Source organism: Salvelinus fontinalis, chromosome 17 (assembly GCF_029448725.1).
Source record: "Salvelinus fontinalis isolate EN_2023a chromosome 17, ASM2944872v1, whole genome shotgun sequence".
Taxonomy (NCBI): domain Eukaryota; kingdom Metazoa; phylum Chordata; class Actinopteri; order Salmoniformes; family Salmonidae; genus Salvelinus; species Salvelinus fontinalis.
Window position 1 is genome coordinate 31,876,479 of NC_074681.1, and position 72,089 is coordinate 31,948,567.

Here is a 72,089-nt window from a genome sequence, read left to right on the forward strand (position 1 = left end):
AGAAGGACAACCGTCTATAAAGCACTTTACTCAATTGCTTCCTGTTTAACTGTTCCTAGGTCGTCACTAGTTACCACAGCCTCAAAGGCATAAACCCCACCTATTTATACAGTTTATCTTATTAAAATGTGATTTTAAACCTAACCATAACCTTTAACCTAACAGTAATCGTACTGCGAACCTTATGCCTAACCTTAACCTTAAATTAAGACCAAAAAGATCCAAGAAAAAAATCTATATCCAATTTTTACTCTGTGGCTGTGGTAAGTAGTGGAAACTTTCCTAGTCCCTACCATCTTGTCGCTTTAGTAGTTTCTACGGACCCAATTGGTCTGAAAAGTTTGAGGAATATACGTGATACAGTAATCTATTGGATAACAGCACTGTCAATTAGTTAATTACAGGAGGAAAGCTCCCTCATAGGCTCACTGCTGCCATCGGGAACAATGGGGAGATGAGCGTGTCGAGAGCAGGAAAAGGGGGCGTAACCACTGCATCATTTATTTTGTTTCAAAACAAACTAAGACTACCGGTGTTCAGATATTATATTTGTGAAGGATAGAAGAGGAGCCATGGCGAAGCAGCAGGACACAAAGAAATTATTTGAGAATCTCTCTGGCGCCGGGAAATCCATCGGCGTTCTGACAAGTGGAGGAGATGCTCAAGGTATCGATTATTGAAACAAGTGGATAAGAGTGATATATTGTATCAAATGGATTACAGTGTAATAACTACATGATACTAAAAGGGAAACAAATTGTTGAGTTATCATTTTTCCAAGTGCTATCATTGGCATTGTTTAGCCTAAAGGATCAATTTGTCTTACAGTAGGCCTATTTGTTATCGTATGGTCAACAAAATTATGCAACAGATGATATGGTTGAGTATTGGCACTGACAGTCTATAAGCTATTCAACAGTAACATTTTAAAATAGGGGCCTAACCATTATTTGTGGAATTATTTGGAAGTTATGTTACAATTTCTCGTAATTTAAAGAAAGGTGATTATGCACTCTTATAACCGATAAAACACATGTAGGCTATAGGAGCAAATAAGTTAGGATACCATATTTGATGTTACTGAAGCCTGCATTGCAGACTTCCAATCGTTGGGTAGATAACGTTGCGCAGAAATGTCAGTCTGCAGCTATCGCGCCCTGCATGTTAAAGTCTACATGCCAAGATTTTAGAGAGCAAAGATATAGACCGTACACCTCAAATTCCATCATTGGCGTGTACCTAATATTGTAATGAATGTAACTTTATAGACTGTTGCAATGCCTTTCATAATCGACTTCCCCTGTGCGTTAAAACACAGGTCTTGTAGCGTACATGACAGATGGGCAGACATCCACTTGAGTCGTGAGGAAGGGTGGGGATCATGTACTGTCGGCCAGGCCTACGTGAGGAGCGGGAAGTAGCGGGGTTTTCCCAATGATTTATATATAAACTAGATGTCCATTTGGGGGAGCTATGTTGAAGCCACCGGACCTCCATCTTGGCACGCCCCTACCTTGTAAAAAATATTTTGCAAGTGATAGAAATGCATTTATTAATGTCTACATTCGTTTTTGCCACGCTTATTCTATTACAGACATCTTCATGCATACTTTAAAATTATGTTATGTGAGCTAAGCATAAAAAAGGAAAATATATGAAAACATTTTCCTTAGAGCACAGGTGTCAAACTCATTCCACGGAGGGCCGAGTGTCTGCGGGTTTTCGCTCCTCCCTTGTACTTGATTGATGAATTAACATCACTAATTAGTTAGGGACTCCCCACACCTGGTTGTCTAGGGCTTTATTGAAAGGAAAAACCAAAAACCTGCAGACACTAGGCCCTCCGTGGAATGAGTTTGACACCCCTGCCTTAGAGTATACATTTTTGGACATGACTAATATTACTGTCCCCACTACAACCAAAACATACTTAAATACATGTAATTTTGTTCTTGAAACATTTAATTGAAATACTGTAGAATTCCATTCATTCCTATGGAGGACTGCTCCTACCGGGGAATGCCAATATGGCAGATCTGTTGGTTCAAAGCCTCTCAATACCCAGTCCAGGGTTTATAAACAGTTGAAGTTGGAAGTTTACATACACTTAGGTTGGAGTCATTAAAACTCGTTTTTCAACCATGCCACAAATGTCTTGTTAACAAACTATAGTTTTGGCAAGTCGGTTAGGCATGACACAAGTAATTTTTCCAACAATTGTTTACAGACAGATAGTTTCACTTATAATTCACTGTATCACAATTCCAGTGGGTCAGAAGTTTACATACACTAAGTTGACTGTGCCTTTAAACAGCTTGGAAAATTCCAGAAAATGATGTCATGGCTTTAGAAGCTTCTGATAGGCTAATTGACATCATTTGAGTCAATTGAAGCTGTACCCGTGGATGTATTTCAAGGCCTACCTTCAAACTCAGGGCCTCTTTGCTCAGGGCCTCTTTGCTTGACATCATGGGAAAATCAAAAGAAATCAGCCAAGACCCCAGAAAACAAATTGTAGACCTCCACAAGTCTGGTTCATCCTTGGGAGCAATTTCCAAACGCCTGAGGCTACCACGTTCATCTGTACAAACAATAGTATGCAAGTATAAACACCATGGGACCACGCAGCCATCATACCGCTCAGGAAAGAGACGCGTTCTGTCTCCTAGAGATGAACGTACTTTGGTGCGAAAAGTGCAAATCAATCCTAGAACAACAGCAAAGGACCTTGTGAATGTAACCGATGTGAAATGGCTAGCTAGTTAGCAGGGTGCGCGCTAATAGCGTTTCAATCGGTGACGTCACTGGCTCTGAGACCTTGAAGTAGTTGTTCCCCTTGCCCTGCAAGGGCTGCGGATTTTGTGGAGCGATGGGTAACGATGCTTCGAGGGTGACTGTTGTCGATGTGTGCAGAGGGTCCTTGGTACAAGCCCAGGTAGGGGCGAGGAGAGGGACAGAAGCTATACTGTTACATGAAGATGCTGGAGGAAACAGGTACAAAAGTATCTATATCCACAGTAAAACGAGTTCTATATCGATATAACCTAAAAGGCCGCTCAGCAAGGAAGAAGCCACTCCTCCAAAACCGCCATAAAAAAGCCAGACTACGGTTTGCAACTGCACATGGGGACAAAGATCGTACTTTTTGGAGAAATGTCCTCTGGTCTGATGAAACAAAATTAGAACTGTTTGGCCATAATGACCATCGTTATATGTTTGGAGGAAAAAGGGGGAGACGTGCAAGCCGAAGAACCCCATCCCAACCGTGAAGCAGGGGGTGGCAGCATCATGTTGTGGGGGTGCTTTGTTGCAGGAGGGACTGGTGCACTACACAAAATAGATGGCATCATGAAGATGGAAAATTATGTGGATATATTAAAGCAACATCTCAAGACTGGGTCTTCCAAATGGACAATGACCCCAAGTATACTTCCAAAGTTGTGGCAAAATGGCTTAAGGACAACAAAGTCAAGGTATTGGATTGGCCATCACGAAACCCTGACCTCAATCCCATAGACGATTTGTGGGCAGAACTGAAAAAGCATGTGTGAGCAAGAAGGCCTACAAACCTGACTCAGTTACACCTGCTCTGTCAGGAGCATTGGGCCAAAATTCACCCAACTTATTGTGGGACGCTTGTGGAAGGCTAGCCGAAACGTTTGACCCAAGTTAATAAATTTAAAGGCAATGCTACCAAATACTAATTGAGTGTATGTAAACTTCTGACCCACTGGGAATGTGATGAAAGAAATAAAATCTTAAATAAATAATTCTCTCTACTATTATTCTGACATTTCACATTCTTAAAATAAAGTGGTGATCCTATCTGACCTAAGACAGGGAATTTTTACTATGATTAAATGTCAGGAATTGTGAAACACTTTAGCCAAATACATTTAAACTCAGTTTATGTAAACTTCCGACTTCAACTTTATAATGGGACATTTTTTCACCAAATATTTTTAATATAAGGTACGATCCTCGCTGCGCTTTGGTAGGTGAGGGCAATGTACTGGTGGGGTTCATTAGCATATTTTGGGAAACGGTCAAATATATGTATATTTGTGCCAACCATCAGTGGAAGTGTTGTAGCAGATTAAATTTGAAGGTTATGCCAGTGCAAGTTGAGCACCTCATTTGACACTGTCTGTTCTGCAAATGTTGTAAGAGCATGTGTCACTAACAAGCTGCTCTGTAATGAGGTTATTGTGCATTTTCCAGCAATTTAACAGCAACTTGTTGTTAGAAGTTGCTGTGAATTTGTATTTTCCATATTAACTGGAAAACATTTGTCAGTAAGTTATTGTAAAATTCACAATAATTTACAGGCAACTAGCTGCCACGAGCAATATATGCCAGTAACGTTCTGTGCCTTCACTGACTCTTCTGTTGACAACATGCAACATTACTTGCTAATTGGCAGCATACTGTAGAAGTGGCAGCCTATCATAATATTGCAGGCGTGGCTTTCAGCTCCCATGAGAAGGAATATCATCCCAGTTAATGTGATCTGTTCTATTCTGCTCATAAACACGATCTTGTACACTGTCAGTTCTCCAGCCTTGTTAAAAGCTGACGTACACTACATGACCTTCAACCTTCTGGGAAGAGAACTAGTGAGGTTAGGCACTGATGTTGGGCGATTATGTAAGGCCCGCAGTCGGCGTTCCAATTCATCCCAAAAGTGTTCGATGGGGTTGAGGTCAGGGCTCTGTGCAGGCCAGTCAAGTTCTTTCACACTGATCACGACAAACCAATTCTGCGTGGACCTCGCTTTGTGCACAGGGGCATTGTCATGCTGAAACAGGAAAGGGTCTTCCCCAAACTGTTGCCACAAAGTTGGAAGCACAGAATTGTATAGAATCTCATTGTATGCTGTAGCGTTAACATTTCCCTTCACTGGAACTAAGGGGCCTAGTCCTAACCATGAAAAAACATTATTCCTCATCCACCAAAATTTACAGTTGGCATTATGCATTTGGGCAGGTAGCGTTATCCTGGCATCCGCCAAACCCATATTCATCCGTCGGACTGCCAGATGGCATTGCGCATGGTGATTGCCCATGAAAACCCATTTTATGAAGCTCCCAACAAACAGTTATTGTACTGACATTGCTTCCAGAGGCAGTTTGGAACTTGGTAGTGAGTGTTGCAACCGAGGACTTCAGTACTCGGTGGTCCCGTTCTGTGAGCTTGTGTGGGCTAAAACTTTGCGTCTGAGCCATTGTTTTTTCCTAGATGTTTCCACTTCACAATAACAGCACTTACATTTGACCGGGGCAGCTGTAGCAGGGCAGAAACTTGACGAACTGACTTGTTGGAAAGGTGGCATCCTATGACAGTGCCACGTTGAAAGTCACTGAAGTCTTCAGAAAGACCATTCTACTGCCAATGTTTGTCTATGGAGATTGCATGGCTGTGTGTTCGATTTTATACACCTGTCAGCAATGGGTGGGGCTGAAATAGCCGAATACACTAATCTGAAGGGGTGTCCACATACTTTTGAAGGGGTGTCACATATATATAGTGTATCACCCAACCCTACTCTACAGCTTTAAAGATTGTTACTGTGCATGGCCCTAATATTGTGGCCTTACTTATAGCCTTCAAACACAGTGTTATGTCTCTGTGTTTCACTGGCCTGCTGTTTTTTACTTTGCTTCCTTCTATCTCGAAGGGTCAGTAGTGCTGAAAAGAAGAGGTTGTATGCGTACATACGCCTGTGTTGTGAAATACACCGTATCCTGTCTTCAACTGTACATCATTGGTTTTGCCTCTATGCGTCACTATTCCAAAGATTGTATATTATATTGACAAGATAGTCAAGTGACCACTGTAACAGTCGAAATACATGTCCTCAAAGATGGAAGGCAGGTGGGAGGAGGTGAGATCTGGTGGGACCTTTCTAGCCAATGAGAGGTCACATAGAGGTGTGAACAACAGGCAAAGAGATAGAGGACTCATCATTCATCATTGTATCTGACATTATAACGTCTATGACATTATGGGCAGCGCCATTTAGGCTATCTCCGTTTAAAGTATTCAATTTTCTTCTTCATTGGCTGATTGCTCCCAACTCATAGTAATCCACACCCTGTTGACTACTTTAAAATGGCAATGTCCATGCTTAAACAGGTTATATCCATGATGAGTACTCTATCTATAGAACAGGTTCAACTTCACATGCATCCACTTATATCAGTCTATTCGTAACATTCGTAACAACCTAACCCTCTTCTATTTGATCAAGCAAATTAGCAATGACAATTTTACACTCTTGTTGATCTCCATACAAAAATTCCTCACTTCTTGGGCTTATTTTCGTGGACAGATTTTGGGCAGAGTAAAACCTCTCACTTTGCCTCTTCCTCTCTGACTATCCTCCTGAGACCCAGCAAAAAAAAGGTTTTTGATTATTCATTTTTTTTAACACCACATAAGTGTTTGGGGTGGGAAAAAAAACATCTTACAAAGAACATTAAAATAAATCTCTATATATATTTATTTTATTTTATTTTATTGTCCATAAAATTATCTCAGTGGATCTCAGTTGATAATATGAAAAATGTAACATTACAGTAAATGGTGACAGTAGGTAGAAAACATAGTACATCCTGATGTCCACTACAAAGGCTGCTCTGAAAACGCACCAAACTGCTACTGAGATATTTATCTATTAGAAACAATTTGAATATCAAACTCACAAAAATTATAATTACACAATTACACACACTTACCATAAAATATGCTAATTGTAATGGGAATTGTGATGGTTGCCATTTTGAAGAACCAGAATGATAAAAATATCAAGGTGACACTCATACACATATGGTATCATTGGAAAAACCCAGAATGTCCTCTTAAAGGTACAACAGAACCTAACACAGTGGCAAGTATGGTCTTAGAGATATGGACCAAAAACAAATGTCCTTTAGAGAGAACAAAAATGAGCCTCAGGATGCTACTATAATGTGGAAACCCAACTGACATCCCAGTTAAGGACTGTGGTAGTAATAGAGTAATAGTGACTCAGCCCTTCATTGCTTCATGCCTGGCTGTCATCCAGTAACAATATTGTACTCTCTGAATATGGACTGTCTTATTGGCATGCAGGCTACAGTAGGCTGAGATTTCCACTGAACTATACTGTAGTATCCTACATTTGCAATAATAGCCTATCTGTCATTGAAGTGTGACGTGGTGGGGAGTAGAGTAGTAGGCTACTCCCTTTCTCACCAGAGCACCAGTGACAGGAGCCTACAAGTTTCATTTATGACCATGTAATGACAATTCTAGCTCCCCACAATAGGGTTGGGCGATGTCAACCTTTGTCCTATCGTGATTATGTACTCATAAAATATTGTGCTATACCAGTCCTCAGGGGCCTGATTGTTGTCACAGTTTCCCCCCCATCCCTAGCAAACACAGCTGATTTAAACTAATTGCATTAAACTGAAGATCATGATTAGTTGATTATTGGAGTCAGGTGTGTTAGCTAAATAAATAAAATGAACACCTCTGGTAAAACCCCCGTTGAGCTATAGCGCAAAATCGCATGCTACATCTGGACAAATTATGACCAAATATATTGTTGTTGGAAGCCTGAGCAGAGGTTAAGTGCAGGCAAATATAATATTTATTTCTGGTGGAGATTCAGCATGGTACAGGTGTGTCTGTCTGTGTCTGTGTCTCATACATATGATGGAGCAAAGTGACAGTCAGCTGATGAGGAACAGGCTGTTTTACCGTAGTGAGTTAGGTTATAAATAATGGGTTTTATAGAAGCAAAGTCTACAGTCTTGAGAACTGGATAATAATTGTGTTGCCTCATCAGCCTGTTTTAATAGGCTATTGTTTGTTATATCACTCATAAAGCTGTGATTGAGAATAGCCTATAGACTCCGACTTCCATTATTTTTGAAAGCTGCAACTTTAGGAGAACAGTAACTTCTTAGAGGCTATTGGAATATTTGGGAAATAGGCTAGTTGTTCATGACTTTAATTTGTCTTAAATCCTTATGGAAAAAACACCTTTTATATTTTATTTATTTCACCTTTATTTAACCAGGTAGGCTAGTTGAGAACAAGTTGTCATTTTCAACTGCGACCTGGCCAAAATAAAGCAAGCAGTTCGACACATAGAACAACACAGCGTTACACATGGAATTAACAAACATACAGTCAATAATACAGTAGAAAAAGTATATATACAGTGTGTGCAAATGAGGTAGGATAAGGGAGGTAAGGCAATAAATAGGCCATGGTGGTGAAGAAATTATAATTATAAATTATTATAGCAATTAAACACTGAAATGGTAGATGTACAGAAGATGAATGTGCAAGTTGTTACGCCCTGACCTTAGAGATCCTTTTTATGTCTCTATTTTGGTTTGGTCAGGGCGTGAGTTGGGGTGGGCATTCTATGTTTTGTGTTTCTATGATTTTCTATTTCTATGTTTTGGCCGGGTATGGTTCTCAATCAGGGACAGCAGTCTATCGTTGTCTCTGATTGGGAACCATACTTAGGAAGCTCTTTTTTCCACCTGTGTTTGTGGGAAGTTGACTTTTGTTTAGGGCACATAGCCTGTAGCTTCACGGTTAGTTTTTATAGTGTTTATTGTTTTGTTCTGCGTCTTTTCAATTAAATAAAGAAAATGTACGCTCACCACGCTGCACCTTGGTCCAGTTCTTTTAACGGCTGTGAGACAAGTAGATATACTGGGGTGCAAAGATGCAAAGGTTCAAAGATAAATACATAAATACAGTATGGGGATGAGGTAGTTGGATGGGCTATTTACAGATGGGCTATGTGCAGGTGTAGTGATCTGTGAGCTGCTCTGACAGCTGGTGCTTTAAGCTGATGAGGGAGATATGAGTCTCCAGCTTCAGTGATTTTTGCAGTTCGTTCCAGTCATTGGCAGCAGAGAACTGGAAGGAAAGTGGGCCAAAGGAAGAATTGGCTTTGGGAGTGACCAGTGAGATATACCTGCTGGAGTGCGTGCTACGGGTGGGTGCTGCTATGGTGACCAGTGAGCTGAGATAAGGCGGGGCTTTACCTAGCAGAGACTTGTAGATGACCTGGAGCCAGTGGGTTTGGCGACGAGTATGAAGCAAGGGCCAGCCAACGAGAGCATACAGGTCGCAGTGGTGGGTAGTATATGGGACTTTGGTGACAAAACAGATGGCACTTTGATAGACTGCATCCAATTTGTTGAGTAGAGTGTTGGAGGCTATTTTGTAAATGACATCACCGAAGTCAAGGATCAGTAGGATGGTCAGTTTTACAAGGGTATGTTTGGCAGCATGAGCGAAGGAGGCTTTGTTGCGAAATAGGAAGTCTATTCTAGATTTAATTTTGGATCGGAGATGCTTAATGTGAGTCTGGAAGGAGAGTTTACAATCTAACCAGACACCTAGGTATTTGTAGTTGTCCACATATTCTAAGTCAGAACCGTCCAGAGTAAAGCACACTGCATTGAATTTCTCAAGTTATATTTGTGTTTTTTGTTAATAATAATAATAGATTTGATCCACAGTTAGGTGTGGGCAGCGATCGTTTGAAGAGCGTGCATTTAGTTTTACTCGCGTTTAAGAGCAGTTGGAGGCCACGGAAGGAGAGTTGTATGGCATTAAAACTCGTCTGGAGGTTAGTTAACACAGTGTCCAAAGAAGGGCCAGAGGTTTACAGAATGGTGTCGTCTGTGTAGAGGTGGATCAGAGAATCACCAGCAGCAAGAGCGACATCATTGATGTACACAGAGAAGAGAGCCGGCCCGAGAATTGAACCCTGTGGCACCCCCATAGAGACTGCCAGAGGTCCGGACAACAGGCCCTCCGATTTGACACACTGAACTCTATCAGAGAAGTAGTTGGTGAACCAGGTGAGGCAGTCATTTGAGAAACCAAGGCTGTTGAGTCTGCCGGTAAGAATGTGGTGATTGACAGAGTCGAAAGCCTTGGCCAGGTCGATGAATACGGCTGCACATTAATGTCTCTTATCGATGGCGGTTAAGATATCGTTTAGGACCTTGAGCGTGGCTGAGGTGCACCCATGACCAGCTCTGAAACCAGATTGCATAGCGGAGAAGGTACGGTGGGATTCGAAATGGTCGGTCTGTTTGTTAACTTGGCTTTCGAAGACCTTAGAAAGGCAGGGTAGGATAGATATAGGTCTGTAGCAGTTAGGGTCTAGAGTTTCTCCTCCTTTGAAGAGGGGGATGACCGCGGCAGCTTTCCAATTTTTGGGAAAAACGTGATCACGTGATTTTATGTAAAGTTAATGTGATAACATGTAACAACGTGAAGAAAACATGATCTCATTTGAAATAAAAGTGACAACATGGTGATACAAAATTTAAACGTGATGCCATGCCAACTGCACATGTGATGACATTTGAGCACATGTGAAAACGCTATGTCAAATGTTATTGAGAATAATTTAGTTTCAAATGTATAATGCACATGAATTCAATCAGTATGCATATTTTCTCACATGATGTTAGTAAAAACCACTTGCAAGTCTTACCTGCCAGAAAAGATCAGTTTGTTCTGTATATAGGGGGATTTCTATAATGACTCACAGAACCATGGGACATGCTTCAGGAAATCTTCCAGTGGATTAATAACTTTTAAAGTGTTTATCATTATTAATCCACATTGAGAAATCTGTGCCATTCTCCATGTGTAGACTCATCTCCTTCATTTTATATTGTTACTGGTATCCTAGCATGACTGCATGACACTAGCCAACCCACAGTACCAGAATCAGGGCTTACAGTTTTGGTACAACTAAGATGCCAGTTTGTATAATCATTATGATCAGTTTTCAGACTGTAAATGGAAAATGTATTAGATATTGAATTAATGCAATGACACATGGCCGATGGCTATGCAAGCATCTTTCTCTGCTGGACGAAGCACCCCATTAGGCAAAGACGTCAATTCAATGTCTATTCCATGTTGGTTCAACGTCATTTCCTTGAAAACAACGTTGATTCAGTGGGACATCACTTTAATTTGGTTGATTTATCTCTGATTCATTCCATCTCTCTGATGAGTGTTTTCAGTCTGGAGTCTACTGAATGGACATGCAATGCATGTACTGACATTTTTAATTCTCTCACTCACTCACTCACTCACTCACTCACTCACTCACTCACTCACTCACTCACTCACTCACTCACTCACTCACTCTCTCTCTCGTTGTGCAGGTATGAATGCTGCTGTTCGGGCTGTGGTCCGCATGGGTATTTATGTGGGAGCTAAAGTCTACTTCATCCATGAGGTGAGATCATGACAGACACTACTTGGGGGCTTGTACCATTCTACCACTGACACTGAAACAAATCAACTCTGGCAAGCTCTGTGTTCAGGGGACAAAGCTATTCTTTCAAATGAGGGTCATGAAAATGAGAAGTAAGGTTATTTAACATTTTGCCATGTCATGGGTGTTAAGTTCATGTTTTAAGTATCCCTATATTTCTGTTTTTACGGGGCATTCACTCTGTTATTAGTGCGGCTGCGCAGCAGGCTCGTTGTGGATGAACCTGACCTGAGTACAATGGCAACCATGTAGTGTGCTAATACGGTTTAGTAAACTTGTTGAACTGGAACCTTGTCGTTGTGTCATTTCTAGTTAACAATGGGGTCAGTCCTAAATTCCCTATATGGTGCACTACTTTTGACCAGGGCCCTTTATAGAAAATGGGAGCAGTTGGTAGTGGGAGTGGTTTCCCATAGATAAGTAGCTTCTTCAAGCGATAGTACGCCCAAATTAAAAAATTACACATTGGTTTCCTTACCCTGTAAGCAGTCTATGGACAAGGTAGGACAGCAATTCGTGCGTTGGTTTTGTTTCCCTAGCACTGTTTCCACATGCTAACATTTTAGCATTTGTGGCACAAATCCCATTCAAGTCATGGGACTGATATAAGCATTTTTCACGCATCATGTCTAAATCATCCAAAAGTATCTACAATTTATGGTGAAGCTCAACGAAGTCACTTAGACGATTTGAACGAACAATGCTAATATTGGTACCATGACTTGAGTGGGGATTTGTGCCACCAATGTTAAAATGATAGCATGTGGAAACAGTGGCAGGGAACTTTGCTTAAGTGTTGTCTATTGTTAGAGACTCTGGTGTTTAATGAGTGATGAAAGGCATTCCGTTGAGGAGGCTCACATCACACTCACTGGCTTTGTCCCAAATGGCATCTTATTCCCTATATAGTGCACTATTTTTGTCCAGTGCCCTATATAGTGCAACACCTTTAACCAGGGCCCATAAGGTTTCCAATTTTGTGCACTACTTTTGATCGGGGCCCATCGGGTTCTGGTCAGAAGTAGTGCACTATTTCCTATATAGTGCTCTACTTTTGACCAGATTCCTATGGGTCCTGGTCAAAAGTAGGGCACTATACATGGGAATAGGGTGCCATTTGGGATGCAGGCACTGAATGTAAGAGGTGTTAGGTTCTATTATTAGAGTAAGAACTCGACGGACACTGTGAAAGCTCAAACCAAGTTTAATCTTCCCAGAGGCTCAATACAGCTGCATTAGACAAAGACATGGTTTCACCCGTGGTAGTATACAGACCCCACTTTGGGTGGAGTCTCCTCGTTATCGCTACACATTGCATCATTATTGCTAGGCAGGGAGCTGAGAGATATGGGCCTTAAGCGGTTCCTCACTGTCACGGATCCCTCCGGAACTTTCATCACGCACACCTGTCCCCTATTCCCACTGATTAGTATTGGTATATATGAGCCCTTTGATTTCCATGGTCTTGTTGATTATTGTTACAATCTGTCTGATTCAATGGAGGACGGAGGATACCTTGAGTTGTCTATGGAGGCCAGTAGTGACAGTATCTTTGATAATCTGTTGTCTACTTTTACAGGCAGTAGTTAGCATGATTTAGCATCGTCATCTCAAAGTGAATGTCAATAGCCCAAATAGCAAAGCTGCATTGTAGAGTCAATGACTGATACTATGTAACAACATTATAAGTGGTGAAGATGTTCGGAAATTAGGAAATATAGGCCAATGTTAATGTTTCTTTTCTCCTTGCAGGGTTACCAGGGTATGGTAGACGGTGGAGATAACATTGAAGAGGCATCATGGGAAAGTGTCTCCAGCATGTTACAAGTGGTAAGGAGGCCAGTGAACTGACTACTGTGTGTATTTGTGCCTTTAGGCAAAATACTAGGCATTTCTTTAGAATTCCCATAGGCTATGTACAGTATACAATGCTAGGAATATGAGCTGAAAGTTATTCCGCTACCTAAGAATAGCAAAGCACCCTTAAGCCAATCAGCCTGTTACCAACCCTTAGTCAACTTTTGGAAAAAATAGTGTTTGACCAGATACAATGCTATTTCAAAGTAAACAAATTAGCAACAGACTTTCAGCACGCTTATAGTGAAGGGCATTCAACATGTACGGCACTTACGCAAATGTCTGAGAACATTTTTTAATAAGAAAACTGTGGGGGCTGTCTTGTTAGACTTCAGTGCAGCTTTTGACATTATCAATCATAATCTGCTGCTGGAAAAATGTGTTATGGCTTTACATCCCCTGCTATATTGTGATTGAGAGTTACCTGTCTTTCAGAACACAGAGGGTGTTCTTTAATGGAAGCCTCTCCAACATAATCCAGGTAGTCGGGCATTCTCGAGGGCATTGGTCTAGACCCCTTACTTTTTAAAATCACTGGCACTGAGTAAAGCCTGTGTTTCTATGTAGCAAAGAGCTGCAGTCAGTTCCAGAATGGGCAGCGAGAAATAAGATGGTCCTAAATATTAAAAAAACTAAAAGCATTTGGGACAAATCACTCACTAAACCATAAACCTCAACTAAACCTTGTAATGAATAATGTGGTAATTGAGCAAATTGAGGAGATTAAACTGCTCGGGGTAACCCTGGATTGTAAACTGTCATGGTCAAAACATATTGATGCAACGGTAGCTAAGATGGGGAGAGGTCTGTCCATAATAAAGCGCTGCTCTGCCTTCTTAACAACACAATCAACAAAACAAGTATTACAGGCCCTAGTTTTGTTGCACCCGGACTACTGTCCAGTCATATGGTCAAGTGCCACAAAGAGGGACATAGGCAAATTACAGTAGGACCAGAACAGAGCAGCACAGCTGGCCCTTAGATGTATACGGAGAGCCAGCATTGATAATATCCATGTCAATCTCTCCTGGCTCAGGGTGGAGGAAAGATTGACTGCATTACTACTTGTCTTTTTGAGCGGTATTGACATGTTGAAATCACTGAGCTGTCTGTTTAAGTGACTAGCACACAGCCCAGACATGTTTTATTGTATTTAATTGTGATTGGAACCCAGGAAGAGTAGCTTCTGCCTTGGCAGCTAATGGGGATCCAGAATAAAATCCAAATCCCAAATGGTATAAATATATTTGTGGTCCCAGACTTGTAATTTACAAATTGCATGTGACAGATGAGCGCAGCTGCATTTCTGCCTGATGCTAACAGAGTGGAAGGTGCCTTGTCATTGTGGATTCTGCATGAACCTGTTAGTTAATGACAACAACAAAACATACCATTCAACACAAAACAACTAAATGAGAGGTTGAATTAATGAGGCATATCAATGACTGCAGCAGATTATGTGTCAGATTATGCCATCCATTGGTTTGGTCTAGAGCTGTTGTGTTCCATCCATCCAACCTTCATCTGCCCATTCATCCAACATCCATCCATCCACATTTATCCATCTATCCTTCCAACATTCATTCAATCATCCATCCATCCCTCCATCTATCCTTCACCCATCCACCCAATCACCCATCCACCCAATCTTCCTTCATCTATCTGTCCAACCTCAACCTATCCATCCATCCATCAATGTCATCCATTCAGCAATCCATCTTTCCAACTGTCATTCATCCATTCATTTGAATTCTTAGCTGTTGTGTTTTCCTGTCAGGGTGGCACAGTCATTGGCAGTGCCCGCTGCAAGGAGTTCCGCAGCCACGAGGGGCGTCTAAAGGCTGCCCACCAACTGGTTCTGCGTGGCATCACCAACCTGTGTGTGATCGGAGGGGACGGTAGCCTCACGGGGGCCAACCTCTTCAGAGAGGAGTGGAGCGGACTACTGGAAGAACTTGTCCGACAGGGTAACTGAACTTTGTAGTCCATGTAGTGGACCAAATGTTCACAGTAATCTACTCTATCACTAAATTAGATGACTAATTTCCTACGTAAATTGCGCAAAAAATATTTTCCCACATGATATGTAGTAAGACATGTATTACTAGGTATTACCAAAGTCTGTATACCAAAGCCTATATACAGCCATTCCACCAATGAGTGTACATTACTCAGTAGTAAACCTAGTGGGTTAAATTGTGGTGTCTTGTGTATCCTGTTTAAAGGTCTGATTGATGAGGAGGCTGCCCAGAACAACTCAGAGCTGCACATCGTGGGAATGGTCGGATCCATTGACAACGACTTCTGTGGCACTGACATGACCATCGGGACAGACTCTGCCCTGCACAGAATCATAGAGGTGGTAGACGCCATCATGACTACTGCACAGAGGTACTGACAGAAACAGTATAGTATAGTATAGCATTAATAAAGGGTACATATTACAGCTCAGTGGTGTTGTTTGTACACACTCAACATTTACACAAACTTCTCTCCTTTCTCTCAGCCACCAGAGGACGTTTGTGCTAGAGGTCATGGGAAGGCATTGTGGGTATGGAATGACATTTATTTGCTGCTCTGACTTCCTGCTTTATTCTTGTGTATTTCCTTGCTGTAATTTAGCGATGGGCTCTCAGCGGTCTTGCTTTGAAAATGTTTGTTCATAATACATACAAATGGGTTTGTGTTTGCATGTAGTTATTTATAGTTTATTATATTCTAATGTGTGTGTGTTTGCATGTGTGTGTGTATGCGTGTGTAGGTACCTGGCTCTAGTCAGTGCTCTGGCCTGTGGGGCCGACTGGGTCCTGATCCCTGAGATGCCCCCTGAGGATGGTTGGGAGGAACATATGTGTCAGAAACTATCTGAGGTAAAAAAAACACACACACACACACACACACACACACACACACACACACACACACACACACACACACACACACACACACACACACACACACACACACACACACACACACACACACACACACACACACAGGTGGCATCTGACATGTGCAGATGTAACAATAAACACATTTTAATCTATGCTTTACATTGAATGGGATGTACTGCTTAGTGATCACAAATCAAATCAAATGTTATTTGTCACATACACATGGTTAGCAGATGTTAATGCGAGTGTAGCGAAATGCTTGTGCTTTTAGTTCCGACAATGCAGTAATAACCAATAACCAAGTGTTGTAGTGTATTGTATTCCCTTCAACCATAGCAAAATCAACAGTGTTCATTCATGCAGTGTGTTTCTTAATGCCCAGAGCCGATCCAGGGGTTCAAGGCTGAATATAATCATAGTTGCCGAAGGAGCCATTGACAGACAAGGAAAGGCTATTACTGTTGATAATGTCAAGGATGTGAGTATCTGAATATGCAACGAAGGGGGAACCAAAAGCAGGTCCTACAGATGCGTGAATAGCTCCATGCTTTACAGATGAAAGGAATCTGTACAGTGAAAGATAGAGAAAGAAAGAAAGAAAGAAGAGGTAGTAGACATATCTGTTCTTTCTCGTTCTTAGGTAGGCATGCAGCTGTTTCAGCATAAACTGGGTCCAGCTTTTGACAAGCCAAATGCAAAACTTTTCTGTCATGTACTGTATATCTGTGCTTTGTTTGTATTCCTATAGAACCGTGCAGATAAGAAACGGCTCAATATCATTATTGTAGCTGAGGGGGCGATAGATTGCCACAACAAGCCTATCACTACAAACCATATTAAGGAAGTAAGTGCTATGAGAAGACCAGCCCAGCCCAGCCCAGCTGTCTTGTACTGTTACAGTACTCATCTGCAGACCTGAGTTCAAATGTTTAAAATCTTTCAAATACTTTGAATGTTTGCTGAGTGACAGATGGGTGGGGTTTGCAGTTTTGTGACTATTCTATTGTTACCAAGCACCAGCCAAGCTCAATTAAGCCCAACTTAAGTATTTTAAATGATTTCAAATCGTTTTTGAACCCAGGTCTGGTACAGTACTCCTTTGTGCCGTGGTTCCTTCTGGTTGGACATTGTCAACTCTCACTCTCTGTCCCATTAACAACATGCTCTACATGTTTGAACTCTGAAGTCTTTTCATGGACCTTTCTTAATGATGTAAAGTTCTGTGAATTATACTCCTTCCTGTTTGTGCATTGCCACCTTGTTCTTCGTCACCGTACCTAAGAACCTAGTAAGCATAGAATTACATATAGAACTTATAGGATCTCTGTGCCGGTAAGAGTCTTATACAGTACATTTTACATGGGAGAACAGACGAACAAGGTTGAGTCCAAAGTGGCACCCTATTCCCTATTTAGTGCACTACTTTTGACCAGGGCCCATTGGACTCTGGTTAAAAGTAGTGCACTATATACAGAATAGGGTGACATTTTGGACACAAAAGGTATAAGTGTTGGAGGTGTTACATCTGCTTTTGCCATGCCCTCTACTGCTCATCCTGTGTCTCCTTGACCTGCCACGTAACAGTACGATCTGACCAAACTCTCGCCGGCCAAGGCGCCCTGCTCGAGCAACATGACCAAGTCCTGAAAGCCCTTCTGGAGCACATCAAGGAGTTTTCACGGAGACTGTCTGACCTACAGGGCTGAACCTTCGCCCAGAGCTCAAAACCAGTCCCAAGTCCTTCTTCTCTGCCTCGGGATCCGTTTGTTCCGACTCCTGAGCGCTACGATGGCAACCTCTGAGCTTGCAGAGCCTTTTTAGTACAATGTTCACTAGTATTTGAGCAACAGCCCTAATCTTATGCTAGCAAACATGCCAAGATTTCCTTCCTGATTAGCTGCCTCCATGGAGCAGCGCTTTCCTGGTCCACAGCGGTGTGGTAGAGACAGTCCCCCGTCTGCTTCTCCTACTCCAGATTCACGGAGGAGATGAATAAAGTCTTTGACCACCTGGTCTGCTGTAAGTATGCCGCTAAACGACTCCTGTCCCTCTGTCAAAGCCCCCATAGTGTTGCTGAGATGGCATGTGAGTTTCACACCCTCGCCACTGAAAGCAGCTGGAATGAGGAGGCCCTTCAGGGGAGAATTCCAGAATGTGCTCACTGAGACCATCAAGGACGAGTTGGCGTCTAGGGATGAGCCTGATGGACTCGATGAATTCATCTTTCTCGCCATCCGCATCGACAACAGTCTCCGTGAGCGTCGGAGGGAGAGAGTAGGTAAGGTTGCATGCACCATAACCTCTGCTTCAGCACCTTGTCCTCCTTCTCCGACTGCATCCCTTTCCAAGGGTCTTCCTGATCCTGAACCCATGCAGCTTGGCCGGGCCCGTCTCTCTCCAGAGGAAAGGCAGTGGCAAATCGGCGCTAGGAGCTGCCTATACTGTCGCCAGGTTGGTGACTTTGTCTCCACTGCTTCCCTGCATCCAGCAAAAGAGGGTAGTGGGGGATATACTGTTGAGCCAAATCGCCTGCCCAACTTCGCCCAGACCCCTGCTTGAAGGCAACCTTGTGTGGCAGAGCCAGGCTTTTCCTCTCTCTGCTCTCATCGATTTGGGCGCCGACGGGAGCTTCCTGTACCGAGATGTCGTTACCCAGTTGGGCCTGGACACTGTCACACTCGATTCAACCCCTCGATGCCAACGTTCTCAATGGACAGCTCCTCGCCTGTGTCTGTGAGAGAACTGTCCATGTCATCCTGTCTCTCTGGAAACCACCAGGAAAAGATCAGTTTCCACATAATCGACTATCCTTACTCCCCCCTGGTTCTTGGCCATCCATGGTTAAAGCTACACAACCCACAGATTGACTGGACTGCTGGAAAGGTAATCACTTGGAGTTCATTTTGTCACTCTACTTGTCTACATTCTCCCCTTCTCCCTGCCTTTTCTGTGCCCCAGTTCATTCTACAACCTCCGGACCTGTCATCAGTTCAGCAAGCACCGTGCCCTGTCGCTGCCGCCTCACTGGCCGTACGACTGTGCCATTGACCTCCAGCCTGGAGCTCCTCCTCCCAGTAGCCGGTTAATTAACCTCTCGTCCTGAGCAAGAGGCTATGGAGAGGTACATCCAGGATTCTCTGGCTGCAGGACTTATCAAGTCATCTTCCTCCCTGGTGGGTGCTGGGTTTTTCTTTGTGAAGAAGAAGGATGGGTCACTGAGGCCGTGCATAGACTTCCGTGGGCTGAATAATATCACAGTAATAGAACAAGTACCCCTTGCCACTCATCAGCTCTGCTTTTTCCCCCTCCATGGGGCCACAGTGTTTACCAAACTCAACCTCCGAAATGCCGACCACCTTGTCCGCATAAGAGAGGGGGACGAGTGGAAGACTGCGTTCAACACACCACTGGATCACTTTGAGTATCTGGTCATGCCTTTTGGTCTAACTAACGCCCCTGCTGTTTTCCAGAACCTAGTCAATGATGTGCTGAGGGATGTGATTGGACACTTCATTTTTGTCTATTTAGATGACATCCTGATTTTTTCCAAGGACCCTGAGGCTCACCATCAACACGTTTGCCAAGTTCTTCAACGGCTGTTGGAGAATAAGCTTTTTGTTAAAGCTGAGAAATGTGAGTTCCATGCTGCTTCAGTGTCTTTCCTTGGTTATATTATTGCACAGGTACAGTTACGTATAGACCCTTCCAAGGTCATGGCAGTCACAGAGTGGCCTGCGCCCTCCAACCTGAAGCAGCTACAGCGTTTCCTGGGGTTTGCACATTTTTACAGAAGTTTAATCCGCAACTACAGCCGTCTGGCTGCACCACTCTCACCTCCACCTCCACTCCATCCCAATGGACTCCTGAGGCAGAGGCAGTATTCCTGGAACTCAAGCGTCGCTTCACCTCCGCTCCGGTCCTTACTCAGCCCAACCCAGGACTCCAGTTCATCGTGGAGTTGGACGCCTCTGACACCGGGGTAGGTGCTGTTCTGTCTCAATGTTCCCCCTCTGATCAGAAGGTCCACCCATGTGCATTCTTTTCCCGTAAGCTCTCACCTGCAGAGAGGAATTTTGACATCGGAAACTGGGAACTCCTGGCAGCTAAGCTGGCTCTTGAGGAATGGCGTTACTGGCTCGAGGGCTCTGTACCCCCCTGTACCCCCATCGTGTGGACTGACCATAAAAATCTGTCCTAGATCCAGACTTCCAAACGTCTGAACTCCCGGCAAGCCAGGTGGGCCTTCTTCGGTAGATTCAATTTCACACTCGCTTATCGCCCCGGTTCAAAGAATATCAAGCCTGATGCCATCTCTCGCCAGTTCACCACCGACAGCACGGGTACCGAGAAAGAAGCCATTGAGCCATCCACCTGCATCATTGCCACCGTCGCCTGGGAGATCGAGTCCCGTATCCGCCAGGCTCAGCAGAACCAGCCTGATCCGGGTAACGGTCCAAGGAATGCTTTGTTTGTTCCAGATTGTGTTCGCTCTGTTCTTCAGTGGGGCCATTCTACTCACCTCACCTGTCACCCTGGTATGAACTGGACCCTCGCCTTCCTGCATCAGCGCTTCTGTTGGCCCGCCATGGAGAGAGATGTCCGGGAGTTTGTCTCAGCCTGCTCGGTTTGTGCTCGGAACAAAACTTCCACTAAACCTACTTCCGGACTGCTGCGCCCTATTCCCTTACCCACACATCGCTCTGGACTTCGTCACTGGCCTTCCCCCATCTAACGGTAACTCCGTCATCCTCACCATTATTGATAGGTTTTCCAAAGTGGCTCGCTATTCCCCTCTCCAAGCTTCCGTCCTCCAGGGAGACTGTGGACCTGCTAGTATCCCATGTGTTTTGTCTGCATGGGCATTCCCACTGACATCGTTTCCGACTGGGGACCCAACTCCCAGGTATGGAAATCCTTCTGTTCAGCTCTTGGTATCAATGTCAGTCTTTCTTCTGGATATCACCCCCAGACCAACGGCCACACCGAACTGGCCAACCAAGAGACGGAGACTGCCGTACGCTGCGTGACTTCTGCTAACCCTTCTTCCTGGAGCGCTCAGCTAACCTGGGTTGAATATGCCCACAACACCCTCACCAACACCTCGTCAGGTATGTCACCTTTCGAGTATGCTCTGGGTTACTAACCTACCTTGTTCCCCGCCCAAGAGATTGAGGTTGCGGTTCCCCCTGTCCAGGACCATCTGCGCTGTTATCATCGTACCTGGAGGAAGGCTCGGGCTGCCCTTCTTCGTGCCTCCGACAGGACCCAGTCCCAAGCCAACCGTCGCCGGGTCTCAGCCCCAGTCTACACCCCAGGTCAAAAGGTATGGCTCTCATCAAAGGACCTGCCATTGAAGGTGGCATCGAAGAAACTGTCCCCCCAATTCATTGGTCCCTTTGAAATTGACCGTGTCATTAACCCCTCTGCTGTGGGCCTGAAACGCCCAGCCTCTCTCAGGATCCATCCTGCCTTCCATGTATCCCTAAATTAAACCTGTGTGCTCCAGTCCCCTGTCTCCTCCTGCAGCTGCTCCTCCACCCCCTCGGCTCATCGATGACCATCCTGCCTATACCGTCCCGCTGCTGAGTGCACCACCGTCACATTCTGGACCCCTCCCTCTTACGTGATTTCTATACCTCACACCCAGATAAGCCTGGTCGAGGGGGGGGTACTGTTATATCTGCTCCTTCTACGCCCTCTATTGCTCATCCTGTGTCTCCTTGACCTGCCGCATAACAGGAGGCTCACTTACTGTGTACATGACAGGAAGTGTTTTGCATGTGTCTACAGTGCTTGCGCTTTCCCCTTCTGTCTTTCTTCCTGAGAAATAGCATGTCATTTTCATTCTCTTTCTGCCATACATAGTGTATTATGTAACATAACTCAAATACCATGTTTTCAAATAGTCAATAGTTAGTCCCAAATGACACACTATTCTTTATATAATGCACTACTTTAGATCAGAGCTGTCTGGTCAAACGCACTGCATTATATAGGGAATAGGGTGCCATTTGGGATGTAACCAGTGTTATTTAAGTGCTCTCTGATCTTCCTTTCCTGCTATAGCTAGTTGTTAGCTGTCTGGGGTTTGACACCCGAGTCACCATCCTGGGTCACGTCCAGAGAGGAGGAACCCCCTCTGCCTTCGACAGGATCCTAGTGAGTGGTACATCCGCATACCAATTTTACATCATTAAAAGGCACTTACAGTTTCAGTATTGCTTCCCAAATGGCACCCTATTCCCTATGTAGTGCGCTACTTTTCAGTTGGAGTCACAGCCATTTATGCTGCTGCTTGTCTAATAGCTGCATAATATCCCTGGTTTGTTTGTTTTGGTTAGTGACCATGAGGCAACCAAGGTTTCAGAGTGGTCATCATAATTTAAAGAGCATGTCATATCATACTATTAAGCAATTTCTAACTTGAACTTAAAGTTACAGTATTTTCCCAGTGTCCCAAGTCACTATTAAAATACAGTGTACCCTTTGACCTTTCTGTCCAGGCCAGTCGTATGGGAGTGGAGGCGGTCCTGGCCCTGCTGGAGGCGTCAGACAGTACCCCGGCCTGTGTGGTGTCTCTGTGTGGGAACCAGGCTGTCCGTCTGCCCCTCATGGAGTGTGTTCAGATGGTAAGTAATATTGGCCTGCCACTTACACTGTGTGTTCAAGATTGCTTTACTCAACTGTAAATGAAGCACACATATGGAGTGGTAGCCTACCCCATTTTAGTGGTGTGTTTTTATGTTGTACACCCCCAAGTACTTCTACCTACAGTATACATTATAGATATATTATGAATTAAGATAATTGGTAGGCTGTTGATTAGAGACAAATTACCATTCTTAATTATTTTCTCAATAGACACAAGATGTCCAGAAATCCATGGACGAGAAGAATTTTGAGGAAGCCGTGAGACTGCGTGGGAGGTACATTATCTGACTCTGTGTATATAGGACATTTCTTTGGTAAAATAAACATACATCTCTGTATTTGGAAGCTTCATTGAATTGTGATTGATTTTCCACTGGCCTTTAAAAGCTTATGCAACTCAGTAATGGAGGCTTCTGGAGAATGGTAGAAGGATGAATAACAGTATGTTTCATTCATATTTTGCAGGAGTTTCGAAAACAACCTGAACACCTACAAACTCCTCTCTTACCACAAAGCAGACTCTGAACTCCCAAATGTAAGTAGCCTCAGATAACCCAAGATATAATGAGTAATGTACATACACAAAGTAACTGTGACATTCATCTTTATTTCCTCCTAACTTTTGTGTCATTCCAGCATTTCTCAGATTTGCGCGTTAGGATCAGGTACTTCCTGTTGAGGTGCATTGTGGGTCATGCGGAGGTCTTTTTGTGACAGTAACATTGTTTGTTGAATGGCTTGTGTCTTAAGGGGATAGGAGGAGGATGAGCCCCCGTATAATGTATGTACTATACTGTAGCCTCCTATACTATAACAGTTCTAGCTCAGTGCTCCTAAGTGCCAACTATATCTATTTTTAATTATTATACTTTAAAAAAAAAACTTTATCTCCCCAATTTTGTGGTATCCAATTGGTAGTTACAGTCTTGTCTCATCACTGCAACTCCCGTACGGACTTGGGAGAGGCGCAGGTCGAGAGCCGTGCGTCCTCCGAAACACAAACCAACCAAACATGCTTCTTGACACAATGCCCACTTAACCCGGAAGCCAGCCGCACCAATGTGTCGGAGGAAACACCATACACCTGGCGACCATGTCAGCGTGCAGTGCGCCTGGCCCGCCACAGGAGTTGCTAGTGCACGATGGTACAAGGACATCCCTGCCGGGCAAACGCTCTACTAACCCGGACGACGCTGGGACAATTGTGCGCCGACCCATGGGTCTCCCGGTCACTTGAACCCAGAATCTCTAGTGGCACAGCTACCACTACGATGCAGTGCCTTAGACCACTGCGCCAAGTTGTATAACTATACCTTGTCAGATATCAGTCTCAACGTCAACAGTGAAGAGGCTGGCAGCTTCATTAAATAGTACCCGCAAAACACCAGTTTCAACGTCAACAGTGAAAAGGCGACTCCGGGATGCTGGCCTTCTAGGCATAGTTCCCCTGTCCAGTGTCTGTGTTCTTTTGGCCATCTTAATCTTTTCTTTTTATTGTCCAGTCTGAGATATGGCTTTTTCTTTGCAACTCTGCCTAGAAGGCCAGCATCCCGGGAGTCGCCTTTTCACTGTTGACATTGAGACTGGTGTTTTGCGGGTACTATTTAATGAAGCTGCCAGTTGAGGACTTGTGAGGCGTCTGATTCTCATTCTAGACACTCTAATGTACTTGTCCTCCTCATCAGTAGTATACCGGGGCCTCCCACTCCTCTTTCTATTCTGGTTAGAGCCAGTTTGCGCTGTTCTGTGAAGGGAGTAGTACACAGCGTTGTACGAGATCTTCAGTTTCTTGGCTATTTCTCGCATGGAATAGCCTTCATTTCTCAGAACAAGAATAGACTGACGAGTTTCATTAGAAAGTTCTTTGTTTCTGGCTATTTTGAGCCTGTATTTGAACCCACAAATGCTGATGCTCCAGATACTCAACTAGTCTAAAGAAGGCCAGTTTTATTGCTTCTTTAATCAGGACAACAGTTTTCGGCTGTGCTAACATAATTGCAAAAGGGTTTTCTAATGATCAATTAGCCTTTAAAGTGATGAACATGGACTAGCTAACACAACGTGCCATTGGAACACAGAAGTGATGGTTGCTAATAATAGGCCTCTGAACACCCATGTAGATATTCTAAAAAGCAGACGTTTCCAGCTACAATAGTCATTTACAACATTAACAAAGTCTACACTGTTTTTCTGATCAATTTTATGTTATTTTAATGGACAAACAAATGTGCATTTCTTTCAAAAACAAGGAACTTTCTAAGTGACCCCAAACTTTTGAACGGTACTGTAAGTGATTACAACGCTTATGAGGTCACTCATTATACGTAGGGTTTATCTGTCCATGATCTTACTGTGATCATGTGATTGACAGCTAAATAATTTTCCTAAGCTCAGAGCCAGTGGTCTATGTGAATGAAGTACAACAGCCTATAAAGATGTAACATCTTGGAGCCATAGCATGAGGCCTTGTTAGAGATTATCAATGCATGCTGCTCCATTCTCCGCAGAGACAACATCTTTGCCAAGCCTTTACAGCATTTCTCCTGAACATCAAGCACTATGTGCTCCTGTATTGTATACAGAGGGATCTGCTGTTGATATGTGTGTCAACGGCTTGGAGTTGGGGCCAATTCTATTTCAAGAATTGGATAAGTGCCATTTATCTTCAATGAGTGTTTTGACATGAACTGAATTGAAACAGAATTGACGCCATCCTCGCTGTCTAAATGTGTGTGTGTCTGCGCATACGCGCGTGTGTGTGCTCGTGAGTGTGACGGTTGTGCTGTGCTGTTGATCCTCAGAGCTCCTTCAACGTGGCTGTGCTGAACGTGGGTGCCCCTGCTGCGGGCATGAACGCAGCTGTCCGCTCTGCCGTCAGGGTGGGCATCAAAGAGGGGCACAAGATGTTTGCCGTTAATGACGGCTTCGAGGGATTCTACAAGGGACAGGTACTGGCGTTAAGACATAAATCTGTTTTGTTTACCTTTTTGTCATTTCATTCTTGCCCAATGAGGATTATTGTCCCTTATCACGCCCCTATGACGCCTACTTCCTGTTATTGTTAGTAGCGTCTCACTGCCACATGATCAACAGGTCAACGTGATAAGAAGACATTAAACACATTTTGACTGTATTTGTCCCCTAGTATTGTTAACACCATAGAAATAGTTCTGTTGTTTACACCATATCTTGAAATCACTAGCAAAACCAGAATACTCTGCATATTGGATCAAAAGATATCAGACAGTGTTGGCTGTGATGTTAAACATGACAGCGAAAACAGGTAAGCTATAGGTTATAGTGACCTTGTTGACTGGCTCTGCAGAGTAGAACAGTAGCTGGCTAGTGTAATACACTTTTCAAACAAAGATGTTTTGCCGCCAACTTTAGCATGCTGCCAGCTTTTTTCCATATTTTCTTTATATCTGAAAGGTGTTGCCGGCAACAAAGCCTGTACTTTTATTTCCGCCGTCCGAACTAGTCATGATTGCGGTATTATTTAAAAGTCCCGCCAACCCCTCTGTCTAAATGTCCCCTTTCATCTTACTGGCTTTGTCATTATGAAACAGTATAAACACAAAAACGACTGTCTGCATGACATCGCAGCAGCCTGGTCCAAATAGCAACATTACCTGCAAAAAAAATGTTGCACCAAAAAAAAACATTTGTTTAAACGTTTATTTAGGATATGTAGCTATTAAATCTAGCAAGCCAGGGAACTAAAAGCGAACTTTCTAGACAATGTTTTGGTTTGTTGCTAACGTTAGCTTGTTAGCTAGCCAGCTCATATAATTAAGAGAACATATCGAACAATGTTTTGAGTTCAACTGTAGCCAACTTTTTATTCACCATTACAGGAAAATTAACACATTACAAAGTAATTATTTACAAATGATTTCCAAGTATGGCATGCTGCTAACTTGCTGTTGTGAATGTGAAGAAATAGAACAACTTGCAGCTGTCACTCATGTTACCATGACTACTGTTGCAACAACAGGGTCTAGGAGCTAGGGTCAAAGTTAAATGTCTCTTGCTCCTTGCCGGCTAAAGCAATGGCGATATAAAAGGGGAATGCCGACAAGAAATACGTAGAAATAGGGCTGTTTGAAATGGGATCATAGAAACATTGCCCAATTGTTTTTACAGGCAACATACCGTCAATCCTATGTGAAAGCAGTATAAGTCACCTATACCCCTGTGCCCATGACGCTGGCACAGACAGTGTTTTACAGATACGACTTGTGTGGGGAGATAGACAGCTTACAGTAAGCCATTTACTCTCACTTTCACCCCTTCTCCCTTATGGAGGCCTCTCGCTCACCCCCACTCTCACCCCTTTTCCCTTATGCAGGCCTTTCTCTCACCCCTACTCTTACCCGTCTCCCTAATTCAGGCCTCTATCTCACCCCCACTGTCACCCCCTCTCTCTTATGCAGGCCTCTCTCTCACCCCATTCTCATCCCAAATTCCCAGGCCTCTCACCCAGTTCTCAGGCCTCTTACGCCCACTCTCTTAGCCTCACCCCCACTGCCTCTCTCTGTCACTCTCTCACCCAAATCTCACGCCCTCACCCAGGCCTCACAACACTGCCTGGGCCATTCTTTGTTTCGAAGCCCTGGGCACTCAACTGGAGGAAAGCATGAAGGCAGGGATAAGTGATTGAAAAGCATTGGCTGCTCATCCTGACATTGACTAATGCTACTGTACCTCAGCCAACACTGGGGGATGAGTAAGATGTGGGTAGAGTGCTGTTGGTAGATTATAGCCTGCATGCTACAGTACAAACAAGCTGTCAGCTCAGCGTTCAACACCATAGTGCCCTCAAACCCCTCCAAGCACATCACTAAGCTAAGGACCCTGGGACTAAACACCTCCCTCTGCAACTGGACTTCCCGACGGGCCGCCCCTAGATGGTAAGGATAGGCAACAACACATCTGCCACGTTGATCCTCAACACGGGGGCTCCTCAGGAGTGCATGCTCAGTCCCCTCCTGTACTCCTTGTTCACGCATGACGGCGTGGCCATGCGCGACTCCAACACCATCATTAAGTTTGCCGACGACACAACAGTATTAGGCCTGATCACCAACAACGATGAGACAGCCTATAGGCAGGAGGTCAGAGACCTGGCAGTGTGGTGCCAGGACAACAACCACTCCCTCAACGTGAGCAAGACTAAGGAGCTAATCGTGGACTACAGGAAAAGGAGGGCTGAACACGCCCCCATTCACATCGACGGGGTTGTAGTGGAGCTGGTCGAGAGCTTCAAGTTCCTTGGTGTCCACATCACTAGCAAACTATCATGTTCCAAACACACCAAGATAGTCGTGAAGATGGCACAACAATGCCTATTCCCCCTCAAGTGATTGAAAAGATTTTGCGCGGGTCCTTTTCAGTCATCATCATTTGGTAGGGCAGCTGCTCGGCATCCGACTGCAAGGCGCTACAGAGGGTAGTGTGTACGGCCCAGTACATCACTGGGGCAAAGCTTCCTGCCATCCAGGACCTCTATACCAGGCGGTGTCAGAGAAAAAAATTGTATAAAAATAAAAATGGTCAAGTACTCCTCCCACCCAAGTCAAGACTGTTCTCTCTGCTACCGCACGGCAAGCAGTACCGGAGCGCCGAGTCTAGGTCCAAAAGGCTCCTTAAAAGCTTCTACCTCCAAGCCATAAGACTGCTAAACAGTTAATCAAATAGCCACCCGGACTATTTGCATTGATCCCCTTTTTTTTACGTTGCTGCTACTCACTGTTTATTAATCACTTTACCCCTCCCTACATGTACATATTACCTCAATTATCTCTACTAACCTGTATCCCCCCATATTGACTCGGTACCCGTACTCCCTGTATGTAGCCTCGTTATTGTTATTTTATTGTGTAATTATTTTTATTTTTTTAACTTTAGTTTGTTATTTATTTTTTAAATTATTTGTGCAAATATTTTCTTACTTACTTTAAAAACAACTCTGCATTGTTAGTTAAGGGCTTGTAAGTAAGCATTTCACCTGTTGTATTCAACGCATCTGACAATTGTTTTTGGGGGTGGGATATTGTCATACAAAGCAAGATAAATGTTGATTTTAAATCTGATGTGCTTGATTGCTTTTTAGAATGTAATTCATTCATTTAGCGTAAATGCTAATGTTTTGTGTCCCCTTGAAATGAACATGATGAATGATTATGTTCGCATTTAGCACAGCTTTTTGGGGACTACACAGAACACGTTTGAAACCTCATTCTCAAACACAGTTTTGTTGTTTTCGTCTCCACACAGATAAAGGAGATTACATGGGGAGATGTAGCAGGTTGGACCGGCCAAGGGGGGTCCATACTGGGAACAAAGAGGTAGGCTAATGTTTATGTCTGTGGGACCTAAATGGCAACCTATTCCCTATATAGTGCACCACTTTTGAACAGGGCCGATAGGGTGCCATTGAATAAAATCAACATTGACTTATTGTAGTGTGTAGATGATTGGATTTTTATTTCTAATTTCAGAACCCTTCCAGCGAAGCATCTTGATAAGATCGCTGAACAAATCAGGATACATAACATCAATGCTTTGCTTGTTATCGGTGGATTCGAGGTATGTAGAGCACATCACAGCATCAAGTACATTTTACATTCACAGTTGAATATTTACATTTTATATGTAATATATTTACAATATTATTACAGAATTATACCACTATTTTGCAGTACCAAATTGTATATTGTACTTTTTATAATTTTGAAAGTTATTAACATTAAGCGTATGAGTAAAATTGGAATCTTTGAGTGATACTGAAACATATACTCTCTTCTCATGTGTCTTTGTATCTTTTTCTTAAGTGTTTCACACAGTTATATTCATTTATTTCACAATCTAAAGTTACAAAATATTCTCCATTATTTCCTCCTATAATAATTAAGAACATATTTCTGTATGTTCAAAGAACCCCTTTTAGGCTCTCTCCTCCCTGTGTGTCCCTCCCCATCTCTGTGTGAGTTACTGTGTGGTGCTTCCTGTCTGAGTCACACTGTCCGTTGTGATAGGCCTGGCTCCCTCACCCTGGCTCCGCCCACCTTGTCTCATCTTTACTCATGGCTGTATCCCAAATGGCACCCTTTTCCATATACAGTGCACTACTTTTTGGCCCAGAGGGTCAAAAGCCCTCTGGGCCCTGGTCAAAAGTAGTGCACCACATAGGGAAAAGAGTGCCAGTTTGGGCAAACACATTAACTCCTCGCTCTTAAGCCCTGGCTCTGGCTCTGCCATGTACTGCAGGCCATCCTGGAAGTCATAGAACTGTCCGCCGCCCGGGAGAAATATAATGACTTCGGTGTCCCTATGGTTATGGTCCCTGCCACAGTCTCCAACAATATACTGGGCTCTGATCTCAGCATTGGCGCAGACACAGCTTTAAATGCTATTACTTATGTAAGTGTGGCTGGGGATCAGAGGTCGCGAGGTCAGATGTGTTTAGAACACCTACCAGCCAATCAGAATAAAGGACTTCACTGATTGCAGCTTGGGGCGTTGCGTGTACCAGCATCACAACAGGCTGAACATAACTAGGTCTAACCCAAACACACCATACTGATTTGTGTTGAGCTAGGTGTGCATGTGCTCCTATATCATCTGAAGGAAAATAGTTAGGTAGAGTTTAAAAAGCCTTAGGGGAATAATAAACACAGTGAAATAGCAAGATAATGTATGACAACTCATCGTCTGATCAGCTGCAAACAATGTATAAATTAGAAACAGCAAGCCGTTATAAAACAGTGTTTTCATTCAAGCTCAACCCATGCAGAGGTAAAGTAGTATATGATTAGGGGCCGGTTTCCCGGACACAGTTTAAGCCTCGCCGTAGACTAAAAAGCACTTTCAATGGAGATTCTCCTTATGTTTTTTTAGTCCAGAACTATGCTTAATCTGTGTCTGGTAACCGTCCCTGTAAGTCTAGGTCTTTCAGTCTGAGGCTTCTGTTGTTGCTGGTAAATATCACGATGAAGATCCCAGGTAAGTGATAGATACTGGCATGAAGTGACGTCAGTGGCATGTTTTTGACCCTGCGGCTAGCGTTGTTCTGCCTGCAGCTGCACCTTTCTATGCTTGTTTACTAAACACAATGAGTTGACTTGTACCTGGTCTGGTTTAACACAACAGTTCCTCCTATCCTGCTATCTCTACAACACTCCTATCCTGCTATCTCTACAGCACTCCTATCCTGCTATCTTTACAACACTCCTATCCTGCTATCTCTACAGCACTCCCATCCTGCTATCTCTACAGCACTCCTATCCTGCTATCTCTACAGCACTCCTGTCCTGCTATCTCTACAACACTCCTATCCTACTATCTCTACAACACTCCTATCCTGCTATCTTTACAACACTCCTATCCTGCTAGGTGGAGGTTTTTAAGGGAAGGGTATTAATGAAGGAGAACTAGTAGTAGTAGTAGTAACATTTAGATGTCTTCTCTAACCAATATTTTTACTTTCACCCATCTAGTTGATTTTAATTCCATCATCAACCAAAACTAGATTTTCACTAAGCATCTGAAAAGCATTTGAATAGTCACTATACTGTATTGGAGAAGGAAGTGAATTCACTTAAGTAACCTACTTGTTGTGAACAAACACAGTATCTTATTTTGTGTTTACTGAGAATCTATTGCTAATAGTGAAAAATGGAGATTGAATGTGTCATAGAACAGTATTAGACTATCTAATTGTTGTTTTGAACACTGTCTGCATCGGTAGTGTACCTCACGAATAACAGCCAGCATTTTTCCACTCGCGTACAAACATTCCCTCACGTCGTGAGGCCAAGTGCAGTGTCGCCAGGCTGCATTGTGACAGTCTGAGTCTACTGTTATTTCCACGTCAACACTTCTGTCTGTCTGCCAGCCAGGGTGACCAACCAACCCCGCCCCTCTCTTCTTTACCAATGGGATGCCAAGCCAACCCCCCTATCACACGGAGATAGCCACCCTCAGGATACACACACAGACACTACATTTTCTAGATCAGGCCCTAGTAGGGTAACAGGAGGTTCTGCCTCCCAAATGAGAGCCTATTCCTTTTATTGTGCACTACTTTTGACCAGAGTCCCATGGTCCCAATAGTGCACTGCATAGAGAATAGGGTGCCATTTGAGACAACGCCCATAGTCGGGGTAAAATGAAGTAGGGGCTCTCTTTGAGTCTGAGAGTGCCCCCCCTAGTGGTCTAACACGTTTGTGCCGCACCACCTCCAGGCGTTTGAGTGTCTGCTGCAGCTCTATGAGGCCCGGACCAGCCATGAGGACTTTTGCATCCCGATGTGTATGCTGCCTGCCACCATTAGTAACAATGTGCCCGGTACTGATCTGAGTATCGGGGCAGACACTTCCCTCAATGCCATTGTGGAGGTAAGGTAGAACTCACCTAGTCTAGTCCCAGATCTGTTTGTGCTCTTGCCAACTCTATTGCCATTGTCAAGACAAGCATGACAAGGAGTGACAGGGAGTTGGCATGATAGCACAAACAGACTGGCACTCAGGCAAGAACTCACAGCTTTCAACAGGGGTGAAATTATACTGTACTATTGAAGTTATCAACCATCACTCGATTTGTATTATTATGTGGTATGCTTTCCTAGAGATCTACAAGTATACTTATGAGCATTGTATTAGCTAAAATACAAAAACAAAAATAGTTTAGTCAAGAATTCTCTTATTGGACAGACCCTAGTTGACATTGTGGAAAAGAAGAATGCACAAATGTACTTGGGAATATAGACTGACAACAGACACAGACATTTCCCGCTATTTCTCTCCCACATTTACACAGACTTACACAAGCACACTGTACACAAACCCATTTCTGTGCACTTACAACATGCATACTTTAATAGTTAGAATTACTCTTCCCTTACTGACTGTTTTCTGCTTTAGTGTTATGGAAGAATTCTTTATCAGACTCTGCATCCTGGTAAATCTTGCAATACTGTTTGTATTTTACGATCGTATTATATTGTGACATGGAGCATGTTTTGGGCAATTGTGTGAGCATTTGATACCTACTGTATAGACAGCATTTTTGTATGTACCTACTACCTAACAAAATAACATTGTCTGCAAGCTATTGATAACCATACAGTGTGTGTGTCACAAATTGCACCCTATTCCCTATAGTGCACTACTTTTGACCAGAGCCTTATAGGCCCTGGACAAAAGTAGTGCACTACATAGGGAATAGTGTGTCATTTGGGATGCAACCAGTGTGTCTATTTGATCTGACTATGAGCATCTATGTGTGTGTGTGTGTGTCAGACATGTGACCGCATCAAGCAGTCTGCCAGTGGGACTAAGCGGCGTGTGTTCATCATTGAGACCATGGGGGGGTACTGTGGGTACCTGGCGAGTGTCGGGGGGCTGGCTGCGGGGGCTGACACTGTCTACATCTATGAGGAACCCTTCAACATCAGAGACCTCCAGGTGAGGACCATTGTTTTACAAAGGGTTGCCAAATTCCGTCAACTTTCCCAAAAATCTCAGTTTTTATAGAAATCCTGGTTGGAAGATTCTCGGAATCAGGAGGGAATAAACAGGAAATTCGGAAACCTCCAACCATGATTTATGGAAAACCTGGGGAATTTTGGAACCCTAGTTCTACACAGTATACAGTACATTGTTACAAATGTAAATGTTTACATCATAGTTAATTCCTCAGTGGATACATGTGCAGCTGTGACAACTTTCTAAGTTGAAGCAGTTTTTTTAGTATGGAGAGCAATCTCCCATTAACACTCCAAGGAAAGAGCATCCTTGACAGCAATGTTTGTATTCCCTTTATAGTGTACTACTTTTGACCCTGGTCAAAAATAGTGCACTGTAAAGGATGGGGTGGCAGGGTGCCCAGTGGTTAGAGTGTTGGGCCAGTAACCGAAAGGTTGCTGGATCGAATCGCCGAGCTGACAAGATAAAAATTGGTCGTTCTGCCCCTGAACAAGGCAGATAACCCACTGTTCCTTGGTAGGCCGTCATTGTAAATAAGAATTTGTTCTTAACTGACTTGCCTAGTTCAATAAACAAAGGAAACCTGTTTCCTCTTGAGATGCAACAAATTACTGAACATATCAAACTAACTGCACTCTGTCCAGCTGCCAATCACTCTCCTCCCTCAGCGCAATGGGGCCTCTATTTTAGGAGTGCTCAGGTGACCCAGATACAGTACGTAGATAAGGCAGTTATTAATAGGTGGAGAGCATCATTATTCCAGGAGTGTTAAGCTCTGATCAAGACAGATCACATTGTTATGGTTTGAGGAGGTCTACTCAACATCATTAGAGAGAGTCGTTGATGTGCCAGTTCTTATTGTCCAAGAGACACATTGCTGTTTTCAGGTACACAATAGTTATAGATCCCCTCAGATTATGGATAAAATATGCAGTCTCCTTCTAAGACCAGACCAATGACATCAAAATTAAAGTATTATTTAATGCAATGAATGTTGTGGATATGCTACATTGTGAAACAAGGTGATGCTGATATTTACCCATGTGTTGCAAAGAGCACACACAGTATAAACAAAAGATCGTGTTGATTTTGTATAATGAGTGGTCTACCATAATGTTCAAGCTGTAGCCTACATTGATTGGAGTGAATGGCCTACATTGATTGGAGTGAATGGCCTACATTGATTGGAGTGAATGGCCTACATTGATTGGAGTGAATAGCCTACATTGATTGGAGTGAATGGCCTACATTGATTGGAGTGAATGGCGACAACGCATCTAAATGGACAGAAAATCAGTAAGACGTGAGCCACCTCCTGGTCACCAGAGCCCACTGCAGCACTCTGTCCCTGAGACACAGCAGAGAAATGAGCTTCATTCTGCAGCTCTGAAAGTTCATGCAGGTTAGAGATAGAGGAGGAATACTCTAGGATACTTCAGACTTCTCACAGCTAATGTGAGGATTTTCTCACTGGTTCAGTCCAACGTCGAGCACTTGACAGAGAAGATGAAGACGGGGATCCAGAGAGGCTTGGTGCTGAGGTGAGTAAGGCAGAGCTCACGTCCTGCATGATAGCCTGTTAACAAGTAAACAGTAAGTTAACAATAAAGGCATATGTACGTAGCCAGCTATGTATGATAGTCATACTATCTTTATGCCATACTGTATAGGGTATTAATACAAATTGTCTAATAAAACTCTTCATTTGTATGTTAAAATATAACCTTTTTGGAACTATTCATCACAGTTATGGGCAGTTTATATTGTGAACTAATTCTTCATGTACTGTTGATATTCTATGGAGGCTCTATCAAGGCCACTCATCATCGCTCTGTATAACTGAACTGAGAGGGAAGAGTCCCCCTGTAGCGCAGCAGCATGACAACTGGAACCTTGACATTGTGTGTGCGTGCATGCGTGTGTATGTGACGTGACAGGAATGAGAACTCCAACGAGAACTTCACCACAGATTTCATCTACCAGCTGTACTCTGAGGAGGGGAAAGGAGTGTTTGACTGCAGGAAGAACGTGCTTGGACATATGCAGCAGGTATGGTTAGCTCATTACCCACGCACACACAGCTGTGTATTCCACATAATATTATTAGCCTACTCCAACCCTAACCCATGAACCTGACCTGAGTAAAACAGATTAATTGTTTTTATTTATTTCCAAAGGGAGGTGCTCCTTCTCCATTTGACAGGAACTTTGGAACGAAGATTGCAGCAAAAGCAATTCAGTGGATTTCAAGAAAGCTAAAGGAGTCCTATAAAGACGGTACTGTACATGTACTGAATGTAGTTCATAAATCCTTTTTTAGTACTGACATGATGTGGCTTCTAGTTTCCCTGTTGATTAAGGATATATTCCAAATGGCACCCTATCCCTATATGGTGCACTACTTTTGACAAGGGCCCATAGGGCTCTCTGGTCAAAAGTAGTGCACTATATTTGGAATATGGTGTCATTTGGGACATACATAAATGTGTGCTGACTGTATTCCCTTACCATGCAGGGAAAGTGTTCGCTAACACAGAGGACACGGCCTGTTTGCTGGGGATGCGTCGCAGAACCATGGCCTTCCAACCAGTAGTGCAGCTGAAAGATGAGACAGACTTTGCGTAAGACAACATTTATAGTACCTTCAGGCACAGCACTTAGACCTACACAGACACCCGTTTAGGCTTTCAACAAATGACTGCTCTTCAAATGAGAGATAGTAATTTTTCTGTGTAGATCTCCATAGTAGCACATAATGAGAAGTACAATTATTTATTCAATATGACTGACTAATGCTACTTCAAATCAAGTGTAGACCTTACCGTGAAATGCTTCCTTACAAGCCCTTAACCAACAGTGCAGTTCAAGAAAGAGTTAAGAAAATATTTTCCAAATAAACTAAAGTAAAAAATTATAAAAAGTAACACAATAAAATAACAATAACGAGGCTATATACAGGGATACCTGTCCCGAGTCAATGTGCGGGGGTACAGGTTAGTCGAGGTAATTTGTACATGTAGGTAGGGGTGAAGCGATTGTTCAGCAGTCTTATGGCTTGGGGGTAGAAGCTTTTGGTCCTAGACTTGGCGCTCTGGTACCGCTTGCCGTGCGGTAGCAGAGAAAACAGTCTATGACTTGGGTGACTGGAGTCTCTGACAATTTTGGGGGCTTTCCTCTGACACCGCCTAGTATATAGGTCCTGGATGGCAGGAAGCTTGGCCGTGTACTGGGCCGTACGCACTACCCTCTGTAGCGGCTTACGGTCAGATGCCGAGCAGTTGCCATACCAGGCGGTGATGCAACCAGTCAGGATGCTCTAGATGGTGCAGCTGTAGAACTTTTTGAGGATCTGGGGACCCATGCCAAATCTTTTCAGTCTCCTGAGGGGGAAAAGGTGTTGTTGTGCCCTCTTCATGACTGTCTTGGTGTGTTTGGACCATAATAGTTTGTTTGTGATGTGGACACCAAGGAACTTGAAACACTCGACCCACTCAACTACAGCCCCGTTGATGTTAATGCGGGCCTGTTCGGCCCGCCTTTTCCTGAAGTCCACAATCAGCCACTTACAACTCCTTACAACGTCAACCCGTTCAAACGTATAGTGGCAAGTTGAATTGTCTTTATGGTCTCTCATACACAGTGTATGTGTGTGTGTGTGTGTGTGTGTGTATAGCCACAGGATCCCTAAGGAACAGTGGTGGTTGAAGCTTCACCCCCTGATGAAGATCCTGGCTAAGTACAAGACCAGCTATGATGTGTCTGACTCTGGCCAGCTGGAGCCAGTGACCCGGGTCAGGCCCAAGAAGGCAGACTGAACAGACCATCTAGCCTTGCTGACCAGCACAGTCTGACCAGCAGATATTTAGTTCAGACTAGATAGGCTAGTCTGTAGAGAGGCCTGGGCTGCTCTGAGCTGATCTATTCAGTGTGACTTAGCCTTTGTCATGGTAACTCTTACCAGCACTTTTCAGTCCATCCCATTCTCATGTCTCCTCACAAACTCCACCCTTCATCCGAAGTATGCACTTGCACACTTTCTCTTATGGATTTTACAATGGTGAAAACTGCTTCCAGCCAACGCTTATGCTTTTAAAATCATGACTGGGAGTGTGCAAGTGCACACTTCTGGAAAATGATGGAGAATCAGGATGTAGCTTGAGTCTACTCCCATAGGTTCTTCTTCCCTCCATTTTCTTCTAAAGGGAGAGCTGACTGTCTCCCATCACCTACTGTAGGTCTATTCCACTGTGTGTTGTTACTCTATACTTGCACTTTGTATCAAACCTGGGCTGTGTGGCACTTAAAGGGATAGTTCACCCAAATAAAAAAAAAGAACACAGGTTTTCTTACCCTGTAAGCAGTTTGTGGCACTTAAGAGTAGGGGCTGTATTCAATCCGTGTTGCAGAAATTCAGCGTTACAGCGTGATTGAAGTGCAATGTTCCCACGTTAGCTGCACATGTCGGCTCAGTAGGAAATTACCTTTACATCGCTTCAGCGATACAGATTGAATAGAGCCCTGGGTCATGTTTGTTCTGCTGCTGTATTATGTTGCATTTGTGAAAACCATTATTGTGCAATATTACCTTGTTCTAATATGTTGACTCACTGTGTGTTTTCTCCAATTAAAGAATACTTGTGAAACCTCAATCACATCAACACTATTCAACATGAGATCAGAGGAAGGGCATGTAAACCTCACAGAATAGCAATGCATGTAGAATTTTGTCTGGTATAGAGATGGAAGTTCAAAGCTTTGTGAAACCGACTGACCGCTGTATTTGTATTTATTATGGATCCCCATTAGCTGCTGCCAAGGCCGCAGCTACTCTTCATGTGGTCCGGCAAAATTAGGACAGTTATACAATTTACATTCATTACAGAATTCACAACACACTAAGTGTGTGCCCTCAGGCCAATACGCCACTACCACATATCTATAACACAAAATCCATGCGTACGTGTCTGTGCCTATGTTAGTGTTGCTTCACAGTCCCCGCTGTACCATAAGGTGCAGCTTTGCCAAGAGTGTGCAGAGCTGTCATCAAGGCAAAGGGTGGCTACTTTGAAGAATCTCAAATATAAAATATATTTTGATTTGTTTAACATTTTTTTGGTTACTACATGATTCTATGTGTTATTAACTAGTTTTAATGTCTTCACTATTATTCTACAAGGCAGAAAATAGTAAATATAAAGAAAAAACATTGAATGAGTAGGTGTGTCCAAACTTGACTGGTACTGTATATCATAAATGACACATTGTTGTTGTATTACAACATGATAATTTAATGGTCATATTTTATACAAACACTGAACAGAAATATCAATGCAACATGCAACAATATTTTGGGGGGGACTGAGTTACAGTTCATAAGGAAATCAATCAATTGAAATAAATAAATTAGGCCCTAATCTATGGATTTCACATGATTGGGAACACAGATACCTTAAAAAAAAAAGTAGGGGCGTGGATCAGAAAACCATTTGCCTCATGTAGCGCAACACGTCTCCTTCACATAGAGTTGATCAGGCTGTTGATTGTGGCCTGAGGAATGTTGTCCCCCTCTTGAATGGCTGTGTGAAGTTGCTGGATATTGGCGGGAACTGTAACACACACGCTGTCATACACGTCGATCCAGAGCATACCAAACATGCTCAATGGGTGAGTATGCAGGCCATGGAAGAACTTGGACAATTTCAGCTTCCAGGAATTTTGTACAGATCCTTGCGACATGGGGCCATGCATTATCATACTGAAAATAGCCCTTGAAGGTAAGCATTTGCCCACTGAAGTCGCCAAACTGCAGTCAGGTCAAGACCCTGGTGACGATGACAAGCATGCAGATGAGCTTCCCAGAGATGGTTTCTTGCAGGAATACTTTGGTTTTGCAAACCCTCAGTTTCATCAGCTGTCTGGGTGGCTGGTCTCAGACCATCCCGCAGGTGAAAAAGCCGAGTGTGGATGTCCTGGGCTGGCGTGGTTACACGTGGTCGGCTGTTGTGAGGCCGGTTGGACATACTGCCAAATTCTCTAAAATGACGTTGTAGGCAGCTTATGGAAGAGAAATGTACATTCAATTCTCTGGCAACAGCTCTGGTGGACATTCCTGCAGTCAGAATGCCAATTGCATGCTCCCTCAAAACTTGAGACATCTGTGGAATTGTGTTGTGTGAAAAAACTGCACATTTTAAAGTGGCCTTTTATTGTCCCCAGCACAAGGTGCACCTATGCAAGTATCCTGCTGTTTAATCAGCTTCTTGATATGCCACAGCTGTCAGGTGGATGGATTATCTTGGCAAAGGAGAAATGCTCTCTAACCGGGAAGTAAGCACATTTTTTGAGATAATTTTTTATTTTTATGTGCATGGAAAATGTCTGGGATCTTTTATTTCTGCTCATGAAACATGGGACCAACACTTTAAATGTTGTGTTTATATTTTTGTTCAGTATTCACTATATGTACCCTATGGAAATACAGTATTTCAATAGACAGAAGCCATCTTTGAACATACTTGCATACATTTAGAAGCCAGAGTTGAGTCTGTCTAGAAAGTACACTAATAAATGAAATGTATGTTGTCATAATTGTATATTATGAATATGGTATCGAGGTGAAGCATAATTGTATCTATCAGAGCATCTGTTCTCTGTTGTGCGCATTCCATTTTTGCCCAAAAACCAAATAGACTTTCTGGTTAATTCAATACAATTCAAGTTATATTATTACTGGACACAGTCCAGTTATTCAGGACAATCAAGTAACATTGATGTTCACCATCTTATGACACAGTGCCTCTGAAGTCGCTTAATTGGAAAATACAAAAGTGGATAATTCCATGTCTGGTTATTTTACCACCCATGAGGGGTCTTTCTTGATGGTGTCATTCTCGGGGCCCAGAATAGCAACTCCACATGTCCTTTGTCCAATGCCAAGGTACCTGGGTAAAACATAAATCCAAAATATTAAAATGGCCATTCTCTGCATATAACATTTCATTCAGTCCAATAATATGGCTTACCTAGGGAAAACTTCGAAAAAGACTAATTCTTGGTAAACTGTAGTTGGAGCACTCAAAAAACAGGTTCATATCTGTATTACAAATTCAACACTTGAAATGATATTCAACCAAAACTACATTACCTGCCAGCCACATCGACAATGTTCTTGTCTGTGACAGCAAAGAGTCTCTCTCTGTGGGCCTGTTTCAGCTCATCTGTGATTCCACTCAGGAATCGTCCCATACCTGCAACACGGTGGTGTGATGTGTCAAGACATGGATTGACAGTCGGTCTATTTCATCTCTTTGTTTTGGTCCATTTATAACATGTCATTTAGAAGTCTCCAATGAAATGTATGTCTTTGTAAACACTGTAAATGTGTTCAGTGCTGTCCTCATGTACAGTAAAAGTTAACAGGACATAAACGAACAGCATGTTAAATGTCAGGTTGAGGTTTAGAGCTTGGACAACTCCAGGAGAGATAAGGAAGGGCCCATCTTTTGTCAGCTGTAGTATTTGTCATCCAGTGGGGTTTCTGTTCAGTATGGAAGGCTCTGAGTGAGTCCCAAATGTGACCTTATTCCCTACATAGTGCACTACTTTAAACCAGGGCCCATACGGCTACTCATAGGTCTCTGGTCAAAAGTAGTGCACCAAATAGGGAATATGGGTGCTCTACCTTTATCGGAGGGGGCGACGGGGGAGTCCACGGCTGAGAACATGGACAGCTTGGCCTCATTGATGTCCTGCTGGGTAAACTGTCCTGATATGGCCCAGTCCACACCCTTACGGAACGCTGACAGAGTCTGCACCGTGTTGGGGTCTCTGAAATAAACACAGGGACATACAAATTAAATATGAGAAGTTATCTAATGCATTCAAATTTTACATTCATTTTAATTAAATAACTCCCCTTAATGTACTCTGAACATTTTGATAGGTTCTGACTTCTAAACGTGAAATATGAAATGCAGAGCGTTTTCGTTCTGTCAGAACATGTTATTGTTAGACATCGGGTATCCTATGGAAAGGAGAAGGGCCACAGTCTGGTTTCAGTTGTTGGGTTGTAATTTGAAATACTTGCTACATCAGAAGTTAATGGTTATCTGTAGGAGGAATGTATATGGTGGGTCTATAAAGGTTGGATATGAGTCAGGGGCTTGGAATGTTACTGAGGAAGGGAAAGGCAATCACATGCTTGTGGTCACTGATAAGGGTGGAGAGCTGGGGATTAGTGAGGAATGGGGGCTGACGTCAGGTCAGGTCACATGAAGGAACAGTTTATTACCCGCATCACTTAACTTCCTGCCTAGCAATGAAGATGTAATGTTTAGAGAAAAGGAGAAGACTCCACCTAAAGTGGGGTACATATACATGCACATGTGGGAAAATGTATTTGTCTGTTCAGCTCTCTGACCCATTGGGTGAATAAACTTGGTTTTAGCTTTTCCTAGTTGTCCGTTAGTTTTTACTCTGTTTATTTAGTACCTAACAATTTCATGACTCTAAGATAAAAAAAAATGCATTCAAAATAGTTCCGATGTTTCGTGATTGCATGTATTATTTTCCATTTCCTGAAAAGTTCCAGTTTTGGAGATTTTCTTTCGACAGTGACTCTGTAATTTTTTATCTGGTTAACAACTGTTAAAACCTGTTTGAGTACAATATAATCCTGTCTTATTACAGTACATTAATACACTACACACCTGTATGAATAGAAGGTGAATAGTCCTCCTCCCATCCTGGCCCCTCCACCGTAGGCCCCACCCTTTTCTCTGATCTCTCCATGCAGGTACTTAGACGTCATCATCCGGGCCAGGATATTCAGGCTGAGGGAGAGAGGGGGCAGAGCATGGGAAAGTTTTCCAGAAACTCTGGTTGAAGGATTCTGGATTTTGTGCATTTTCTAAAGTAACCAGAGTTTTGGAACCCTAGTAAATGTAAACATGGATCTGAGAGGGTTTGGAAAGATATGGAACATGAACTACTAGGGCGATAGCTTGACACAGTATTAAGACAGTCACCTGGCACAGTCCTCATGGGTGAAGGGCACGGTGCGGATACACTCGCTGACAAAGTTGATTGGGAAGGGCATTGGGAAAAATGTCTTCATCTGGCAGGGCTTGAAGTTGGGCTCCTGTGTGGGGATGATCAAACACACTCACATTAGCTCAATGGTAGAATATGGAGGTCAGAGACCAATGAAAGTAAGATCAAACTAATGTTCAGGGGCTGTATGGATCAAGCGTCTGAGAGTAGGAGTGCTGATCTAGGATCAGGTCCCCTGTGCACGATGTAATCTTATTCATTGTGATCTAAAAGGCAAATTCCTATTGAGATGCTCTATACAGTACATACGGCCCCAGGGCCTAGTTTAAAAGTGGAGTCGATACGCACAGCGACAAGTTTTCTACTTGGGCCAGATCCAGGGGGTGCCAGTGGGTCAAGAGGTCTCTGTGAGGATCAATAGAAAAGTGAATGAAAAATCCTGTCAACTCACAGTGAAATACAGGCTTCGTCCCAAATGCGACCCTATTCTCTACACAGCGCACTTCTTTTGACCAGATTCCTATGGGCTCTGGTCAAAATGTCACATGAAATGATGCTGGAGAGACGGAGCAGGTACAGGGAGTAAAACATTTAATAAATAACAGACATGGAACGAGACAGGAACAGCATCAGCAAACAGGTAACACAAACAAAAGACAATCAATGCAGAAGCGGGGAACAGAGCTGGGGAACTGACAAATATAGGGGAGGTAATAACAGGTGATGAGTGAGTCCAGGTGAGTCCAATGTCGATGATGCGCGTGACGAGGCAGGTGGCAGGTGTGCGTAATGGAAGTGAATGCAGGGCAGCCTGGCGCCCTCAAGCGCCGGGGGGGGGGGAAGAGCGGGACATGACACAAAAATAGCGCACTATGTAGGGAATTGGGTGCTACTTGGGACAAACCCACAGTACTCATTTCAATTGGTTATAGTGCAGTCTCAGTACAGTACCAAGATAGTGTGACAAATTCATACCTCAGTGATATTGGACTGGACTGGTTTGCGATCCTTCTTATTGGAAGCAACGTTACACATTAAGTTATCCAACTGTCCAGCGGCATTAGACATCTTCTGCGGTGTTGCGTTAACCGCACATCTGTCCGAAGAAGTTGTAAAACACTTTACGTAAAGTCAACATTAGAGAAATCATAGTAAAATCTTAACCTTTGATAAGTAACTGTCACGTGTAAAGACTTTACCCACCTCATGTTCAGTGGGTTGAGAATGTGTCTCTTGATTCTAGGAAGTGTCCGTAGAACTTGGGTGAGGTCTGGCATCTCTGCGACCCTCTTCATAAACTTGACCTGATATTCAAAATACACAAGATATGTGAGATTTCTTTCATTTGAGGGTACAGAAGTGCATTATATTCTCATTCAGAGGGTACAATACCAGTGTCCTTCGTCATTAGAGCTTTTTCTTCACTTGTAGACCCTCAGGTTACATGATCTGACTTCACCACAGTCCTCCCCCCTCTCACCTGCTCCATCCCTCCGAAGGTCTCCTGTAGTTCTCCTGCTGGGGTAAGGTTGCGAGCTGCCCGTGTCATGGCATACATGTGACCAGAATTAGAGATCCCATTGGCCAGTTCCTGAGCCGACATCATGACCAGCACACGCAGACGCTCCTCATCATCAAAGTGCGGGCTGTGGGTCAAGGTTCAAGGGTCAGAGCAGAGAGGAACAAGGGCTCAAATAATATCAATCAAATTACTTATTAAAAAACAATGGACATGTGGATTATTAGTGATAGATGGATTATTTACAGTTTGATAATTATCTGATAAGAACATATAACCATGTATTACTGTTCCATGGCATTATTCTAATGGACATGTGAGCCTACCTGTTGAATATGTCACTCCACAGGTGAAACATATCAGGAAGATTCCTCTCCAGGCATGAAGATGAAAGGAGAACTCCCTGTGAATCAGAGGTGATTGAGAATTCTCTTTCTTGTAGCATTGCGTACTTGTGTAGGGTATAAACTAGGCTTTATGGTGACTGACTGACTGGCTGGGGACTGACCTGTTCATACATATCCATGTTAGAGTAGTCAGGGTTGACTGATGTGGAGATGGACATGCCTCCTGTCTTCAGCTCCATCTGCTGGTCCTGCTGCCTGTAGTCCAGCCCTCCACAGCCCATCCTGAAATAACACACCTTCTCAATTATCATATGTCTCATTTTACAGCCACACATGGTTGATGATATTACTAGGTTAACTAGCTTGTCCTGCATTGCATATAATCAATGCGGTGCCTGTTAATTTATCATCGAATCACAGCCTACTTCAACTATGCCAAACGGGGATGATTTAACAAAAGAGCATTTGCGGGAAAAAAAGCACATTCGTTGCACAAATGTACCTAACCATAAACATCAATGCCTTTCTTAAAATCAATACACAGAAGTATATTTTTTTAAACCTGCATATTTCATTAAAATAAATGCATGTTAGCAGGCAATATTAACTAGGGAAATTGTGTCACTTCTCTTGCGTTCAGTACAAGCAGAGTCATGGTATATGCAACAGTTTGGGCCGCCTGGCTCGTTGCAAACTGTGTTTCTTCCTAACAAAGACCGGAATTAATTTGCCAGAATTGTACATAATTATGACATAAATTTGAAGGTTGTACAATGTAACAGCAATATTTAGACTTAGGGTTGCCACCCGTTCGATAATATACGGAATGGTTCCGTATTTCACTGAAAGAATAAACGTTTTGTTTTCGAAATGATAGTTTCCGGACTCGACCATATTAATGACCAAAGGCTCATATGTCTGTGTGTTATTATGTTATAATTAAGTCTATGATTTGATATTTGATAGAGCAGTCTGACTGAGCGATGGTAGGCAGCAGCAGGCTCATAAGCATTCATTCAAACAGCACTTTCGTGCATTTGCCAGCAGCTCTTAGCAATGCTTGAAGCACAGCGCTGTTTATGATTTCAAGCCTATCAACTCCTGAGATAAGGCTGGCAATACTAAAGTGCTTATAAGAACATCCAATAGTCAATGGTATATGAAATACAAATGGTAGAGAGAGAAATAGTCGACGCGTCATAATTCCTATAACAACTACAACCTAAAACTTCTTAACTGGGAATATTGAACCACCAGCTTTCATATGTTCTCATGTTCTGAGCAAGGAACTTAAAATGTTGATTAATGTGCACTGTCCCTGTAAAAATAAAATCAACGTTAGCTTTTTTACATGGCACATATTGCACTTTTACTTTCTTCTCCAACACTGTGTTTTTGCATTATTTAAACCAAATTGAGCATGTTTCATTATTTATTTGAGACTAAATAGATTTTATTTATGTATTATATTAAGTTAAAATGAAAGGGTTAATTGTTAATTCAGTATTGTTGTAATTGTCATTATTGCAAATATATATAAAAATCGTCCGATTAATCAGTATCGGATTTTTTTGGTACACCAATAATCGGTATTGGCGTTGAAAAATCATAATCGGTCGACCTCTACCTTCAACACATGTATATGAAACCACACAAGCTAAGCCGTCTGGACAATACACAAATGATCTTTCATATCATATTGGTTATGGACTCACTTGGTGATGACACTGCAGAAGAGGGGAACGTATAGTTTGAGGTCCTCAGGGAGGCTGTTGAGACTACACATAGCTCTGAAGTAGACCATGCCATTGGTGGGCTGCTCACAGTACTGTACTGGCACTCCTCCTAGTGGGGTGAAGAGAGTAGAACAGGACAAATGTCAAAGGTAGGCTAAACCATGAGACAAATGGCCTGATTGTCCTAACGTTGAACTTCAAGGACTGATTCTCCAGGGAGCTACAGAGTTTATACATCAACACGTATCCATAGTACCGTGCATGTTGTTTTAAATGAGGGGTTTAGTCTATCAAAACAGACAGACTGGGTGGACTAGAGTGTAATCTCAGAACCCAGAGTAACTAGAGTGTAGCGTCAGCATGTATCCATTAATACAGTAAGTACTGTACCTGCAGTGCCCATCTCCACACGTGTGACTGCTATCGTTGGCTCAATATCAGATACGTTCAGGGCAGGGAGACATGAAGCATCCTGGGTCTTGCTCTGAATGGATAGCAGCTCAAGACCTGAATTGAAAACACAGAATATTTTGTTTTTCATAATGAAGTCAATGAGTCTCTCTATTCTCCTTTATAGACGTAGAACTGACCTTTCTCATAGATGTCTTTCTTGTCACTCTCAGACAGAGCCTGTATCTTCTTCTGGAGTTTCTCCTCCTCTGCTTTGACCTGTTTCTCCAGGTACGCCTCATCAGGACTCATAGACAGAGTCAGTCTGTGAGTATTATCCTGCACGGGCACAAACATGACACTCATGACATGACATGACCACAACACTAAATAATGTAAATTACATTATTACACTGATGATGTCATGTTCTGCTTTCAACAACACCATGGTCTATGACCCCTGCACGATGACTTCTCAACTTTCTTGATTAGACTGCTGTAGTTCCTGTATGGATTTGTTTTGTTGAATTTCCTGTTACATACGTAATTCAGATTTAGATGCTGTTTATACTGAAACTTAAAACTCAACTTATTTTCTCCTGTCTGGTTACTCACCTTGAAGTAGTGCACGACTTTCTCCTGGAGGAAGTGAGGGTTGTCCTTCAAGGCCTGTCTGAACTGGGTCACACTGTCGCAGATCTTCAGCAGCTGAACCGGGTCTCCATCATGGTTCCAACAGGAAGCTATGTACTGTTAGCAGAGAGACAACATACAGGGTGAAACATGGTTACACTGTACACAAGAGCTGCCCAGGTGTGTGTGTGTGTGTGTGTGTGTGTGTGTGTGTGTGTGTGTGTGTGTGTGTGTGTGTGTGTGTCCATCGTGGTCCCAGCAGGAAGTTATGTATGGCAGAGACAAGTAAGCATGAGTTGACCCACACAAAACACCAAAATAGTTAGAGAGGTGCTGACTAACGGAATACTAAGCTTACCAGAGGTCATACTGTATACAGGAGTGTTCCCAGGACAATCACTATGGTTATGTGTACTTTCTTGAGTCTGTTTTTATATACAGTGAGCTCCAAAAGCATTGGGACAGTGATACATTTTTGGTTGTTTTGTCTCTGTATTCCAGCACTTTGGATTTGAAATGATACAATTTGTGCGTCTAACTTTCCAACTCATCATTATTCACGATTCATTCAGGATTATCCATAACATTGGTAGCATCCACATTAATGTTGAAGTGTTTAGAAACATATTCTATTCATATTTACAATTAAAGTGACTCCAAAATGACATTGGGCACCAAATAATCTGAAACACAACCAAAAGAAACAGCAAATGCATCCAAACAAATGTGTAGTCCCACGCTTGATGTAGTCATTGCGTGCTATGAATATGGGACCAAATACTTAACATTTACTGCATCTCAGTGCTCGAGGCATCATTACATGCCCTGGTTCGATTCCAGGCTGTATCACAACCGGCCCGTGATTGGGAGTCACACAATTGGCCCAGCGTCGTCCGGTTTAGGCCGTCATCGTAAATAAAAATGTGTTCTTAACTGACTTGCCTAGTTACATAAAAGGTTAAATAAAAGTACATTTGACCTAATACTTTTGGTCCGCAAAAAAATGGGGGACTATGTACAAAAAGTCCTGTAATTTCGAAACAGTTAACTCGATAATGATGAAAATACCCTTAAATTAGAGTTGACAGTCTGCACTGTAACCTCATAGTCATTGTATTATTTCAAATCCAAAGTGCTGGAGAACAGAACCAAAACAACAAATAAGGTGTCACTGTCCAAATACTTTAGGAGCTCACTGTACAATGTAATTCCCTGCACATTTAATCTCTGTTTAGGGTCAACATGTGTGTGTTTAGGGACTTGTCAAGGACTTGTTCATGGTTAAAGCACAGGGGAGGCACTAGTCATGCTGTGGCCCTGTACTGTACTCACCGAGGCCAGAGACAGGCCGAAGCTGGTAGACTGATGTTTCATCTGGATCTCAATCTTATGAAGCAGGGCCTCTATCCTCTCCTCCTCAAATCCATTACTGGACCATTAGGAGGGAAGTACAGTTAGATGAAACGGCATTATTGTGATGACAAAAGTTACAAGAAACATTAGCAGCAAGTGCACTTACGCAATGATCTCATCAAAGGTTTGGATGATGATTTGCTTGACTTTCTCGATATCTTCTTCGGCCATTCCTTGTAAGCCAATACTGAACGATGCCTCTTTGGTGCTCCCATCATATCTGAAAAATATACACCGGTAAATTAAGTATATACTGTTCCACTTAAAAGGCAAACACTTTAAACAGCATTTCTTACATTTCTCCCCAGCATACTATGACAATGTTGTTCTCATGTAACAAGTTCTAAAACGCCTCCCACTTGAACCTACCCTACGACAGAAGAGAAGTCTGTTCCTATCTTGGGTTCTATAAGGGCCTTGTAGAAGGGAGCGTTGGGTCCAGAAATCATCAGAGAAGACATCAGACTCAGGGTGAAGCCCTCAAATGTATCTGTGATACTGCAGAGAGAAGAACACATGAATGACACCACTACATTATCACTTACTGATTTCAAGCTAAATGACCAAAATGCATATGGAAATCACAGTATGCACCAATTGAGGTTACAGTCGCTTTAAAACTGACCAATGTATACTATCCCAGACACAATTTTAGAGAAACAACTGTTAGTGTTGCAGTAGATCAGCATTACATACTCTCCAAGCAGGTAGCTCATACACAGTGTGTTCTGTTTGGCTGCATCAGGAGCCATAGCATCGGGAGTGCAGGTCACATGGTCCTCTCTCTGTGGACAAATCAATTAGAATTACAAGAATTATAAAAGCTTTATTGTCCACACAATGTGGAAATTTATATTTGGCTTCACACATTAAAAAAAGACATCAAAACATTATCAAACAGCACCTTATCATCAAGATCATTCAAATAAGCAATTACAGTGAAATGTATTCAAACTTCCAAACCATAGACCTTGCCAAAGTTGCTCAAGTTGAGAGAATAGATTTGGAAAATCTAGGAGCTGATAATGAATTAACTAATATCTGACAGCTGGTACTGACTGAGCTACAATGATACTAAATGGGAAGACTCACGGGCCTGTCCCAGTGGACTTGGTTAGGGACAGCAGTGTCAGGCTCAGTGCGTTCAAACTTGGACAGAGCCTCCTCATGGATCTGTTTCAGGTGCTGCTCTAAGGGCATGTCCCCGTAGGTAAAGAACCTGAGGAGCAGAAAAGGGAAACCCTGTTACTACCAAGGCCCAACAGAGTTGTGTGACAAGACACAGTGCGACTGTACCGAGTATTTAATATTGGGGTGTGTGACAGTGTGTTGTGCCGTGCATTGCTAAGTGGTAATGTGTGACAGTGTACTGTACAGGTCATGGTGTATCACAATGTACTTTACAGTGTGTTGCTAGTATGGAGCAGTAGCTAGTGTGGCAACATGTTAGACTGTACCTTGCGTTGCTGGGGTGGTAGTGTGTGGCGTGGAAGTGCTTGAGTTGCTCCCAGGAAAGGTCAGGGATGGCCAGAGGTTCCCCTCCAGACACCACACCATATGTGTGGTCAGGATACAGCTTGTTCTGGAGGTGCTGGGCATACACTTGCTCATTGTCTGACTGAAATCACAAACAGAGAGGAATTGTAAGACTCCAATATGACATCCATTTGTCCATCTCCTGAGCAAATGATTCTGTAATTAACATAGCCTAATTCTCACAAATTAATCACAAATACAATTAAATATCTATTAATAGTTTGGAAAGAAATAACTCACAAAAGCACCCTTCATTTCATTGAAGACAACTCCTTTGAAGATCAAAGGGGAGGTAGGATCTGTAGGGTTTTCATTCTCCAGTCTCCATCCCTCCTGCCTTTAATGAAACCCATTGAGGACAAGGGTGTGAATGACATACTTCTGATGTCAATGGTTCTGATTAAAGAGGCATCTATTTAAACATCACACTTACCGAAAATCTAGTTCCCCCAGACAAGGGAAAAACACTGCATCCAGATACACAGATAGGAGATTCTGGAAATCTTTCCCGTTTTGTGTGGAGAATGGATACATGGTGAAATCACTGGCTGTGAATGAAAAACAATGATTTTAGACACCATTCTCCCTCACACACACACACACACACACACACACACATACACACACACACACAACCTGTGAATGCATTCATGAAGGTGGAGAGTGATCTGTTGAGCATCTTGAAGAAGGGGTCTCTGCAGGGGTACTTCTCTGAGCCACACAACACTGTGTGTTCCAGGATGTGTGGAACCCCTGTGTTGTCCATCGGGGTCGTCCTGAGCTGAACACTGCAAAGGTGTTAGGACAAGAGAAGGAAACACTGTCATTACAAAAAGCATTGTCTTAAAATAAGTATTTTGTTATTAAACTAAACATTTATTTTGATCTAATCTTTTCCACCAGCCCGCTCTCTCTCTCTGTCACAGTAGCAATTGAGCCTGGGGACAAGGTTACATTTGACCTAATCCAAATTACATTTGACCTAATCCAAATAAAGCACAATCCCACAAATGTGGGATTATTACCTAAAGAGATTGTTTTTGTCATCTCTAGCTGCGTGTAGATACTGGGCACCTGTGTTGTCATGGGTCAGTTTGACAGCTGTAAGGAACAGGTCAGGAACATCAGCCACCTGCAGAAATACAGGAAGATAATATCACATTTTATCTTTACCTTACGCTAACCCTTGACTAAAACTGTATGTGAAGATGATCAGAATCAGGGTGATCTTTTTGTTGTGGATTGGTGTTTTCCAATCCTAGGGTCCCAAAGGGATGCACATTTTTGTTTTTGCGTTTGATTAGTGGAATCAGGTGTTTTAGAGCTAGGGCAAAACAGGACCATGACTGAGAAACACTGTTGTGAATAATGTGATGACTTGGTCATTTCACCTCCTTGACTGTGAAGCCATGGATCTTCTGTCCTGCCTGGTACTGCAATGCCCTCTCTGTTGCTGGGGTGCTCCTGAACCTCCATGATGGATTATGCCCCTGGAAACTGGATTTGCCAAGAGAGAGACCATTGCTGGCTTGCATCAGCTGTTGCATCACGTTATACATTTGTTTAGATGTCTTTCTAGACAGCAGAACACAGAGCAAGAATACAGCTGTACAGGTTTACCTACATGTAAGGAAAGCATCGATATACTTGACACCACTGAAGGAAAGGTGTTTGAATATAACGTTACAGTATTTAACTGGCTAGCTGAAAGGCTAGCTAGCTAACGTTACATTACTCACCTTAGAAATCGAAGTTTCTGGAGAACTGTTTTACTCTGCCTAAACATTATTTCCTTAATTTAGCGACAATAAATATAATGGGTATTTATCCGTACACATGCATATCAGAATACTACGCTCAGGAACAGCTCTACTATTAAAAAATTATAATCACGTTTTGGTTAGTTACACATCCATGTCCTCTAATGCAGACGATACTGTTGTAGCTAGTTGACACACTGAAATTGAAGTGGACAATGTCAACGTTGCGTCAGCTGCGCAATGACAGATAAACTAATACATGTATTGACCCAAGTCACTCATTGATGTTGGTATGCGTGGGTTCATGTTGTTTATAGATCTACATAAATTGCGGCTTACTATTTAGAGTTGATGGACTAAACTTTCAGTGTTGTACAACTTATCTTTCTATTGGCTAAATAGGTAAGAACATTCGATATGATTGGGTAAACGTGGTACGACGACTGTTACAACGCCATGACGTCCGGAAGTTTTCGGGCAACACCAAATATTTTTTTACAACTAACCCTGGCAACACGTGGTTCGGGACGTACAGTGCGGCGAGTAGTGCGGGCGAAGTGGAGAAAATGTTTGAGAAGCATTAGCTGTACTTGAATGCAAACAATATGGGTGTCAGTTCTGATGATATTGTAATGAAACAGGCAGGGAGCAGGTCTCGAACCCTCAACCTCCTAGCCCGAGGTCCGGCGCGCTATCGACTGTGCCGCAAAAGCATGCTCAAGCGGCAGAGTCGATTTCCGCGCTTATAAACCCAGGGTCGTTACACTACTCCCTCCTTTCAAAGAGCGCGTCCTCGCGCTAGCTTGCGACTTTACGTCTTACAGGAACGCGCTCACCGGCCAAGCACACGCACTGTCGTGGATGCGAGGTCCGATCACTTCTGACACCAATGTAATGAAACAGGCAGGGAGCAGGTCTCGAACCCTCGACCTCCTAGCCCGAGGTCCGGCGCGCTATCGACTGTGCCGCAAAAGCATGCTCAAGCGGCAGAGTCGATTTCCGCGCTTATAAACCCAGGGTCGTTACACTATGGAGCGGGGGGATAAGGGTCAAGGACCAGAATGGTCTGTAGTGGAAAGACATACAGCACCAGGCAAAAGTTAGGACACACATACTCATTCCAGGGGTTTTCATTATTTTTACTATTTTCTACTATTTTCTACATTGTAGAATGTAACTATGAAATAACACACATGGAATCATGTAGTAACCAAGAAAGTGTTAAACAAATCAAAATATATTTTATATTTGAGTAGCCACCCTTTGCCTTGATAACAGCTTTGCACACTCTTGGCATTCTCTCAACGAGCTTAATGAGGGAGTCACCTGGAATGCATTTCAATTAACAGGTGTGCCTTGTTAAAAGTTCATTTGTGTAATTTCTTTCCTTAATGTGTTTGAGCCAATCAGTTGTGTTGTGACAAGGTAGGCGTGGTATACAGAAGATAGCCCTATTTGGTAAAAGACAAAGTCCGTATTATGGCAAGAACAGCTCAAATAAGCAAAGAGAAACGACAGTCAATCATTACTTTAAGACATGAAGGTCAGTCAATCTGAAAAATATCAAGAACTTTTAAAGTTTCTTCAAATGCAGTCGCAAAAACCATAAAGTGATATGATGAAACTGACTCTCATGAGGACTGCCACAGGAAAGGAAGACCCAGAGTTACCTCTGCTGCAGAGAATAAGTTCATTAGAGTTACCAGCCTCAGAAATTGTTGCCCAAATAAATGCTTCACAGAGTTCAAGTAACAGACACATCTCAACATCAACTGTTCAGAGGAGACTGCGTGAATCAGGCCTTCATGGTCGAATTGCTGCAATGAAACCACTCCTAAAGGACACAAATAGGAAGAAGAGACTTGTTTGGGCCAAGAAACACAAGCAATGGATATTAGACCGGTGGAAATCTGTCCTTTGGTCGGATGAGTCCAAATTTGAGATTTTTGGTTACAACCACCGTGTATTTGTGAGATGCAAAGTAGGTGAATGGATGATCTCCGCATATGTGGTTCCCACTGTGAAGCATGGAGGAGGAGGTGTGATGGTATGGGGGTGCTTTGATGGTGACACTATTGGTGATTCTGCAGCAATACGCCATCCCATCTGGTTTGCGCTTAGTGGGACTATCATTTGTTTTTAACAGGACAATGACCTCCATGCTGTGTAAGGGCTATTTGACCAAGAAGGAGAGTGATAGAGTGCTGTAACAGATGACCTGGCCCCCATAATCACCCGACCTCAACCCAATTGAGATGGTTTGGGATGAGTTAGACCGCAGAGTGAAGGAAAGGCAGCCAAGAAGTGCTCAGAAAATGTGAGAACTCTTTCAAGACTGTTGGAAAAGCATTCCAGGTGAAGCTGGTTGAGAGAATGCCAAGAGGATGCAAAGCTGTCAAGGCAAAATGTGGCTACTTTGAAGAATCTAAAATATATTTAGATTTTTTAAAAACTTGTTTGGTTACTACATGATTCCATATGTGTTATTTCATAGTTTTGATGTCTTCACTATTATTCCACAATGTAGAAAATAGTAAAAATATAGAAAAACCCTTGAATGAGTAGGTGTGTCCAAACTTCTGAATGGTACTGTAGGAAGAAGAGAGATCATGATACTGATAGCAGTAAAGCGTCTAGTAAAGAAAGCATAAAGAGGGCCAAGGTAGGAAGCAAGAGTAATAATGTGTCGGAGTGGAAAGTGGTGATGGTGTTTGAGACCACAGGGCCTCATTTACACCTTATCCGACTAACCACTGCTGTAGAAAAAGAAAGAGGTGAAGTCATATTAGCCCGGTTCATTGGAAATGGTAGATTGTTAATATTTTGTGGTAGCCATGCTCAGCAAGGGAAGATTATGCAAATGGAATAACTTCATGGGAGGAAGATTAAAAGTCATGTCCCTGGTGCTTATGCTAGGTTGAAGGGAGTCATCACTGGGGTCCCAATATCTATGTACATAGATGATATTAAAGAAAATGTGAAGGGCGGTAGTGATTGCGGTCAAAAGGTTGATCAGTAGGAAAGCGGCTCAAAGAAGTGAAAGCTCATCAGTGCTGCTGGGGTTTGAGAAGGTTTTGCCTGGAAAAGTACAGATAGGATTCCTTAGTTTCTATGTCAGAAAATGTGTCCTATCCCCATTGCAGTGTTTTAAATGCCACAGAATGGGACATGTAGCTGTTCAGTGTAAAGGAAAGACGTGCCAAGTGTGGAGGGGAACATGATTACGGTGAATGTGGGAGCAATGTGAAGGTTAAGTGTTGTAATTGTGTGTGTGTGTGTGTGTGTGGGGGGGGGGGGGGGGGGCAGCGATATAGAATCAGTTATATTGTATTGTATGCAGAGGCTGTAAGACAGATTAGTAGAACTACAGTGTGGACTGAATGAGCTTACATGGATGTTCCTGTAGTAAGTGGACACACTGTCGGAGCTGTGCTTCTGCTGGTCCTGGCGTGGTTTTGAGGCCTGTTCATAAATCCTGTGCTCATGAATGTGCGGTGTCAAAGGACACTTTAATAATGAATAAAGTTGACTTCATAGCTTTTATTGGGAAGGTTATCAATACGACTTGGGTTGTGGAAAGCAGAAATGCCAGGTTGAAAGTTATTGTGGAGACGGTAAAAGAGATATTGGGGGTAACCAATGTTAAAGTTGAAATGATTGCTGACATGCTGAACAATCCTATGGTTGGAGTGTTTCAGTATGATATAGATAGAGTTTAATGGGGTATGGGGCTTGGGCAGGGGGAGGGTGTGGGTGTGGTAGAAGTTAGTAGGGATTTGTTTGGTTTTGAACATAGTTTTTTTTTATGGTAGTACAGAATTGGGCAGATCATAATTGATCGTACATTCCAGCACAGTAGGTGTTGGCATGCATTTTACATGTTTGGACCGCCATGATATCAAAGAAGAAGAAGGGTAACATGTGGACCAAGATGGCGTTGTTGAGAAGCGGGAGTGTTTGAATTCATGTTCCTTTAAATTGAGGAGTTTGTGATATTACTTGTGAATTTGATGACTGTTCTTCTTTCAACCGTTTTAATTTGTTGCACCTAAAGGTGATTAAGACGAGACATCATAGTTTTAATGGGCACAAAAGATAACATTTGTGCGACACACAAACAGCTTCTCGCGAGCACAGATACAAATGTAAAGTATTCAAAACATAACACGTCCATAGTCAATACTTAGACTACATTTTTATTTTTCACTATTACATTTGTGCACACTTTCCAGTTATGTTCCCAGCAGAGAAAGTATCTAGCTAGAGATAAACAATCTCTTCCCAGTTCATAGTCTGGCTGTAAGTTGCTTGGTCTACCAGCAGATGGTGGTAGAGGGTCATGTCTTCCAATTATGGTCGTTTGAGTCAAAACGTTGCAATTTTGGTCTGTTTCCATATGATGAAGAATGCAGAACATGTTACTTTAGCAGAGATCTGTAGCCTAACGTTAAAGTGCGATTAAGCTTCAAGTACTTGTCACAAACTAGGCTATTTGCCCACACACTACAAATATTGCTTGTACTGACATAATACCCGGCCAACTGTATTGACAAGGGTCTGAATGTAATGTAATGCAATTTATATGATTGATGCACTCAGGGTCATCATGTGCATTTCCAATGACAACAAACTGAAGTTGTTCCACCATATCAGCATGAGGAGACCTTGAGCTGGAGAACAGCATGAGGAGACCTTGAGCTGGAGGTCAGCTTGATGAGACCTTGAGCTGGAGGTCAGCATGAGGAGACCTTGAGCTGGAGGTCAGCATGATGAGACCTTGAGCTGGAGGTCAGCATGCGGAGACCTTGAGCTGGAGGTCAGCATGAGGAGACCTTGAGCTGGAGGTCAGCATGATGAGACCTTGAGCTGGAGGTCAGCATGAGGAGACCTTGAGCTGGAGGTCAGCATGAGGAGACCTTGAGCTGGAGGTCAGCATGAGGAGACCTTGAGCTGGAGGTCAGCATGCGGAGACCTTGAGCTGGAGGTCAGCATGATGAGACCTTGAGCTGGAGGTCAGCATGATGAGACCTTGAGCTCAGCATGCGGAGACCTTGAGCTGGAGGTCAGCATGAGGAGACCTTGAGCTGGAGGTCAGCATGAGGAGACCTTGAGCTGGAGATCAGCTTGATGAGACCTTGAGCTGGAGGTCAGCATGAGGAGACCTTGAGCTGGAGGTCAGCATGAGGAGACCTTGAGCTGGAGATCAGCTTGATGAGACCTTGAGCTGGAGGTCAGCATGAGGAGACCTTGAGCTGGAGGTCAGCATGAGGAGACCTTGAGCTGGAGGTCAGCATGCGGAGACCTTGAGCTGGAGGTCAGCATGAGGAGACCTTGAGCTGGAGGTCAGCATGATGAGACCTTGAGCTGGAGGTCAGCATGAGGAGACCTTGAGCTGGAGGTCAGCATGAGGAGACCTTGAGCTGGAGGTCAGCATGATGAGACCTTGAGCTGGAGGTCAGCATGATGAGACGTTGAGCTGGAGGTCAGCATGCGGAGACCTTGAGCTGGAGGTCAGCATGATGAGACCTTGAGCTGGAGGTCAGCATGATGAGACCTTGAGCTCAGCATGCGGAGACCTTGAGCTGGAGGTCAGCATGAGGAGACCTTGAGCTGGAGGTCAGCATGAGGAGACCTTGAGCTGGAGATCAGCTTGATGAGACCTTGAGCTGGAGGTCAGCATGAGGAGACCTTGAGCTGGAGGTCAGCATGAGGAGACCTTGAGCTGGAGATCAGCTTGATGAGACCTTGAGCTGGAGGTCAGCATGAGGAGACCTTGAGCTGGAGGTCAGCATGAGGAGACCTTGAGCTGGAGGTCAGCATGAGGAGACCTTGAGCTGGAGGTCAGCATGATGAGAATTTGAGCTGGAGGTCAGCTTGATGAGACCTTGAGCTGGAGGTCAGCATGAGGAGACCTTGAGCTGGAGTACAGCAGGAGGAGACCTTGAGCTGGAGGTCAGCATGATGAGACCTTGAGCTGGAGGTCAGCTTGATGAGACCTGGAGCTGGAGGTCAGCATGAGGAGACCTTGAGCTGGAGGTCAGCTTGATGAGACCTTGAGCTGGAGGTCAGCATGAGGAGACCTTGAGCTGGAGGTCAGCATGAGGAGACCATGAGCTGGAGGTCAGCATGATGAGACCTTGAGCTGGAGGTCAGCATGAGGAGACCTTGAGCTGGAGGTCAGCTTGATGAGACCTTGAGCTGGAGGTCAGCATGAGGAGACCTTGAGCTGGAGGTCAGCATGAGGAGACCTTGAGCTGGAGGTCAGCATGAGGAGACCTTGAGCTGGAGGTCAGCTTGATGAGACCTTGAGCTGGAGGTCAGCATGAGGAGACCTTGAGCTGGAGGTCAGCATGAGAAGACCTTGAGCTGGAGGTCAGCATGCGGAGACCTTGAGCTGGAGGTCAGCATGAGGAGACCTTGAGCTGGAGATCAGCTTGATGAGACCTTGAGCTGGAGGTCAGCATGAGGAGACCTTGAGCTGGAGATCAGCTTGATGAGACCTTGAGCTGGAGGTCAGCATGCGGAGACCTTGAGCTGGAGGTCAGCTTGATGAGACCTTGAGCTGGAGGTCAGCATGAGGATACCTTGAGCTGGAGGTCAGCATGAGGAGACCTTGAGCTGGAGGTTAGCTTGATGAGACCTTGAGCTGGAGATCAGCTTGATGCGACCTTGAGCTGGAGGTCAGCATGCGGAGACCTTGAGCTGGAGGTCAGCACGAGGAGACCTTGAGCTGGAGGTCAGCTTGATGAGACCTTGAGCTGGAGGTCAGCATGAGGAGACCTTGAGCTGGAGGTCAGCTTGATGAGACCTTGAGCTGGAGGTCAGCATGCGGAGACCTTGAGCTGGAGGTCAGCTTGATGAGATCTTGAGCTGGAGGTCAGCATGTGGAGACCTTGAGCTGGAGGTCAGCATGATGAGACCTTGAGCTGGAGGTCAGCATGAGGAGACCTTGAGCTGGAGGTCAGCATGATGAGACCTTGAGCTGGAGGTCAGCATGTGGAGACCTTGAGCTGGAGGTCAGCTTGATGAGACCTTGAGCTGGAGGCATGAAGCCACTTGCCTTGAGCAGAGAGGCCAAAGTTTTTTAGATGTATTTTTTATTGTTGGACGTAAGACTAAGAACACCAGCAAATCAGCTCCAAGTGATTATCATTTAGGAAATATGTTCCAAATTATTCCCACGAATAATAGAGAGATAAATGCGACCGCATAGCATACAAATGTAAGCAAGGTTTGAAATTGTGTTTTAGTCAAATATTATATCTGTTTGGGCTTCTTGCATTTAATTTGCAGTCAAATTATTTTTAATTGTGTACTGTCCCCTCACCATCCGCTCAAGAAAAAAAATCTCCCTCCGGCTGAATCTAGTTGATGATCCCTGCTCTACAGTATACTGTATGATCTGTTCCATTGAAATACCACAATAAAAGTGCATCAGATTGTATAGTTGGAATCTTGACAAATACAAGCAAAGCTGGTTTAAAAAAGTGGCCATTGATATAGAACCCTAAATCTAGAGCCTAGAACACAATGTAGAAGTACAGTGCATCATATTCAGTGTTTGTAGTGCATCATATTCAAATACAGGCTTCTGGTGTGCTAAACAATGTGCTCTCTAGCACACACTGTTGTTATGGCCAGTGCTGTGCAGGACAAGGCTGTCTACACAGGATCCAAGATCTTCATTCAGGCATCTGTGCAGGATAGTGTATTGATAAGGATTCTGATATTGTCTCCTGTGAGCTATTGCTGTTTTGATGTGCCATGCCCAGCCCTCAGGTACCATCAAGTAGCCAATGTAAATGAGCAGAATCAAACATTTTAGGTTGACCAAGTACGCACTCACTTTCACGCACACACATTTTTCTACTGATGTGTTTGGTGTGAAATATTAGAGTTGATCTCAGTGGGACAATTATCAGGACAGATATCATCCCCCAGCCACTCAACACATATAGACCTGAGATGGATTCTCTCTCTGACGAATGGCCCCGGGTCCTGCTCTTTTTTATTCAGACACAGTAAAAACCATGCTGTGGCACTATATAGAAATCTGCCATGTTGTAAGAGCACAATGAACAGCACTTGTGAGATTGAGATTAATTGGAGAGAGCCAAGAGGTCAATAACATGCAAAGTCACTATATTCTGAGTCAGGTAGACTGCTAGAGTTTAATATCTGGCTTTTTCAATTCCCTCTGTGGCCCAGTTGGAATTGTTTCATTCAAATGTAAAACTGTCCTGGATATCTCAAGTAGGCTATTCACAGCAGCCTCAATTGTGAGAATAAATAAATAAATGTATAACTAATCAGAGCTGAATTTTCAAATTCGATACCATTAGCTTCTGTATCGCTCCAGTTCCCCCCATTGCTTTTATTAACTAAGCTGTGCTTCACTCTAGTGGACAATTCTCCTTAGACTGGACCCCACGGACATTCTCATTCTGCTGTTTGAACAGTTCCCCAAAGATCAATTCAGTGAGTGAGAAACTCCCACTCAGATCCAGTTTGCTTTGCATGGGCTGCTTTAGCCCAATAATGGACTAAAGGAGCCTAACATTACTCCTTATAGTCCACGGACCTTACATGTCTAGTTCTGTTTAAAGGCGAATAGGCTCTGGAAGCAAAACATTTGCAGTATGGTTCTAGAAACATAAATCCCTCTACTTTTATATCACGTCAATATAATTGCCCAATTACAAAATACACACTTACTATATGTACTCTGTTTTAACCGGTTTTAACACAGTTGCAGCCGATTGTATTTTTCAGTGACAACTTGTTTGTGGCGTCCGTCTTCCGTTTAACACAATACCCCATAATGACAAAGAGAAAACAGGTTTTTAGAAATGTTTTCAAATCTATTAAAAATAAAAAAACAGAAATATCTTATTTACATAAGTATTCAGACTCTTTGCTATGAGACTTCAAATTGAGCTCAGCTGCATCCTGTTTCCATTGATCATGCTTGAGATGTTTCTACAACTTGATTGGAGTCCACCGGTGGTAAATTAAATTAATTGGACATGATTTGGAAAGGCCTACACCTGTCTATATAAGGTCCCACAGTTGACAGTGCATGTCAGAGCAAAGACCAAGCCATGAGGTCGAAGGAATTATCAGTAGAGCTCCGAGACAGGATTGTGTCAAGGCACAAACCTGGGGAAGGGTACCAATTTTTTTTGCAGCATTGAAGGTCCCCAAGAACATATTGGCCACCATCATTCTAAAATGGAAGAAGTTTGGAACCACCAAAACTGTTCTTAGAGCTGGCTGCCCGGCCAACCTGAGCAATTAGGGTAGAAAGGCATTGGTCAGGGAGGCGACAAACAACCTGAAGGTCAATCTGACAGAGCTCCAGAGTTCCTTTGTGGAGATAGGAGAACCTTCCAGAAGGACAACCATCTCCGCCTCACTCCACCAATCAGGCCTTTGGGGTAGAGTGGCCAGACGGAAGCCACTCCTCAGTAAAAGGCACATGACTTCCCGCTTGGAGTTTTCCTAAAGGAACCTAAAGAACTCTCAGACCATAAGAAACAAGATTCTCTGGTCTGATGAAACCAAGATATTGAACTCATTGGCCTGAATGCCAAGCGTCACGTCTGGAGGAAACCTGGCACTATCCCTACAGTGAAGCATGTTGGTGGCAGCATCATGCTGTGGGAATGTTTTTCAGAGACAGGGACTGGGAGACTAGTCAGGATCGAGGGAAAGATGAACAAAGCAAAGTACAGAGAGATCTTTGATGAAAACCTGCTCCAGAGCGCTCCGGACCTCAGACCTGGGCGACGGTTCACCTTCCAACGATCCTAAGCACACAGCCAAGACAACATAGGAGTGGCTTCGGGACAAGTCTCTGAATGTCCTTGTGTGGCCCAGCCAGAGCCCGGAATTGAACCCGATCGAACATCTCTGGAGAGACCTGAAAATAGCTGTGAAAATAGCTGTGGATGCTTCCCATCCAACCTGACAGAGCTTGAGAGGATCTGCAAAGAATGGGAGAAACTCCCCAAATACAGGTGTGCTTGTAGTATCATACCCAAGAAGACTCAAGGCTATAATCACTGCCAAAGGTGCTTCAACAAAGAATTGAGTAAAGGGTCTCAATACATATGTAAATATATAGGGGCATGCGGTGGATTGAGATGCATCCAATGCAAAAAAAAAATATATCAGTTATCTCTAGCTTCAACTAACAGATGTTTATGGGGATTTTTGTATTATGCTAATTCGATTTTCGTGGGGGCGCAGACATCGACCGTAGTGGGCACACAGGTGTTCGGAGACGCAGATGGTTAATTAGCACAGGTTGTCCACTCTTTCTTCCGTCTGTTTTCCGTAAACAATCGCTGTAAAATGGAAATGTATACGTGTGGGAAGTTGGGAACGCTAACCATATTAAGGTGTGTAGTAGTGATGTGCGGGTTGACTCATAACACGCAGTCCCCGAGGTGGGCGCACGCCAAATAGCCTACATGCAAAATGCGTTTGGGAACGGGCAGAAAAGTTCATGTTGATCCAAGGAGGCGAAATGACAATGTCTGAGTTTAGTGAAATAAAATAAATGTTGCAAAATGGAGAGTTGAAAATAAAGAGAAGAGAGGGCCAGGAAAGTAGGCTAATGTTTGGTAAAGATTTGGTAAAGTGGTAAAAGAGGATGATAGCAGTTGTGGCTATGTTACGTGTGATGCATTCTTAATGACATTTTGGTAAGAAAGGGTTTATTTATTCTTCTAGGGCAAATGACAGAAGAGAAGCTGCATATCTAATTATAGACTAACAAATAGCCTACCATAATGCAGGAAATTATATGCAGAAACATCTAAAGCAAGCAAAAAGTCTTTAAAAAATAGTTGTAACCTACAGCGCATTTTCTATATTAGTAGGTTAGAGTTGGGTGCGGGCCTCAGATTTTCACTTTATCACATATAGTCTGGCGATTGCCGAAGGGTTATTAGCAATTGCTGGCAGGTGGGGAAGAACAAACAGCTGACCATTGGTTTGTAGTTATTTAGCCTTTTGTTTTTTAGAAAACGATTTCTCGCTGATATGAAAGATTGTTCCTTATGTTGCCAAAACTGTACCGCAAGGGATGCGTGCTAATGTTTCGAGCAAGCATTGGGGCTCTTAAAACTCCCCCGGTCATTAGATACTATCATCAATAGGTTCCGCATCTGTGAATGGGGTAGGTCTGCCTCAGAGTCGCAAGGGTCGTTCCACCAATAGGTGCCTTTTGAGAAGTGTAACTCGGCCCCAAAAAATTATATTTCACAAAATTTGAACATTCTGTCATAAATAGCACGTTCAACAAAAACATGTTTTTCCCATCTCAAGCGGCTAAATTAAAAAAATACATTAGCAAGTGCCTATTAAGTGCCTAATAAAGTAACATAGTTGACCATAACAGGGTTGACGATTTCATCTTAAATCAGCCATATCAGCCTCTCAACATGGGCATGGAAAGAGGATACCTAGTCAGTTGCACAACTGAATGCATTCAACAGGAGTGGAAATTGAACGCAAGCTTCACAAAACATCTCTAGCCTGTCTATTTATGGGTAACGAATTGACTCAGTTTTCGACCACAAAATGACCAAAAAGAGTAGAACCAGCTCACCTGCTTTTACACTGTTCATTGTTTCTTTAGAAAAATATATTTAAAAGGAATAGTTTCACATATTAAAATGGGAGTTCAGTTCACATAACAGGGTTGACCTTAAAATGAGAGACAGACATAAATTAATCACTAATCACATTAAATAAATGATAGTCTACAGAAATTACTTTGTCAAAGCAACAAAATAACTTTACAATGATGGTGAAACGTGGAGATATTTTTGGATTAAGTCTGTAGAAATCGTCCTAGAAGTGACAAAGTCACCCTACTCCCTATGTGGTGCACTACTTTTGACCAGTGCACTATAAAGGGAATAGGGTGTCATTTGGGGTGTATGCTGTGGCTCTGGTGTAAACTTTCTATATTGTGCGATTATGAGCACATGTACAGTAGTGTAGACTTCCTAACAGTAAGCCTTTACACTTCATACATTTTATTTCACCTTTATTTAACCAGTTAGGCCAGTTGAGAACAAGTTCTCATTTACAACTTGTTGCCAACATTTGTTTTTGAAATAGCAATCACACAGAATAGGTAATGTGATGTGATCTGACATTGTAACCCTGAATGCCAGGTTTCTTTTGCGTCACATTTGAAGTGTGTTTCTAGCACATAGGATTTTTTTTACGAATAGTTGACAGCGATATCAATTTAACAAGCCACGGTCATGAAAGGCAAACCTTGTTTGGCAGTTTCTAAAAAGCTTCCTTTAATGCAATGTTGTCATAAGTTTAAATTATTCATTAGAGTTATTATAGACAGGAATATCATTATATACTTTGACATTGTTGTCGAAAAAGCCCCAAATTCATTTTTATCTCTCAAACATTCATGCATATTTAATGGGGAATGCAAAGAACTTCACAGAGCAATATAATCCCAATATGCAGACACTCGTTATCACTGTCATATGCAATAATTCCTCATACCACTTTGTAAAAAAGGAAAGCTTCCAAAGTCGAACCCCAGAGTTTGGATCCCCTGGGTCTTGTTCTTTGTTCTCCGCTGCCCAAGAGACAGGCGCTGTTAACTCAGTGACACTCCTTGATTGGCTCCTTGTTCTCCTCAGGGGCTCCGTTGCCTGGAGCCGTGTAAAGCCATCACAGCTCCAGCAGACCTGTTGACAAAGCAGCAAGAGATTTTTAAGGAAAGGGACTAGAAAATGGGGCTATAAACAAATAAGATAGGTATTCATTCCTTTGCTTTACTCTGTAAGTTTATCTCACTCTCAAGGTACATTTATTTAATCAAAGGTACACCTGCCAAACAAGGCATGGAATTGTATTTGTCTTGTCGAAATGTTTAATTAAAGACTGTCTGTGTGTCCCCTGTGACTTTAAGATTGCATGAGTGAGCAGAAAATATCTACTACAAAAAAAGCCATTCAATAATGTAGCCTATCGCTGCCAGAAGAAACATAAAAATGGAAAATGAAAGACAACAGAAAGACTTCATGCCACATAGAGATCAGCAGATTCAATAAGACTCCCTCACAGGGGTACCTACACAGAGATAGAAAGCCAACGTCATAAAAGGGAACAACACTATTCACCATGACTTAAAGGCAAGATTTTTTAATTACATTTAATGGGAGAAGAGGGAAGAGATGTTCTTTTCTATGAAGCACAAATTGAGTCGACGTGCCAGAGAACATCACATGGGCACAAGTGTCATTGCACTTGTTGGGTTTCCAAACTAGGTCCTGGAGCTACCCCTGGGTGCACATTTTGCTTTTTGCAATAGTACTACACAGCTGATTCAAATAATCAACTAATCATCAAGCGTTGATTATTTTAATGTAGTGCTAGGGGAAAAAAAACATACAACCATGTGGGGCTCCAGGAGTGAGTTTGGGAAACCCTACGGATCAGGTGACTGGTCAACAGGTAAAGCTGCAGCCTGAACCTCGCAGGGCTCTACTCAAAAGTAGTCCACTATAGGGAGCCATTTGGGACACAGACCCTCTCCTCTCAACATACACATGTACACAGAATAATGGCCACACAACCCTTGTTACTGTTCTGGACCCTTGCCTTATACCCATGTTGGGCACAGACCTGGTAATACCTGAATCCCTCAACTCTACTCTCATACAGAGATTAATGACCATGCTATTTACGACCCTTGCTTTATGCGCATGTCTGGCTGTGTTTTCTCCACAGCTCATTTCAGATGCACAGACCTGTTCACCAGAGTCATGGGCTGCTTCCCAAATGGCACTCTATTCCCTATACACTGAGTCTACTAAACATTAAGAACACCTGCTCTTTCCATGACAGACTGACCAGTTGAATCCAGGTGAAAGTGATGATCCCTTATTGATGTCACTTGTTAAATCCACTTCAATCAGTGTAGATGAAGGGGAGGAGACGGGTTAAAGAAGGATTTTTAAGCCTTGAGACAATTGAAACATGGATTGTGTATGTGTACCATTGAGAGGGTGAATGGGCAAGAAAAAACATTTAACTGTCTTTGAACGGGGTATGGTAGTAGGTGCCAGGCGCACCGGTTTGTGTCAAGAACTTCAACACTACTGGGTTTTTCACGCTCAACAGTTTCCCGTGTGTATCAATAAGGGTCCCTTACCCAAAGGACATCCAGCCAACTTGACACAACTGTGTGATGCATTGGAGTCAACATGGGCCAGCATCCCTGTGGAACAAGTCCATGCCCCAACGAATTGAGGTCGTTCTGAGGGCAAGGGGGGGGGGGGGGGGGGGGTGTAACTCAATATAAGGTGTTCCTAAAAGTAGTGCACTATATAGGGAATACAGTAGGGTACCATGTGGGACGCAGCCATGGTGAGACCTTACCAACACCTTTGAGAGCCACCTGTTTTTCATGGGTCTGGTGGGATATGTGTGTCCATTCATAAAGCTGCTGCTGCATTTACAAACGTCAGGTAATTGCAGATGTTGACCTAACGACCATGCAATGTGGGACATAGGGAATAGGGAGCCATTTGGGACGCACCCTAGATGTTGATTTGTGTCTATTGTGGAATGTAACTGGGTGTTTATATTAAAATGTATTCACTGCGACCTCAGGGGGTTGGCCTTGCATTGATGTATGAGATGGGTTTGGGCTACGGTGCTACAGTTACACCATAGAAATGTTAGTGTGACTTCAAATCACTATCCCCAATACTATATTTTGGACCATTCATCATTGTTTTTGCAGTGTCATCTGACAACTAACTGAAGTAATTAGGAACAAAACTATTATGCTCTCTACCTTTCGGTGACTTGTGAGTGCGCGACAGAGGTAGTAGACTAGAGGGTAGGAGGCTGTCTGACTGGTTGCCAGGGTAGGATGTTCTGAGACACAAGATGCATTTGATGTGCGCATAACTTCCTTCCAGTCCTTGGCTCGTTATCATTGTGCATCAGTAGTTTCTCTGTGTGAGTCCCAAATGGCACCCAATTCTCTACATAGTGCACTACTTTTGACCTGGGCTATATAGGGAATAGGGTTCCATTTGGGACACAGCCCTGGTATTTAGATCTGCTCTGGCTTCATCTAGTGGACGGTGACAGTCTTATCTCCCTCGGGGCTCACTCACCTGGAAAGGCAGAAATTTTGGAGCTCAGAGCTCAGTGGGGAAAAGGCTAAAAGAAGCTTCCCTTTGTTAGATGCCAACCTTTCATAGTTCTTCTTGTGTATCTGATATCTAATGAGCTAGAAATGGTTTTGATGTTATATGATCCTTTTATGGAAGATTAGATAAGACTACATTTCACCTTATGCACATTCAAACATTCATGAAAGCAAATGTAAGGGTACATACTGTATGTATGTCAACAACAACAAAGGTTTCAGTGACCTTTCAACTTGTTGTCGACATATGAATTTCCATGTTTCATAAACATGAGAATAGACTATCCATTTAGAGACCATTAGGCTGCTTTTTTCTGCTTACCATGAAAAATATACACAATATTACATATGTTTATGCCACAGCGTTAGTGAATACTCGTTTATGATTGGCTACAAGGGCATTCTAGACTGGACAGTAAAACCAGATAAAGGGACAGTTGGAAAATATATCGGGACACCTTGCAATCATGACGCAATAAGCCTACTTGCTTCAAAGTTACAGAAAGCTAAACCAACAACCACACACACCGAAATTTAATACAATGTAAACGCAGGTCCAACGAGGGAAAACGCAGTTAGCTAGCTAGCATTTATTTGTTTTTGCAGATAATTTTTTGGGAGCATCTGATGAGCTCCTGGTGAGTGGTGAACATGAATTTCTTTGGTCCCTACTGTTGCCTGCAGTCATGACGCAAGTGGTGCTATGCTGTCAAATCCTCCCACGTTTCTAGTTTGACCAGCGGATTTCAGCAACTGGTATTTTATAATTCGATTGTCATATTGGCAGGTTTGCTAGCAACAAACTATTTAGCTAGCTTCTAGCCTATTGTTTGATATGCAATGTGATCTCCTAGAAATGAACACTGTCGAGTGTTCTGACAAGAAGCAACACTTTTCTAGCTATGCTAGGCGAATAGGGCATTATGAGCTCATTGGTATGGATGTATCCAAATGAATGTCAATAGAAAACAGCTAACGTTACTTTGCTGTGTTAGCCATAGCTAGTTAGCAAGCAAGGGATAAGAACGTTGCCATGGAACATAAAGGACAAATGACTGGGTCGCATCCATAAATATTAAACCAACACGCTGACCACACCGCCCACGTTGCGTGCGCGAGCGTTGCAAAAATAATTGTACACATACATGTTATTCAATAATTTCATCCAAACTGCTCGTGTGTGTCAACGAGCGTCTGCGTAGCCAGGCGCTACAATAGAACGCGCAGCAAGTTCCTCCTCTCCCATCTCCTCACTGGTTTTTAGGAGCATATACCCACGCGGGTGATTGAAAGATGAACAAGGTCCAAACTCCAGTCGTTGGTTGCAGTAATGCACTTTAAATTTGGTTGCCATATCAAATCCACAGAAGAAGACTAAATGAGGAGAGATTGCAAGGAACTAACTATGTTTCCCCTTTTATCTGAGGAGTGAACACACAACTTTGTGTGACTCAAAATTGGTCAATAATCTACAAAGATCCAGCAAAAAAGGACCTTGTACATTTCAGGTAAAACAACAAGCCAATGTTTATATCCTAGGAACAATTAGCAAGCATCAGCAAGCTAGCTAGCTAAATGTCCATGAATGTTTCATATGTATTTCGACCACTCCCCAAATTAGTATAGTTGGTTCAGTGGTCATTTTGATATTTAAACCTGCATGTCTTGATCATGTCTGGTGTCGATGGACAAAATCAACATGCGTGCCATGGCGCACGCGGACGCATGCGGGTGGCTGGTGTCAGCATATAATTGAATGACTGGGTCTTGTCTCTATTAACCAAAAGATGAGAAAGTATGAATTTGTTTATATAAATTAAAATATATATATATTTTTTGATTTCTACCAGTAAATGTGTGCTTAGTATTGTTTCCTTTGGCAACTGTAGTATAAGCGAGATAAACAGCTTATGGCTACACAGGTCGTGACTGTGTAGCCATAACGTTAGCTAGTGTGCTAGCAAGGTAAAAAAACATTGCCACTGAGCATGGCAACGGAACATAAAGAACGAACGACTGGGTCGCATCCATAAATATCGAACTAATTGAAAGAACGACTGGGTCACGTCTCTAGCAACTAAAAGATGAGAAAGTATGAATTTGAAAATATAAACAAATGTTTTTTTTCTACTAGTAAATGTGTGCTTTAGTATTGTTTTCTTTGGCAACTTTGGTAGAATTGAGATAAACGCCTCTGTTCTGTACATTGCCTTGGAAAAATTTACTCAGCTCCGCCTCATCTATTATATCCAAGGTAATGTACAGAACGTCGGTACGCGGATGCCTGGATACAGCCCTTAGCCTTAGCCGTGGTATATTTGCCATATACCACAAACCCCTGAGGTGCCTTATTGGTATTATAAACTGGTACCAACGTAATTAGAGCAGTAAAAATATATATATTTTTTGTCATACCTATAGTATACTGTCTGATATACCGCAGCTGTCAGCCAATCAGCATTCAGGGTTTGAACCACCCAGTTTATAATATGTTTTATACAACGGGTGGGTCTAATTCTGGATGCTGATTGGTTAAAACCGCATTCCAGCCGGTGTCTATTCCACAAGTTACCACCGGCTAAATCTATGACGTTGACATGCCTATTTACTCTGTTCCATCTGACGACGCTGTCTCATCAGCTCAGCCTGGCAATATATATACTAGATCTACACTGTAAAAAGCATATAGACATTATCTCCCATTTATTTAGACTAGCATTTGGCTTTCAACAGCGGAGATTGGTAATACCCTTGCTGTCTGTCTCTCCGACATTTGCAACATTGTTTCAGTGTTGAAATTCGATCTCCAAATGTCCTATGGTAATGATCGTGTCGGGAGTCAGGACCAGACAGACAGGCTGGCAGCTTTTCTCAGCCAGTCAAAATCATTAATCAGCATCATGTTTATGGATATATACAAAGAAATGTCAATAGAAAAACACAAAACTGTGTTAGCCAAAATTGGCTAGCAAGCAAGCAAGGGATAGGAACATGCTGGCAACGGAACATTTAGAATGAACGTCCATAGATTTAAAACAAAAATACTTAATGACTGGGTAGCATCTCTGGCAACCGAACCGATAGAACGAACAACCAGCTGGCTTGGGTAGCAACCCTAGATTTATATCGGAACTATATCTTGTGGAAGGATGAAATAGTATGAATAATTTCATTAAAATATATTTTTTTATGAAAATATGATAATTATTTTAATATGTTGGTAACGTGTTGTATAAGAGTGATAATGCCCTCGAAGCCAGTGTTTGGAGGATATATTGGCACGGTTTTTGTCTCGGGCCTAACAACACCCGGGCCAATAATATTATATCCTCCAAACACCGGCTTCTCGGGCATTATCACTTAAGTCAACTCTTGAGTGAACTATTGTACAGGTCAGGTTGAATGTTTTGTTAGAATGTCATAATCAGAAGTCTTTCATTAACGCATTCTCCTTGGGTTTCCATGGAAACAGATTATACAGTCACGTGTTTAAAAATGGATGGATAACACAGTGTAAGAGGGAATAGCTGTGTGTGTAATTGTGTGTGCATGTGCACGCACTTGTGTGTGGTGTGTAAACGCCAGAATAAAGGAACATTTTTGGGAGAGGAGGGGACTCAGTTTTGAACAGACTTCGTTATCCTCTTTTCTTTGAACGCCACCCACCAAACACAAAGCAACTTCCCCATTGAGCATCCGCTATGGAGTTGACACAATTGAGCCTACTGTATCACCACAGGCAGGCAGAGGCAGCTTGCTGTCTGACATTTCAATGTTAAAAGGGAACTCATTTGACTCTCCAAAAGGCTTTCTCGATCCCTTATTAATGCCAATTGAGTTTCTCGTTTGTACATCCGAGGTCTCTGTAAGAGTTCAGCTCATCAGGGAAGCTTTATACACAAGTCAATTTATGACATCTTTGATCTCAATAGCATCATTTATTAATAGGCTAGCTCCCTCCAAGTCTCCCTCCCGCCTGCTTTACAGTACAACGGCTTGACATACACACCAAAAAACTAGACTCCCCTAAGCTCGCTCCATTGAGTGTTATACTAGTTGATGGACTGCTTCTGAAACAGCTAGCAGAGCTGCATGTCCCTGGATCTTGCCTGTATGAAATCACCCCCCAGTGCACCGTGCACCAACACCGTGTCTGAATTAGCCCGGGTGCCTCCGGCTACTTTCATCTCAATAAGTATGTTGTTTATGGGCCTATAAGCAAAATATTGCCTGCACTGCTCATTACTGCTGAGTGGGGGGAAATCCCATGAGGTCTGCCTGCCACGCAGTTAAAACAATTCATATCCACGGCTTATGGCAGGCTCAAGGAAACACAATATAAAAAATAGTAACAGTACAGTGGAGCTGCTGATGCTCCAGCTGCTGCTTCTCTCCAAATGGCACCCTGTTCCCTCTGTAGTGCACTACTTTTGACCAGAGCCTATTAGAATAGGGCACCATTTGGGACGATAGCTCTGAATGCCTCTCAAATATTTTGACTGGGCACATCAACATACATTACGGCCTACAATGAGGACTGTGAACACTTATTCGTGTCAGCAGTAGTTTAAATGGTTCAGTGGTTCCGTGTTATCGCTACTGGACCAATCTAAACTGTACTGGGTGAGTTGTAACACTCCTATATAAAAATGATGACTGGGTATGCATCCCAAAAGTAGTGCACTAAAGGGAATAGGGTGCCATTTTGGGAGCATAGTTTTTTTAATATACTGAATAAAAATATGAACGCGACATGCAATAATTTCTACGATTTTACTGAGTTACAGTTAATTTAAGGAAATCAAACATTTGAAAAAAAATTGCTGGACCCTAATCTATGAATTTCATATGACTGGGAATACAGATATGCATCTGTTGGTCACAGATACAGTTGAAGTCGTAAGTTTACATACATCTTAGCAAAATACATTTAAACTCAGTTTTTCACAATTCCTGACATTTAATTCTAGAAAAATTCCCTGTCTTAGGTCAGTTAGGATCACCACTTTATTTTAAGAATGTGAAATGTCAGAATCGTAGTGGAGAGAATGATTTATTTCAGCTTTTATTTCTTTCATCACATTCCTAGGGGGTCAGAAGTTTACATACACTCAATTAGTATTTGGTACCATTGCCTTTCAATTAGTTTAACGTGGGTCAAACGTTTTGGATAGCCTTCCACAAGCTTCCCACAATAAGTTGGGTGAATATTGGCCCATTCCTCCTGACAGAGCTGGTGTAAATGAGTCAGGTTTGTAGGCCTCCTTGCTCGCAC

The 72,089-nt window shown here is 43.0% G+C and overlaps 2 protein-coding genes across 6 annotated transcripts; one reads left to right on the top strand and one right to left on the bottom strand.

The window, feature by feature from the left end:
• The first annotated feature begins 450 nt into the window (after window positions 1–450).
• LOC129814169 (ATP-dependent 6-phosphofructokinase, platelet type-like) lies at window positions 451–41,666 on the top strand. 4 transcript variants are annotated; one of them, XM_055867053.1, is made up of 23 exons: window positions 451–666; window positions 11,211–11,284; window positions 13,076–13,153; window positions 14,958–15,147; window positions 15,406–15,571; window positions 15,687–15,731; window positions 15,942–16,050; window positions 16,823–16,918; window positions 22,141–22,233; window positions 22,578–22,703; window positions 22,936–23,000; window positions 23,191–23,260; window positions 25,527–25,673; window positions 29,005–29,075; window positions 29,229–29,316; window positions 29,998–30,150; window positions 31,974–32,126; window positions 33,030–33,194; window positions 34,695–34,756; window positions 35,153–35,264; window positions 35,393–35,492; window positions 35,731–35,836; window positions 36,889–41,666. In XM_055867053.1, the coding sequence occupies exons 1-23, from the start codon at window positions 573–575 to the stop codon at window positions 37,028–37,030; spliced, it is 2,505 nt and encodes an 834-aa protein (XP_055723028.1). In that variant the 5' UTR covers window positions 451–572; the 3' UTR covers window positions 37,031–41,666. The 4 variants fall into 4 exon arrangements, with proteins under 4 accessions (XP_055723028.1, XP_055723026.1, XP_055723024.1 ...); XM_055867051.1 differs by lacking the exons at window positions 16,823–16,918; window positions 29,998–30,150 and adding an exon at window positions 16,457–16,552 and having other exon boundaries at window positions 452–666; XM_055867049.1 differs by lacking the exon at window positions 29,998–30,150 and having other exon boundaries at window positions 453–666.
• On the bottom strand, window positions 39,914–51,830 carry LOC129814168 (presequence protease, mitochondrial-like). Of its 2 annotated transcripts, XM_055867048.1 has the most exons (27): window positions 51,580–51,830; window positions 51,232–51,337; window positions 50,866–50,972; window positions 50,477–50,628; window positions 50,274–50,388; window positions 50,081–50,177; window positions 49,762–49,922; window positions 49,397–49,523; window positions 49,001–49,089; window positions 48,674–48,802; window positions 48,411–48,524; window positions 48,224–48,320; window positions 46,874–47,008; window positions 46,459–46,597; window positions 46,259–46,375; window positions 45,848–45,977; window positions 44,294–44,414; window positions 44,112–44,188; window positions 43,747–43,912; window positions 43,470–43,570; window positions 43,242–43,362; window positions 42,615–42,671; window positions 42,242–42,354; window positions 41,924–42,046; window positions 40,897–41,042; window positions 40,360–40,462; window positions 39,914–40,156 (listed from the first exon to the last, which is right to left on the bottom strand). In XM_055867048.1, exons 1-27 carry the CDS (start codon window positions 51,624–51,626, stop codon window positions 40,063–40,065), a joined length of 3,084 nt encoding a protein of 1,027 aa, XP_055723023.1. In that variant the 5' UTR covers window positions 51,627–51,830; the 3' UTR covers window positions 39,914–40,062. The 2 variants fall into 2 exon arrangements, with proteins under 2 accessions (XP_055723023.1, XP_055723022.1); XM_055867047.1 differs by lacking the exon at window positions 51,580–51,830 and having other exon boundaries at window positions 51,232–51,414.
• Between the last annotated feature and the right edge of the window lie 20,259 nt (window positions 51,831–72,089).

Bases quoted from the DNA above. Each gene is read 5' to 3' on its own strand.
- LOC129814169 (XM_055867053.1), top strand. From the start codon at position 573: ATGGCGAAGCAGCAGGACACAAAGAAATTATTTGAGAATCTCTCTGGC. The intron at 15,148-15,405 runs GTAACTGAACTT...TCCTGTTTAAAG, and splicing joins GGAAGAACTTGTCCGACAGG to GTCTGATTGATGAGGAGGCT. The intron at 34,757-35,152 runs GTGAGTAAGGCA...GTGACGTGACAG, and splicing joins CAGAGAGGCTTGGTGCTGAG to GAATGAGAACTCCAACGAGA.
- LOC129814168 (XM_055867047.1), bottom strand. From the start codon at position 51,399: ATGTATAACGTGATGCAACAGCTGATGCAAGCCAGCAATGGTCTCTCT. The intron at 46,598-46,873 runs GTGAGTAACCAG...GTGCCCGTGCAG, and splicing joins AAGTCGTGCACTACTTCAAG to GATAATACTCACAGACTGAC. The intron at 46,376-46,458 runs GTCAGTTCTACG...TTTTCAATTCAG, and splicing joins GAAAGACATCTATGAGAAAG to GTCTTGAGCTGCTATCCATT.